Source organism: Bos javanicus, chromosome 8 (genome assembly GCF_032452875.1).
Source record: "Bos javanicus breed banteng chromosome 8, ARS-OSU_banteng_1.0, whole genome shotgun sequence".
NCBI classification, from domain to species: Eukaryota; Metazoa; Chordata; class Mammalia; order Artiodactyla; family Bovidae; genus Bos; species Bos javanicus.
In genome coordinates, this window is record NC_083875.1 from 31,248,575 (window position 1) to 31,320,663 (window position 72,089).

The following is a 72,089-nucleotide window of genomic DNA, read 5'->3' on the forward strand; positions in this document are numbered from 1 at the left end:
GTTTGAGTGAACTCCGGGTTGGTGATGGACAGGGAGGCCTGGTGTGCTGCAGTTCACGGGGTTGCAGAGAGTCGGACACGACTGAGCAACTGAACTGAACTGATCAGTGTGAGCCCTAATCCAAAATGATTGGTGTTCTTACAACAAGAAAAGACTAGGACACAGATAAAATAGAAAGACAATGTGAACACACCTATGTTTGAATACATGGTTACAGGCAAAGGAAAAGACTGGGAAAATATGCTCACCAATCATAGGGTATTTATTCCATTTTATGTTGTAGGATGATTTTTATGATAAGCTTGTATTTCTTATACAATTTCAATGATATTAAATGAAAATGAGGTTAGTAAGTAAGAGTTTCTGTGTAACATAAATGAGTTTCTTCAAGATCAGAGTAGCAAGACCTGAATATGCAGGATATAAGAAAATCCTATATGTATTTACAGGTAAGAGCTAGAAACACTATGTAGACATTGTATGGAGGCAAATTTTGGGGTCAGTAGAAGCAAGAAGTTCTTTGCCATCTAATAATTAAATGGCCAATGGCATTTATATTGGCAAAAGAAAAAAGTTGAAATCGACCTGAGTGTCTTACAACAGAAAACAGAATAAAAGAAAATATGCAATGGAATAAAATACTACTGTGGTAATGAGTGACCCAGAGCTCGCTTTATCCACATTGGTATAACTCAAAATAAAAATATTTTGGTGAGCCATAAGAGCAAGTTGTAAAAAGAATACATATGATAAGATACCAGAGATAGGCAGTTAGGAAATATGTAACCTAATAATCTATATTGTTTATGGATAGGTGTTTATACAACAAAGTTATTAAGTGATACATAGGAATGGTGAGTTCCAAATTTGGTATATTACTATTATAGTTAGCCTATAGGAAAAAGGAGAAATGGGATTAGAGAAGTATACCAGGGGATTTAAATTATATCAGTTATGCTTTGTTTTTTATGCTAGATGGTGGTACATGAGTAATAACATACAAGTTTTATACCTTTAGGTATGAAATGTTTTATATAAGAATCACAATTATATTGATAATAATGATATCAATAACAGCTTACATAGCACTTACTATGCTTAGGATTTAGTATGAATTAACTTGTTTCTTCCTCACAAAAGTCCTAATACACAGGCACTGTCATTAACATAAGTTAACAGATAAGCAAACCAAAGCACTAGATGTGATCTAGTAAGTAAGGAGCAGAGCTGAGATTTGTAGCCAGGCAATAGCCTATGATGTACTATTCTCTATATATGATAAAGATCGTCTTGTGAGGTAATGCCTTCTTTTAAAATAATGTAATGAGTTACCTGATGAAGTAAATGTAAATAAATAGATGACCAAGACCAAGATTTCTGTGGGTGGCATTCCATCGCGGTTTATGGGAGGTTGGACTATATAAATTGCATTTTCCTTCCAATCCCAAACTTAAATTTTTTTGTTTTGTTTTTTGAGCATTCTTAAATTTTATTTATTTTAATTGGAGGCTAATTACTTTACAATATTGTAGTGGTTTTTGTCATACATTGATGTGAATTAGCCATGGGTGCACATGTGTCCCTTATCCTGAATCCCCCTTCCACCTCCCTCTCCATCCCATCCCTCAGGGTCATCCCGGTGCACTGGCCCTGAGCACGCAGTCTCATGCATCGAACCTGGACTGGCGATCTATTTCACATATGGTAATGTACATCCAAATCTAAAGTTTTAATGTCAGAAAGAGTTTGCCTGGGGCAAAAACAAGGAGCATTCTACTTGTGGCATGTGGAGTTTGAGATAAAAATGTGGCTAGTAAATAGTTAGAGATGACGGAATTTTGTGTGTGTTGCAGCCAGGAATTTGTAAACAGAATAGTTCAAATATGGAAATGGATGTGATTACTCAAGAAATATGGAGAAAGGAAAAAATGAAAGGCCCACACCTGCTGGGAGAAGGAACCAGAAACTATTTCTATCTGTTCCTCACTCTACATAGATGAGCATATGCACACATGCACACACACATACCAAATGCACACACACTCACATACACACATGAGTTTTGTTCCTTAGATTAATATAAGCATTTCTCTTTCTCCTTTTCGTGTGTGTGGAAGCAATTCCCAAGTGTGTGTTGGGAGATTTTGAGACAGGTGCTACATAGTACCTTATATCCAGCCCAGCATGCCAATCTTCCCCCTTCATTTCATCTGCATTAAAATCTGAGGAATTAACACACGAATACAGGTCTACCGCTTTTTCTTATAATTCTATCTGTGCTCATAAAGAAATAACTTTCCCAAGGCTAAATACTCTCAATTTCAGCTTCTATATTTGTCAATTAAGAGAAAGCTTACTCAACCCCATAATAATTTTTAGAATTAATTTTTCATTTTAGAATTAAAAATCCCTTGAACAGTTTGTAAACCTGTGCCATTTGTATTAAACTTTAAATTCATTTTATGTTGTAAAGCTAATGTAATGAAAATAAAGAAATATGTCTCTTATGGACTCTGTGGGAGAGGGAGAGGGTGGGAAGATGTGGGAGAATGGCAATGAAACATGTAAGTATCATGTAGGGAACGAGTTGCCAGTCCAGGTTCAATGCATGATGCTGGATGCTTGGGGCTGGTGCACTGGGACGGCCCAGAGGGATGGTATGGGGAGGGAGGAGGGAGGAGGGTTCGGGATGGGGAACACATGTATACCTGTGGCGGATTCATTTTGATATTTGGCAAAACTAATACAATTATGTAAAGTTTAAAAATAAAATAAAATTGGAAGAAAAAAAAAAAAGAAATATGTCTTTCAAAATGCTCACTTTTATAAATTCACAGATCAGCATACTAAATGCAAAGAGGAATTATTTTTTCTGAACTTGAGCTCATCTGATCAGTTCATGAGTATTTTTCAACAAATGGGTTGTAACAACCCCTAAAGTATGAATGTTACCATATATTAGTAGAAGTGTTACATTGATCAGATCTTAGTGCCATTTCCTTTTAGTTTGTATTTAGTAAGAAAGTAGCTGTTCCGTCTTCTCTTAGGTATTGCAAAATTGGGATGATTCAGGGCTCCAAAATCACTGCAGATGGTGACTGCAGCCATGAAATTAAAAGACGCTTACTCCTTGGAAGGAAAGTTATGACCAACCTAGATAGCATATTCAAAAGCAGAGACATTACTTTGCCAACAAAGGTCCGTCTAGTCAAGGCTACGGTTTTACCAGTGGTCATGTATGGATGTGAGACTTGGATTATGAAGAATTGATTCTTTTGAATTGTGGTGTTGGAGAAGACTCTTGAGAGTCCCTTGGACTGCAAGGAGATCCAACCAGTCCATTCTGAAGGAGATCAGCTCTGGGTGTTCTTTGGAAGGAATGATGCTAAAGCTGAAACTCCAGTACTTTGGCCACCTCATGCAAAGAGTTGACTCATTGGAAAAGACTCTGATGCTGGGAGGGATTGGGGGCAGGAGGAGAAGGGGACGACAGAGGATGAGATGGCTGGATGGCATCACTGACGTGATGGACATAAGCCTGAGTGAACTCCGGGAGTTTGTGATGGACAGGGAGGCCTGGCGTGCTGCGATTCATGGGGTCGCAAAGAGTCAGACACGACTGAGCAACTGAACTGAACTGAGAAGGGGAGCAAATAGAGAAAGAAAGTGAGAGAGAAGGAAAGTTAATATTAATGGACTTTACCACTATTTTGCACTTATACCTGCCTATACATATTTAATACACTAGGCAATTTTCCTGTTAGTTGTTATTATCCCATTTTTCAGATTGTGTAACTGAGTTCTAGAGACATTAAGTAAATGCAATCATCATACAGGATAAACTCAAGTTTGTGTTGACTCCAAAACCCACAGTCTTTCATTTACATCATTGTGTACCCAGGGACGGGGGAGCCTGGTGGGCTGCCGTCCATGGGGTCACACAGAGTCAGACACGACTGAAGTGACTTAGCAGTGACTTAGCAGCAGCAGCAGCTGCTAAATCGCTTCAGTCGTGTTCGACTCTGTGCGACCCCATGGATGGCAGCCCACCAGGCTCCCCGTCCCTGGGATTCTCCAGGCAAGAACACTGGAGTGGGTTGCCATTTCCTTCTCCAATGCATGAAAGTGAAAAGTGAAAGTGAAGTTGCTCAGTCGTGTCCGACTCTTAGCCACCCCATGGACTGCAGCCCACTAGGTTCCTCTGTCCATGGGATTTTCCAGGCAAGAGTACTCGAGTGGGGTGCCATTGCCTTCTCCGAGCAGGAGAAGTACAAGTGAAAAAAAAAAAAAATATGGCAGTATGTTAATCCAGAAGAAGATTCATCTATTCCTCCATCTCTTATTTAACACCTTCAATTATATCTGCAATCAAATTGAAACTCCTCTCTAGCTGTCAGTAGATTTGTTAAAATTTTGTTTATACCTGATAGGAAATTAGACAGTTTTGGTTACAGGTCCTACCATTACTCTTTTCATATGTTTCCTTTACTTACCGCTTAACATAATACTTGGAACTGTCATACTGCATTTTTCTAAAATGTAAATTTATTTTATTATTTGGTAAATACAGTTATAATTTGATTTTCCACTAGTCATTATTATTTGACAAATATAATTTCCTAGTATTACACTTTTAACTGATTGCTGGTTTGTAATAATCTTATGAAAAGCTATATTTTTAGTAGTGGTCTTCTTTATATTTTTTGAAGTGTAGTTGATTTACAATATTGTATTAGTTTCAGGTATACAGCACAGTAATGTATTTTTATACATTATATTCCATTAGAGGTTATTATGATACAATGGGCATAGTACCTCGTGCTATACAGTATGTCCTTGTTATCTATTTTACATGTAATAGTTTGTATCTGTTAATCCTATCCTATCCTAATATCCCTAATTTGCCCCTTCCCCTTTCCTTCTCCTCTTTGGTAACCACAGGTTTGTTTTCTATATCTGCATCCATTTGTTTTATATATACATTCATTAGTATTATTTTTTAATACTGTATATCCACATATGCATGATATATAGTATTTATCTCTGACTTACTTCACTAAGCATAATATTCTCTAGTACCTCCACATTTCTGCAAATGGCAATATTTCATTTTTTTATGTCTGATATTCCATTGTGTATGTATACTACATCTTCTTAATCCAGTCATCCAGTGATGGGGAATCGGGTTGCTTTTATGTCTTGGCTATTGTAAATAGTGCTGCTATGAACATTGGAGTACATATATCTTTTAGGATTAGTGCTTTCTTTTTTTCTGGATATATGCCCAGGAGTGGAATTGCTAAATCATATAGTAATTCTATTTTTAGTTTTTAAAGGATCCTCCATCATGTTTTCCATAATAGCTGCACCAATTTACATTCCCAGAAACACTGTACTGGGATTCCCTTTTCTCCATATCCTCTTCTTCATGTGTTATTTTTAGGCTTTTTAAATGGTTGACTTTTCTCCTTTTAAACTGAGAGCTCTGAAGATCAATTAGGAAATAGTTCTTATTTCCTGCTATTACCTCTGCATCTCTGACCTAACAGGGTAGGTAATCAATAAATCATCACTCTTAATATCCCTCAGGGTACTTCTCTTACTCTTGTCTTTTCTGCTTGCAACCACATGAAAAAAAATGAGTTTGATATCACACAAAATATCTGATTTATTTTGTTAGCTAGTATCAGTGTCTGAGCCTTCAATGTGTATTATTACATTGAATTTTCACATTTCCAAGAGGTTGGTACTATTATTATGATCATTTATTATTATTTGTCATTTAGCAAAACCAAAGCTTAAGAAGGTTAGCAGGAATTTTTTATCTGAACTCTGACCTAGACTTCTGAGACTCATGAACCCTTGCTCACGTCCACCACAATAAACTGTGCTCTTTCAGAGAAGTAGGAAGCTGGCTACTTGATGAAGCCACCAGGGCTGAGCAGAACAACTGAATAACAAATTGAGTAAGAAAACAAAAGTAAGGCAAACAAAAAATTTCCTACAGAAAAATCCTCATAAAAATAAATAATGGAACCCTAGTTCTCCTTAGTGTCTTCTCTTTCTTGGCTTCTAATTTGGTGCAAGGATGAGAAGGGCAGCAGAGAAGATTGTGATGGGGCTGGAAGGAACTCACAAACTCTTGTCACTGCATCCATGAACCTGGTTAGCAGCCAATCTCTCCTTATTAATATAATAGTTCTGTTACTTCACTGTCACTTAGCAACATTTCCTCACTACAGTTGGTGCCACTCACATGACGTCTTTTGTCCCAAGCAGTAACGATACTTTCTGCCATATTGTTGCTTGTCCCAAGCAGTAACGATACTTTCTGCCATATCGTTGCTGATATTACTGCCAGATTTTGGCCTGGTCCTTTAACTTCTCTGTCACTAACTTGACATTCATTCAATAATTATTATCAGTTTTAGGCATTCTTCCATTAGAACCATCTCTAGTTATAGTGCCTGATAAAGGTATATACTTCCTTCACTAAAGGGACAAAACTAATTTTACACAAAAATTATGGATTCCTGCTCTGGGTTGGACATTTTTTCAGTACTGTGTGCCAGGTTGAACTGAGGAAGATTCATCGTTTCTGGTTTTTTCTCAGAGTAAAGGAAATCTGCTTCCCCAGGGTGCAGGAATTATATTTTCTTCCCATGTGTGAGCTTTAAGGATGATTTCCATTTCAGCGCTGGGTTTCTTCTAGAATGATCATATTCAGTCAGGGGACTTGTCTTCCTTGGTTAAAAAGCCCTAACTTTACCTGTTAACTGCATCTATTCAAGCTGAGCCAAGAACAATGGCAGGCAAAAGGAGCAAGATGTTCGTTTCCTCTCTCTTCCTCACTGTCTCCAGCCCACTTCTTCAGAGCTAGCTCTGGTCTAGACACGAACTGACACTGGAGCAAAGGAAGAGTAAGTAGGAACAACACGGGGCAGCCACAGAGTTGGCAGAAGGGAGTGCGAAAGAATCAGCAAACAACTGCAAAAGGGAGGTCAACCAGAGAAGAAAGACCTGCGACTAGTGGCATGACTATATTTACACAAGGTTTTTACATTCAGTGTCAAGTCACACATTCTCCACCAAGACTTTGCTTGAAATAGTTCTATTGCTGCTTCAACTTTCTCATCCCTTGTGTGGATCACCAGCCACCCTATGTAGCCCAATGACTAATTTCCAGCAAAGCCTCCTTAGTGTCCCTAAAAGAAAAATCAAATGTTAAAGGTCCTTCTGAATGCCCTGGTTCTCATTCTTTATTGAATTTATTTCTTATTAAAATATGCAGTTTTTAAGACATTTTTTTCTGATAATATTATGGAATTCTTTTAGCATGGGTAGATGGGAGTGTCACTTGTATGCTACCATACAGCTGACATGTGTTTTTATCTATTCTTTATTATCTCAGTGCTTTCATGCTGTATATGTACCATAACCAACCTATTGACTATAAGAAAAATGTAAGATAATGTATTTACAGCCATTGTTGATAGTATTTTTAGTAAGTTAAGTATTTTAGTAAGTTTTAGTATTTATAGTAAGTTTGTAATGTATTTTTATATATTATTTTATATGTATGTTATATACTATTCAAAAAGAATGTTTTTCTTGACTGAGAAAAGGATACAAAATGCAAAATCCCAAATTTTGATAATTGATAGCAGTTTTGATAGCGATTTGCCCATTGCTTTCACTTTTGGGTTTTAGTTGGGATTTATACAACTTTCATTTTAATTCTTTGGTTCTTTGCTGTTTCTATTAACTCATAGTATTATTTTAATAAATGTTATAATACCAACCAAAAATAAAAGTCAGGGGTCCTTAGGAATTTAAAGCTAAGGAGATTGCTCTTATCCATCTATGGTATAAATATCATGTATAAATTAATATTACTATTGCATTACCAATGTTAATATTACTTAAGAAAAATAAAATTTAAAGCAAAATTGGAAGTCAAATACCTAGTTACACACTGCATTCATTCAAGATAAATGAAATATTTCTCTTTATTCTTGCTTAGTTTACAAGGCAAGGTGGTTTTATTTCCCAGACCTAAATAGAACCCAACATGACTGCCTTCCTAGCATCAAAAATTGTCTGATGTGTTCACATTGGCAGTACTTCAAGCCTGAGGACAGCAGAGCCATTTCAGTCTGTTCTCTGTACTTAGGTGCCAAGAAGCCTTTAATTAGCTACTTATTCTAATTACTCTAAATAGAAACTTATCTGTTCATGTGTCCTTCTAGAGCAAAGGACTTGGAGTCCTTGTATCATCACCCTGAGAGAAACCCTCTCTAAGACTCAGTGTTACTTCTGTGGCCATAACAGAAAAATAAGGAAAATACCAAAAGCCACAAGTCTGGCTCATGCCTAATCCCATCATCAGTGCTCCATTTATACAAAAATGATTTGCTCAACAATCTAAACCAGATTCTGCTCTTTACAATTTGAATTAGGTCATTTTTTTTTTTAAAGGGGACAAAACCTCTTTTAAAATCAACTTGAACAAGGCAGAGTAGGTTTTAAAACAGTTGCCCAGTGACTTCTTCAGATACATGAGACATGTAAGAAAATGAGAAAAAAACTTCAAAGAATTCCTTGGAGGAAGTGGTGAGGAATATGGTGAAAAATAAACCAATAATCAAACAGCACAACGGTCAGCTGCCGAGGGCAGATCTACAGCCTTTTCCTCCTGGTTGTTGATCTGTGTGCCAAGTACAGCAGAGGAGTGCCACACACTGCAGGACAAACTGGTAGGAAAATAGTATGGTCCTTTATTTAGAACACTAAAAAGATCTGAAATTATATATACTTTACGGGATTTGGAGAATGACTTAAACCCTTAAGCATCAAGAAGTCTAAAACATGAATAAGATTAACTCTGAAAGAAACATAAAATTTACGGCTCCTCGTAAAATACACTATTCGTACGTTACTTGTAAACTGAACTGATGAGCAAAAGCAGTAATAGGTCAGCAAAAGTACATTTCCAAAATTATTGGTTCAGGCTAGGCTCATGAAATGAAAATGCAGATGATAGAACTTATATCATCAGGTTATTTTAATTTTGTACATTTTGAACAATATCCAAAAATACTAATCCGTTGCTAAAATTCATGAGAAGGAGTGAAAAGAGAAATATTCTACCTATTGCAATCTTCCAAGTGAAAGCATTCACATCCTGCTGTAAATGTATCAGAATTATATCACATTCTTTGGTGAATACACCCCCTCTTTTGTTTGGGTTTTGCTTTTAAATCCTTTTACAGAAGTTTAATGTTTGGCAAGAGCATGTTTCCAGGTTTTTTCTACTTTACCCCCTGACTTTACATGAACAATACCAAAGATTTTAAAAGGAATGGAAAAACTCAAGCGTATACTCCATTTGCCACAACAAAGTTTGGCTTTTTAAAAAATGTTCTTTTATGTGTTTGGTGTTAAGTTGATAAGTTACAGAAAGAATTTTTGCCTGTTGAGAGACAGGGAAAATAGATTAAAGTTAATTATTTATGAATTTATTTTCATTATATCGTGTGCAGACTTTTAAAAAACTGAATAGTGGTGGAACCACAGTATTTTATATGTGGAAGTGTGCCTGTGTGTTCTAGTTCCTATATTTTCATTTCATATAACCCGCACCTCATTCTTATAATTTGTATGGAAGATATTCTCATTAAACTATCTTTTGGATGTAATGGAGTTTCTTTCCTCACAGCTAAAAAATCTTTAAGCTTCCACATTCTTCTGTAAAGCAACCAGAAGCAGAAGCATGAGTCCTCCCACAGGACAAAATGACTAAGCATTTCCTCTATGAGGGTCTGCCCATGGCCTCCGCCTAGGTGGGACTCATTCCTGCCTCCTGCTGATTGGCGGAGAAGATCAACTCCTATCATCATTCAGGTTTTCTCCAGATTGCAACTACTATTCACATTAACACAGAATTAATCCACACTTATTTTGACCAAATATGATAGCATTCCATATTTTTTATTTACTCCTTTGACCATACTCTTTGAAAATGCATACCTTAATTTCCAACAACAGGTCCTTTTAATTTTATTGGGGCTGCATTTGTTAAAACTTTTCGTCTGTCTCTTTTCACTGAAGTCAATTTCTCAGATATAAAGATGCCAAAACTACATTATGCCTACAGTGCTTTCATTTATGTAAATAGCTCTTTCTTTTTCTGTTTAAATTAATAGTAGATTATGTTATTGTAGATGGTTTCCTCCAAAGAACATCCCAAAAACTGAAATATACTGGCTATGGCATTCATTGAATTTTAAAATAGGTAACATGAGTTTGAGCAAACTCCAGGAGATAGTGAAGGAGAGGCCTGGTGTGCTGCAGCCATTGGGGTTGCAAAGAGTTGAACACAACTGAATGACTGAACAACAACAAAAAAGCTGTAATTGCATAAGACAAACAAGGAGGGTTGTAGGAGTGGAAAGGCGTATTGTATAAGTAAATAGGAAATCTGCTAACAATGTGAGCGAATACAAACAGGATGTATAAATTGCAAATCCAACACCACAGCTTTGTGCTAGCCAAGATACATAGAGAATTAATCTTTTCACCTGATAAGATTTCAAAAGGAAATTAATGATATTGAAAATTACTTCTTTAACAAAAGAGGTAGCTAAAATTGAAGTCAAAAGATTACACAACTCTTTGCTAAACATAAGCAGCTGTCTTAGGAGAGCTTGTACAGAAATATAGACTATTTTTATACAAGTTTTGAGAGTATGAGCTGAAATTCTCTTGAACGTCTCTTAAGTATGTTCCTTCATCTCCCTATAACTTTTAATAAGATATGTGTATGTTGTAAAGCAAGATAAGAGAATATAGTAGAGAAAAAATATCAGGCTATACATATTTATTTATTATTAGCAAAATGTGGCTCAGATGGTAAAGTGTCTGCCTGAAATGCAGGAGACCCAGGTTCAATCCTTGGGTCAGGAAGATCCCTGGAGGAGGAAATGGCAACCCACTCCAGTATCCTTGCCTGGAGAATCCCACGGACGGAGGAGCCTGGTAGGCTACAGTCCACGGGGCCGCAGAGTCAGACACAACTGAGCGACTTCACTTTCACTTTCATATATTTTTAAACATCACATACCCTACTTATCCTTTTAGCTTCTATATATTTTTCTATACTATCAATGTCCTGGTTATTTTCATTGTCCGAATTCCACATCCATCCTTTAAAATTTTAATTCATTTAATTCCACATATGTCAGGAAATAGAAATATTATATAATAGATAAACTTGGAAATATATTCAAATGAAGTGCCTGTCTGAATGCCCTGGGTCCCTGTTTCTTCATCTATAAAAGGTGAAGTAAAGGAATATAACCTAAGGATTTTTTTTAGATGAGAAATTCTATAATGCCTTCTTTGCATGATTACATTCAGTAATAGAGAAAAGGGAGGGGATTATAGTAACCAGTTGCTACTTTCAGAAATGACTTTAACCCAGGTAGTTGAGTAGAGACAATGACCAAAATTTAAAGTCCTCTGCCCAAATCTGGAGACTAGGTGAAAACTTAATGAAAACAGTAAGCTCATCCTACCAAGCAATAATATTGGCAATGTGAAAGAGCAAGGAACTGAACCAGATTTCTGTGAACCAGGCTCAGTATCATACTCTGGGTGTATAAAGATGGACCACATAGTCAGGTAGGTCATAGACCAGAGATGGAAATAAAGGAATAAACATAAATCTCAGTGTGATTGTGATAAATATTGCACTAAAGATTAGGACACAATGCAGTGGAATTACATGGGAAGGAATGTGCTCCAGGCTGGGAAGGATTCACAGGATAGAAGACATTTCAACAGAATCTTAAAGTAGGTGACACTAGATAAGGGGCAATTCACACTAGATAGTTAACTCATTCAGAGAAGGCAATGGCAACCCACTCCAGTACTCTTGCCTGGAAAATCCCATGGATGGAGGAGCCTGGTGGGCTGTAGTCCATGCAGTCACTAAGAGTTGGACCCTTACTGAGTGACTTCACTTTCACTTTCACTTTCATGCATTGGAGAAGGAAATGGCAACCCACTCCAGTGTTCTTGCCTGGAGAATCCCAGGGATGGCGGAGCCTGGTGGGTTGCCGTCTGTGGGGTCGTGCAGAGTCGGATACGACTGAAGCGACTTAGCAGCAGTTAACTTATTGGAGAAAATTTCCCCTTCTCAGCCTTCTTCCAAGTTGTCTTGGGTCTTTCTGGTTCTTTAGCTTTTAATATGAGTTTTAACATCAACATCAATTTTCTATGAAATTGCTATCAAAATAAGAAAATGAATTTACCTTTAACGTGCATGTTTTTCTATCATGAAAACAGTGTGTCTATTTATAGTAGTCTTTTTTTGGATCCTCCCACAAAATTTAAAATTTTCTACTCAGAAGGACTCATAAATGTTTTATCATATTTGTTGCTCTTTTGAATGGAATTACTTAACTACATTTGAAAAGGTTTATTTTAAATTATTAATTGTGTGTTTAACATTGTTTTTTATATTGATCTTATATCTAGTAACTGTGCAGAATTTTCTTATTAGGTATAATACAGAATATAAGTAGTTATGATAGTCATAATTGTATGATTTACTTTAAAGAGAATACTGAACATTTTCTACATTAAGGATAATATCTGCAGGAGAATTTTTTTTTTTTTTTTTTTGCTGTATCAAGACTGGATGTCAAATTGTAGTCATACTCTTTTTCTTTTTAATTTTCTTATTGTAAAGTAAACAGATATACAGAAATATATAATTTTTAAAAAATAGTAGCAAAGTAAACATCTACGTAAATACTATCCAGGTTAAAGAATAGAGCAACAGCCATATCTTTAAAACCCCTGAATCCTCTTCTCCAATTATATTATCTGTACAACCCAATAGGAATAAGCACAGTCATAAGATTCATGATAATCACTGACTTAATTTCCTTTAAGTATGTCTCATACATTTATATCCTAAAATATATATTGCTCACTGTGGGGAATATAGTCAGTAATTATGTACTATCTTTGTATGGTGACAGATGGTAACTAGACTTAACCATGGTGATCACTTTGAAATCTATATGAATATCAAATCAGTATGTTGGGTCTTGCATTTTAAGTCTTCCTATATTGTCATATTGTCATTTGGTGAACAGTTCTCAATATTGGTGACATCAAAATTATCCATCCTTTTCTTTGGTTTATGCATTCTTCAGACTTGTTTAAGAAATATTTTCCTGCACCAAGTTTGTAAAGATACTCTATATAACCACAGACTTATTATTTGTGTTTGCATTAAAAATTTTACCTGCCAATTTATTTTTATACATTTTGGAAAGACAAGTCTGAATTTATTCTTCCATATAATATCCAACTGTCCTAACTTTTTATGAAAAAGTCCATCTTTTTCAACTACCTGTAATACTATCTGTCATATTAAGTGTCTGCTTATGTTTGGGTCTCTTTCTGGTGATTTTTTTCTACTCTGTTTCATTGGTCTCTTTGTCTATCCCTGAGTGAATGATATAGAGTATTAATTACTGTAGTTTTGTAACAATTTTGAAAAATTAAAGTGTAAGTCCCTAATATTTCTTTTTCCTCAGTTGTCTAGATTATTCTTGCCTATTTCATTCCATATAGACATTTCAGAAGCAATTTATAATGCTTCAGAAAATAAAAGAGGAACACAAGTAAACTATTATTGTTATTTTTATATCCATAAAACCAATGTGCAAAAAGTGACAAATTTTGCAGTATAAATTATTCAATTCATAAATCAGTTATAGGTCTTCCTTTATTTTATATTATTATCTAATGTCACTCTACATGATTTTAAGACTTACTATGAAATTAAAGAAATCAAGACCATGTATTATATTAAAGACTATCTAGTTATCTAGATTTAGAGATCAATGGAATCCAGAAACAGACCCACAAAGATATAAATAAGTGGTATTCACCAAATGGGCAAATATAACTCAATAGAGAAAGAATAGCATTTTCCAAAAAAGAGAGTTGCTAAAATAATTAAATACTCATATGCCACGCACACACACACACACACCCCTCAGTCTACACCTCACAGCTATACAAAAATTAACAAAAACAAATAAATAATAGGCCTTTGTGTAATATCTAAAACTATAAAATGTTACGCACATTATTTGTCTGGAGAATGAAAATTACAGCTATCATGAGATACCACCACACACCTGTTTGACTGGATAAAGTTTTAGAAAATACTCATCATAACAATGGCTGACATGGATGCAGAGCGACTAGAACTTTCATACATTGTTAGTAGGAATGCAACATGGTCCAGACCCTTTAGAAAACAACTTGGCAGTTTCTTATAAAGTTAAAAATACACTTATCATACAACCCTGAAATCCCACTCCTAGCTATTTACTCAAGTGAAACGAAACCTTATGTTCACACAAAAACTTATATGTGAATGTTTGTAGTGGCTTTATTTTGTAATTGTACAAAACTGGAAACAATCCAAATGTTTGAACTAGGAACCAGTTAAACAAACTGGTACATCTATATAACAGAATACTACCAGAATAAAAAGAAATGAAGAAGTTATACAACAGTGTGGATGGATCTTAAATGCTTTACGGTAACTGAAAGTAGTCAGACTCAAAGTCTACATCCTGTATTAGTCCATTTATATTACATAATGGAAAAGGCAAAGCTATATGGACATAAACCAGATCAGCGATTTCCATGGGCTACTAGAAAAGAGTTGACCACAAAGGGGTTGGCCAGTGGCTTATTTGGGAAGGGAGGAGGGTGATAGAACACTTAACTATCTTGACTGTGGTGCTGGTTGGAGACCTGTATTTGTCAAAACCCACAAACCAGTACAGTAAAAAAAAAAAAAAAAGTGAATTTTATTATAAGTGTTTTACAGCTTAATAAAAGAATAAAAAGGAGTCCATCTGATTTTAATAAAGTCACATCAACTTTATTTAGGTTAGTGTTGGTATGAAGTATCTTTTTTCTGTTCCTCTTTCTGTGACCTTATATTTAAAAGATCTTTTTGAAAAGACCCTGATGCTGGGAAAGACTGAAGGCAGGAGGAGAAGGGGACAACAGAAGATGAGATGGTTGGATGGCATCACTGACTCAATGGACGTGAGTTTGAGTAAGCTCCAGGAATTGTTGATAGACAGGGAAGCCCGAGTGCTACAGTCCATGGGGTCGCAAAGAGTCGGACATGACTGAGTGACAACTGAACTGAACCAAAATTTCTGTGACTTTATATTTAAAATATTACTTATTTTAAAACTTTTTTTCTTTTTAATACAATTTACAATCTTTATTTTTTAATTGGTCTGTTTAACTCCTTTATACTTAATTGAATTGCTGATCTAGTTTGGTTTAAATTTACCTTCTTGTTATTTGTTTTCCATTTGGACCATGTTTTTATTTTTATTTCTTATTTATTACATTCTTTTAGATAAATCAAATACATTTACTTAATTTTTCTCCATTTTTTCTAGTTCCCTTTTTTTACTCCACCTTTCTTCTTTGCTTTATCAGATTTGCATCTCCAACTCCTTTGTGGATAATTACCCCTCATGATCTAATTGTTGGGGCTCATCCATGTCCCCTATCCCCTTCAGCTACCAAGGCTTCAGGGAGTTTGCAATTCTGTCTTCAAATTCTTCTCTTGTTTTGGGATCTGGAATGTTGTCTTGACTTTTAAAACCCAGATGCTTAATTTCATTTAGTTCCATCTTAGGCAGCATTTCTATGTGTTTGCTGTGAGAGGAGCTTTTGTTAGTTTCTTCATTCTCTGATATGAAAAATTCAGAAGTGAAAATGGCTTTAAAGCTGATTTGTACATTTGGGGAATTTAGAATAATGTTCTGTGGCCAGAACATACAATTCATGTTCAAGGGAGTATGGTGGTAAATAACAACGTGGGGATGAAGAATCAGATCATGAAGAGCTTTGTATATCGTTCTCAGCATTAAGGATATTCTTGCAAAAACAATAAAATATACCACACACACAAAAAAGAGTTTAAACAGAGGAATGATATGATCAGACTTGTATTTTAGATAGGTTATTTTGGCTGATCTGAGGGATCAAGATTAACAGCCCCTGGTGTTTATGGGAAGCCAAGACCTTTGCTACTTCTCTTTAAGCAATTCTGTTTCATAGGGACGCATTTCCAAAGACCTTTATACATGTTCCTCAAACTTTCTCTACAGTTTGATTTAATTATCATGAATTTGTGCTACTTTTATCATCAGGGGGAAAAAAGGTGTTTGCAATTTGAGGAAAAAAAAGGATACTCAATATCTCTGACTCCTAACTGAAGATGTATTTATATATTCAATAGGATAAAACAAAAAACTAAGGAACCAAGTGTAAAACTATGTAACTGAAGCAGATGAATGGTGAGGAAACAAAGGAACACCTTTGCAGTGATAGTGTTCAGAAAAGCAAGGTAATCCGTGCTTTGCGGCCCTCTGCCAAGGGAACACAGAGGCCCCTCATGGAGCTCACATCAGCCTTTCCCTATGGTGTGTGCCTCCTTTCAGATTTGAGGGGACACTAATTCTCAGCACCTGCTATTTCGTTTGAGAAAAGGTGCCTGGTAACAATGGGCTATGGGAGCGGACAAAGGGGCTGATTCCATCAGGCCCCATCAGAGTTACAGAACTATAACTCAGGGCTGCACCTTCTAAGTACAACCCTCCCTTCTGACTCCCACCCACACTGGTCTGCCCTTTTTCTGAACTCATATTATACCATGTAACTTTGCATTTGTTTTCGAATTATTAAAACATAATTTTCTAATGAATACAGTTTATTAGGTTTTTACTAGACTCCAGGGATACATTATATTCTATGTACATAAGCACATTAATAGTGTAGTTTCATTTATTTTTAACAAAAAACTATGAAGTTAAGCACCATTTCCCCCAATTTACAAAAGAAACCACAGAAGTTCTTGAATAACTTGCCTCAGATAACCCGGTTTATTCATTCACCAGCAAATATTTGTCTAGCATCCATATCTCAGGCTCTAAATTTAAGTACTTGGCATGTATGTTTTATTTAATCCTCACGTCTCTGGAAACAGGTATCATGATCATTGTTACGCAGCTATGGAACCTGAGATACTGCGTAGCTTGCCCACCATCACATATCTTATAAGCATGAACTTATAATCCATTACTGAACTTCTTCAAAGCCCATGTGCTAAACCATTCCTTCCTAATGGATTCTACTCCTGTATTATCCGGTACTATGCCTTACATGGCAGGTCCCCTGATACATTACTGAATTGCCTGATGCATTACTGATACATTGCCTGATACATTACTGAATATAAAGAGAAAATGTGTTGATGCAAGAGAAGTGCCAAAATATCTCTATTTGATCATAACAAGAAAAATCCAGGGAGACATAATATATAGATATCTCATTATCTGACATCATTTAGGCTTAAAAGTTTGATATGAGGTCATCTTTCCAGACATCTCAAACAAAATTATTTACATGTCAGGCATTTTTAACAGAGACACTTCTAGCAAAAACTGGAACCTACCTTCTTATACGACGTGATCAATATAATTTACCCATAAGTAGGATCATTGTCAGAAAACATTTTTAATTTGCTATAATATAATGATACTAATAAAATAATTTTATAATAACTTATCTCTGAATGAAAGTCTTTAACTCTTAACAGCTTTAGCTTATTCATTCTGACGATAAATATGTCCTTCTGTGGTAACATTTTAAAATTTGCTGCTTCTATTCTCTTTGTTTTGGGAAAATCACATTGGGGCCCAAAATAATTATGTGTAAAGTAAATAGACTCTGAGTAAGAGTCTGAGGTTACCAAACAGGTCTAAAGGATAAATATAATGACTCTTTTCAGCATTCAAGGGCCTTTTAAATTTCCTTTCAAGTTTTTTGTTTGTTTGTTTGCAGAGGGGAAGCAGGACCAGGTTAGAATTCCCAGAAATCTGATTCTTGGTCAGTGGAGTTTTTTTTTTTTTAATCTCATTTTTATTTATCATCCTACTTATAACGATATGCACCTTGTAATGATTTGCACCTTATGTGGCTCAAACGGTAAAGAACCTACCTGCAATGCAGGACACCCTGGTTCGAGCCCTGGGTTGGGAAGAGCCCCTGGAAAAGACAATGGCAACCCATTCCAGTATTCTTGCCTGGAGAATTCCATGGACTGAGGAGTCTGGAGGGCTACAATTCACTGGGTCACAAAGAGTCATTCACAACTGAGTGACTAACACTAACTAATGCTTATAATGATGATAGCAGCAAACATCACCTATCAGACATTATTCTCCTTCTCTGTTCATTTCTTCACCTTTTTTTCTAATTCACTAAACTTGAACTATGAATAGAATGAGGGGTGGTACTGGGTTGGAGAGGGCAAAATGGAGTTGGTGCTAAAAAATTAGATGGCAAAGTTAAATGTCATTAGTTATCATTTATATATAATTTCATATTTCAGTTGAAGACATCGGAACTCTGAGATCAAGAGATACTACTATTTTGCATGGCTAATTGGAGGTGGGACACAGAATAAGAACTCCAAAAATCCATTCCCATTTTCCTTCAGTGTTACTGTTATTTGCATATTGGAATCATTGCAGATTTCATTTCCTTTTGGAATGGCAGTGCAATAAAGCTCTATAATTTATTCTAATTATTTTTCATCTTTAGATCAGTCTAATTTTTAGCTGTCAACAGGATTTGTAGAAAATAAAAGATAAATATAGTTATATAAACTAGTCAGTTATAAAATATTTTCTACTCACCTTTTCATGTGAGGGGGAAAAAAGAGGTCCATGAACTGTGAAATACAGCATTAAACCTTATGTCAAAAATTTTAATGAAAGAGTCCCTTACTCAAGATATAGATCCTGAGCACTGCTGTGGTCCCTAGTGCTCTTCTAGGGACTTGAAATACCTCAATAAGCAAAATTGACAAAAATTCCATTCTGGTGGAGTTTACATTCTCACAGGGAAAGCAATAATAGACAAAAATGTAATGGGTAAGTAATTTTTATTGAATATCAGAAATGTTGTGGAAAAAAAATAAAGACTGAGTAAAGTGAATGGGAAAGAAAAGGAGAGAGAGAGGCAGGTGGAGGTGCTATGGAGGTTGTGGTTCCCAAAGCTAATCTGCTTATTTCAATATTGAATTGTTTCTAACTTTTCCATGGATATAAATATTGTATTCTTAGCTATTATATTAAACTCCTGTGTCTTAGACTTTTTATTACAGTCTCCATAGGGCCATATCTTATGATAGGAATTCAATAAATAGTTGATGATTTAGTACATGGTTATTTATTTAATGGATAGTCATCTCTTAAAACAATGTTCTGATTAAAATTGGCCTTTGGAAGTGACACATTAAGTGGACATTAAATGATCATTTAAAAGTTTAGCTTTTTTCTTAATTAGCTAAAACATTTGGGGAGTAAGGTTTAGATCTTTTTTGCGTACCAAAAATTTTAAAGTTCAGATGTTTCCATTAAGCCACAGTCACCCATTAGTTAGGGTTCCTAGGCCTTTACTTTGGTATCAGCTTAAGTGCCAAAAATTCTTCATAACTAGAAGCAGGGCATTAGCCAGAAATCAGAGGCAATGATGGAGATGATGGAGTCCAAAGAATGATGACAAGCTCTATTTCTTGGAAGCTATGTCATCTGTTCATGAAAGATATCCTGGAGGTTCAAGTCAACTACAAAAAGAGCACAGCATACTCGTCTGTACTGTGGATTGTTAGGCTTAGGTAAATACTTCTTGTTTACATGGCTATTTAGAGACAGGACTAAAAACTGAGTCACTAGAAATTTATTTAAATATTCGTTCGACATTTCTGTTATTTGCATAATAGTCATTGCAGATTTCATTTTTCTTTGGCATTGAGCAAAACCTACAAGTGATTTTAGGCTGAAATCAGAGTTCTCTCTGGCAGTGAGCAAGATAAAGTCTATGGCATCATAGCTCCTTTGAAACAATGAACACAATCTGATAATATAAGTTAAGATGGAAATCAGAAAAAGTCAATGCACAGTGCATTTTTGAAACTTTTTCATTTTATAATAATGACTGTGATGAAACTGACTGACATTTGAGTATTTACTGTATATCAGGCTCTCTTTGCATGTTTTACCTGCATTAATTCAATAAATCCCCCAAACATTCCCACAAGGCCAAATCTTTATTATTTCCAATTTACAAAGGGGGACATCTGAGACAAAGATAGGGAACTAGTTCAGTGATTACACAGAAAGAGAGAGCCATGGTATCAGTCCATTCTGGAATCTTCAGTTCAGTTCAGTCCCTCAGTAGTGTCTGACTCTTTGTGACCCCATGAGCTGCAGCACCCCGGGCCTCCCTGTCCAACACCAACTCCCGGAGCCTACCCAAACTCACGTCCATTGAGTCAGTGATGCCATCCAACCATCTCATCCTCTGTCGTCTCCTTATCCTCCTTCCCTCAATCTTTCCCAGCATCAGGGTCTTTTCAAATGAATCAGCTCTTCACATCAGGTGGCCAAAGTATTGGAGTTTCAGCTTCAGCATCAGTCCTTCCAATGAATATTCAGGACAGATTTCCTTTAGAAATGACTGGTTGGATCTCCTTGCAGTTCAAGGGACTCTCAAGAGTCTTCTCCAACACCACAGTTCAAAAGCATCAATTCTTAGGCACTCAGCTTTCTTTTTAGTCCAACTCTCACATCCATACACAATTACTGGAAAAACGATAGCCTTGACTAGATGGACCTTTGTTGACAAAGTAATGTCTCTGCTTTTTAATATGCTGTCTAGATTGGTCATAACTTTCCTTCCAAGGAGTGAGCATCTTTTAATATCATGGCTGCAGTCACCATCTGCAGTGATTTTGGAGCCCCCCACCCCTCCCCCCGAAAAATAAAGTCAACCAATGTTTCCACTGTTTCCCCATCTATTTGCCATGAAGTCATGGGACCAGATGCCATGATCTTCGTTTTCTGAATGTTGAGCTTTAAGCCAACTTTTTACTCTCTTCTTCCACTTTCAATCAAGAGGCTCTTTAGTTCCTCCTCACTTTCTGCCATGAGGGTGGTGTCATCTGCATATCTGAGGTTATTGATATTGATATTTCTCCCGGCAATCTTGATTCCAGTTTGTGCTTCATCCAGCCCAGCGTTTCTCATGGAATCTTAGAATCCTGCTAGTCAAAATGTTATACTTGGGCTGCAGCACTGGCTTCCCCTGGGAGTTTGTCAGACATAGAAAACTCAAGTCTCACCCAGATCTCTTGAATCAGAATCTGAAACTTAACATGGTCCTTACATGGTCCTTATGACAGTTAATCTGAGAAGCACTATTCCACAACATCCCAGATAATTGTTTTTCTAACACAGGGAACTCATTAACAGACTGTCATCCTATTCCTTTGTAGGATGACTTTCACTGAATTTCCTTAAACATGTTTTTCTTTTAAAATTTTTCTCCATATTTCAGTTTCCTATGACTTCTACCTTTTGGTCTTCAGGTTTTATTTTCAAAGCCTTTTAAGGTTAACCCATCTTCTTATGATATTCCTTTAATGTTTGAGTACAGCTATCAGTTTAGATATGAAATCACCATTCTCATCTTCTGACTATGTCCTCAACCCTGAGCTACACTCAGGTCAAAACTCATCATTTTCAAAAAGTATCCAATTTCTTTTAATTTTTAACAAGCCCTGCTTTCTGTCCTGGATGCTTTACAGTATATAAATTTCTTCTAGATATGAACTGCATTCCAGAGGTGGTCAGTTAACTTCCTCACTCTGGAAATCTTTATTCCATCCCAGATATTCTTACTGGGTCCCTTTCATTTGTTTTTTTGTATTTAAGAAGTGGTGGTATGATATCATTCTGCTGCTGCTGCTGCTAAGTCGCTTCAGTCATGTCCAACTGTGTGTGACCCCATGGACTGCAGCCTACCAGGCTCCTCCATCCATGGGATTTTCCAGGCAAGAGTACTGGAGTGGGGTGCCATTGCCTTCTCCATGATATCATTCTATATTGCATTTAATTCTAAAAATTCTCTAGTTATACCTTTCACACATTTTCCTACTGTTCATGGTAAAGGAAAAAGTTTTGTTCTACACTCTGGTCTTTTTCTTCCTGATCTTTCCATTAGTAAATTGACTCAAAACTTCTTTGTTTACTAAGTACCAAGCTTACTGCTTTAAAAAAATTGGTAGAACAAAAATCAGAGATTTTCTTCAAAAGTCAGATATTTCCCATTGGGAATATTTCAGTTTTCTGCTGTAGTTTTAAAACGTTTATAGGCATAGCTTAAGACTTTTCAGAGAGTAAAATATTACTGTTACCATGTGAAAACAAATTCAGAATCTAGTATTGAAAATCATGTTCTCTGTAGATCTTCTTTCTAGTAATCTAAAGGAAAATGAATATCTAGGTAATCAGAAGTCTTTTAAGAATCCGAGATTTAATAGTTGTCAAGTGTTATAGTGTAGGAGTATCACCAAAGAAGTAGTTAAAATTTAAGTTTCCAGAACCTTAGACTCTTAATCACAGGGCCTAAGGAATGGGCTAGGAATTTTTATTTTTAGTAGGAATCCTAAAAAACAAGTAGTTCACAGACTACAACTTGAAGATCTACATCTTTCACAGAATTTTTCAGCTTCTTCACCCAGTTGGTCAGTATCTACATCATGCATATTTCACTTTATTTGGCAGAAAGTTATCATCATTAACTGATAGTCACTAGATACCTTCTCTACAATAGTCTTCACAACAGGTACCTAATAAAAAATCATGTTAAATCTTTCCAAATGAGAAGATTCACATATATTGTCATTGTCATTCAGCTTTACCAAGAAAAAGCTACTAGAAAAATGACATCAGCAGTAGGGGCAGGCCACAGAGTTCTCAGTGTTCCAAGAATTTCTGAGGATATATGTCTCCTTGACACGTTATGCACATGTACAGTGTCATTGTCAGTAGCTGTGTCTTTTAATACAAATAAGGAGATATAAATGTAAAATAGGAGGCTGAAATCTCATGTCCTATCTCCATGCCCATAATTTTCCATTTCCTTTCTAAGACATTTCCCCTGATAAGAAGCTTTATGAAAGAGCTTGACTGTATATATGAATAGTCCAAGTGTATAAACCAGACTCAAATTTATTACATATATTTCCAGATTTAAATGGGTTGAGAAATGGGTCAAACAGTCATAAATACCATTATGTAATTTACTATTACCTGTTTTTAGAGATTGTACTTAAGTAACTCTTGCTTTACCTCGATTCAGCAAAACTCTTGATGAAACTAAAACGAAAAACCTCTCACTGGTAAATTAGTCCCAAGTATTGGAGTATGCTGGGACTCTGAATTTACTCAGGTGTTATCCATTTATTTAATGTTGGGTGAGCACAACAAAGTGCACATGTGAAAGTTATGGTTTAATTGAAAAGCATATAGCATAACTTAACTAGACCCTGCTGCACCAGGCTAAAAGTAGCAGCATGTGGGGCTAAGCTTTTTAAAAATCTAATTATAAAAAGACCTATGGTAAAGTTGAGCCAATGCCTCCAAGTCAATATTTAGTCTTTTCAATAGGTAATGACTATACATTGGATAATTTACAAAACCTGGCACTGTATAGCATTGATACAGACAAGTTAAATACAACACACACACACACACATGCACACGAGACTCTCCTTACAAATCACCACTTGATTTATAAATTCCTCTGAGTACATATAATCTAGTTCATGTGTCTTTTGGCTCTCCTTCAGGATTTTTTACTCTTAACCTAGGATAGATAAATAAGATTTTCACCTGGTAGAAATCACCCTCTTATTCATTATTGGAAGTTCAGGTCAAAATATAAACTCTCTGATATGGCAGGATGGCTTTAGTGTTACAAAGTTGATAGACATAATGAGTAAGAAACATTCATCCAAATAACCTAAAATAATATATATTGGTGGATTTCCATGATCAAATGGATGCTCTATTCTCCCTGTTTCCTGTAGATCTGTAAAGGAGTGGTAACTTGGCTAAATGTGGGAGATAGAAGAAGGAGCCAGCTTTCATTAGTTTTCCCAGATGATAATTTTTTTTTTCATAATCTACAAAAGACAGTGGATTGGGCTGGCTTGTTAGAACTCAAAACTGGGAAGTTTTACCCTGATCTTGCTTTCTGGCAGATTTAATTATCTTGATTTTTGTTCAGAAATGAGCTTTAAGAGATTTGAAGTAAATCAGTTCTTAAAAGGTAGTGTTAGTTGCTCAGTCATGTCAGGCTCTTTGCAACCCCATGGACTGTAGCCCACCAGGGTCCTCTGTCCAAGAGATTTTCCAGGCAAGAATACTGGAGTGGGTTGCCATTTCCTTCCCCATGGGATCTTCCCAACCCAGGGATCAAATCTAGGTCAAGGGCTCTTCAAACCAGAGCGTGAGACTTTGTGGCCCCTGGGGGCTGAGAGGATACTTTAGTTTAAATCAAGTGACTACTGACTTGCAAGGAGGTTGACTTGAAATGTTTGTGTGTGATTTGTTTTTAATTTGTCTGTATCAGTGCTATACAGTGTCCTGTTTAACTTTGGTAGTCTTTGAGCATTTCCTTTATTATTCATGTATGTGTCTGTCATTCTGTAATGAATTTCCTCATCTTTCACATATGTTAAAGGTTTGTGTCTAACATTTGTGAGTTTTGATTGTGGAAATCTCATCTTGCAACAGGTAATTCCAGCCTTGGTTTTTCAAAAGTATTGATTAACATTTCTCAAATGAAGAATCCCTAAACTTAACAACTGTTAGCTGTTATTTGTTTCATTTAGTTGTAAAATATTTTTTGCTTCATACTGGGACCAAATTTAGCCCTGAGTTGGCTATAAAAATTTTAGACAAATATATAAATGTAAATATCCTCATTCATCACATCAGGAAATCTTGCTATGATAGTTAAAGAACATTCTTATACCTACCATGATGGATATATTTAAATATAGGAATTGAACTTAATTACTGTAGCTTTGTAGTATAGTCTGAAGTCATGGAGCCTGATTCTTCCAGCTCCATTATTCTTTTTCAAAATGGCTTTGGTTATTTGGGGTCTTTTGTGTTTCAATAAAAACTGTAAAATGTTTTGTTTTAGTTCTGTGAAAAATGCCATTGGTAATTTGATAGGCATTACATTGAATCTGTAGATTGCTTTGCACAGTATAGTCTTTTTCTCGATATTGATTTTCCCAATCCAAGTCCATGATATATCTCTCCATCTGTTTGTGTCATCTTTGATTTCCTTTATCAGTATCTCATATAAAAGTTTTCTAGGTCTTTTGCCTTCTCAGGTAGGTTTATTCCTAGTTATTTTATTCTTTTTGTTGTGATAATAAATGGGATTGTTTCCTTAATTTCTCTTTATGATCTTTAATTGTTAGTGTAAAGGAATGAAGGAGATTTCTGCGTATTATATTTTGTATCCTAAAACTTAACCGAATTCATTGATGAGTTCTAATAGTTTTCTGCTGGCATCTTTAGGATTTTCTAGTATCATGTCATCTGCAAACAGTGACAGTTTGACTTCTTCCTTTCCAGTCTGGATTCCTTTCATTTCTTTCTCTTCTCTAATTGTTATGGCTAGGACTCCCAAAACTATGCTGAGTAATAGTGGCATGAGTGGACATCCTTGTCTTGTTTCTGATCTTAAAGGAAGCTCGTTCAGTTTTTCACCATTGAGAATGATGTTTGCTGTGTGTTTGTCTTATATGGAAAACCTTTTATTATTTTGAGGTAGGATCTCTCTATGCCCACTTTCTGGAGAGTTTTTACCATAATTGAGTGTTGAATTTGGTCAAAACCTTTTTCTGCACTGTTAATATCAAAATGATCATTTTTTTTTCTTTATCTACAAAACAGAAATGGAGTTACAGATGTAGAAAACAAACTTGTGGTTACTAGGCAGTAAAGCAGTGGAGAGGGATAAATTGGGAGATTGGGATTGACATATACACATTGCACATGCATGCATGCTCAGCCACAACATATACACTATTATACATAAAATGGATAACAAATAAAGACCTATTGTTATAGCACAGGAAACTTAACTAAAAAAGATTGAATATATGTATGCTACTGCTGCTGCTAAGTCGCTTCAGTCATGTCCAACTCTATGCGACCCCATAGACGGCAGCCCACCATGCTCCTCTGTCACTGGTATTCTCCAGGCAAGAACACTGGAGTGGGTTGCCATTTCCTTCTCCAGATATATGTATACATATAACTAATTCACTTGCTGTACACCTGAAACTAACACAACATTGTGAATCCACTATACTCCAATCAATTCAGTTCAGTCCAGTCGCTCAATTGTGTTCAACTCTTTGCAACCCTATGGAATTGTTAGGCTTCCCTGTCCATCACCAACTCCCAGAACTTGCTCAAACTTATGTCCATCGAGTCAGTGATGCCATCCAATGATCTCATCCTCTGTCATCCCCTTCTTCTCCTGCCTTCAATCTTTCCTCGCATCAGGGTCTTTTCCAGTTGAGTCAGTTCTTTGCACCAGGTGGCCCAAGCATTGGAGTTTCAGCTTCAGTATCCAATGAATATCCAGGACTGATTTCCTTTAGGATTGACTGGTAGGATCTCCAAAAGACTCTCAAGATTCTTCTCCAACACCACACTTCAAAAGAATCAATTCTTTGGCACTTAGCCTTCTTTATGGCTCAACTCTGGTATCCATACATGACTCCTGGAAAAACCATAGCTTTGACTAGAGGAAACTTTGTTGGCAAAGTAATGTCTCTGCTTTTTAATATGCTGTCTAGGTTGGTCATAGATTTTCTTCCAAAGAGCAAGTGTCTTTTCATTTGAAGACTGCCGTCACCATCTGCAGTGATTTTGAAGCCCATGAAAATAAAATCTGTCACTGTTTCCATTGTTTCTCATCTATTTCCCATGAAGTGATGGGACCAGATGCCATGATCTTAGCTTTTTAAATGATGAGTTTTAATCCAGCTTTTTCACTCTCCTCTTTCACTTTCATCAAGAGGCTCTTCAGTCACTCTTTCTGCCATACGTGTGGTGTCATCTGCTTGTCTGAGGTTATTGATATTTCTCCCGGCAATCTTGATTCCATCTTGTGCTTCATCCAGTCCAGCATTTCACATGATGTACACTCAGTCAGTCAGTTCAGTCACTCAGTCGTGTTCGACTCTTTGCGACCCCATGAATTGCAGCACTACAGGCCTCCCTGTCCATCACCAACTCCCGGAGTTCACTCAAACTCATGTCCATCGAGTAGGTGATGCCATCCAGCCATCTCATCCTCTGTCGTCCCCTTCTACTCCTGCCCCCAATCCCTCCCAGCATCAGTGTTCTCCAAAGAGTCAACTCTTCGCATGAGGTGGTCGAAGTACTGGAGTTTCAGCTTTAGCATCATTCCTTCCAAAGAACACCCAGGACTGATCTCCTTTAGAATGGACAGGTTGGATCTCCTTGCAGTCCAAGGGACTCTCAAGAGTCTTCTCCAACACCATAGTTCAAAAGCATCAATTCTTCGGCACTCAGCTGTCTTCACAGTCCAACACTCATATCCATACATGACCACTGGTAAAACCATAGCCTTGACTAGATGGACCTTTGTTGGCAAAGTAATGTCCCTGCTTTTCAATATGCTATCTAGGTTGGTCATAACTTTCCTTCCAAGGAGTAAGCGTCTTTTAATTTCATGGCTGCAGTCACCATCTGCAGTGATTTTTGAGCCCACAAAAATAAAGTCTGACACTGTTTCCACTGTTTCCCCATCTATTTCCCAGGAAATGATGGGACCACATGCCATGATCTTCGTTTTCTGAATGTTGAGCTTTAAGCCAACTTTTACCTCTTTTCTTTCACTTTCATCAAGAGGCTTTTGAGTTCCTCTTCACTTTCTGCCATAAGGGTGGTGTCATCTGCATATCTGAGGTTATTGATATTTCTCCCGGCAATCTTGATTCCAGCTTGTGTTTCTTCCAGTCCAGCATTTCTCATGATGTACTCTGCATAGAAGTTAAATAATCAGGGTGACAATATACAGCCTTGATGTACTCCTTTTCCTATTAGGAACCAGTCTGCTGTTCCATGTCCAGTTTAACTGTTGTTTCCTGACCTGCATACAGGTTTCTCAAGAGGCAGGTCAGGTGGTCTGGTATTCCCATCTTTTTCAGAATTGTCCACAGTTTATTGTGATCCACACAGTCAAAGGCTTTGGCATAGTCAATAAAGTAGAAGTAGATGTTTTCCTGGAACTCTCTTGCTTTTTCGATGATCCAGCGCATGTTGGCAATTTGATCTCTGTTTCCTCCGCAATTTCTGAATCCAGCTTGAAAATCTGGAAGTTCTTGGTCATGTACTGTTGAAGCCTTGGTTGAAGAATTTTGAGCATTACTTTGCTAGCGTGTGAGATGAGTGCAATTGTACAGTAGTTTGCACATTCTTTGGCATTGCCTTTTTTTGGCATTGGAATGAAAACTGACCTTTGCCAGTCCTGTTGCCATGATGAGTTTTCCAAATTTTCTGGCATATTGAGTACAGCACTTTAACAGCACCATCTTTTAAAGTGCTATACTTAATATACTCCAATAAAAATTATTTTTAAAATAACATTAAAAAGAAAAATAAGCTACTAGCACACTTTATTATACAACCACTACCCATCTACTCTTCAAGAAAATAATGTAAATGTTGTAAAGTGAAAAAAATAAAAGAATTTAACTTAAGCATAGTAGGTTTGGGGATGAGATGTAAATCACATACTTTGCTCCAACCATTTTCAGTAAACCTGCCTTGGGGAAAAGAGGAATTAACCAAGTAACTGTTAAATTAGTCTCTATTTTATCTGTGTCTGTTCCCTTAACATACTTTAGAAGAATTATGACCCTTTGTAAGCTGCTCCTTGAGAATAACTCCAAATTAATATACTGAATATTGTTTTAATGACAGGCAAAATCATTTTTCATTCCTTAAAAATAATGCATCAAGAAAAGTCTCTAACTTATAGGTCATGTTGAGGGTTTCCTTGGTGACTCAGTGGCAAAGAATCTGCATGCCAATACGGGGGATACACGTTTGATCCCTAGGTCAGAAGATACCTGCAGAAAGAAATGGCCCCACACTCCAGTGTTCTTTCTTGGGAAGTCCCGTGCACAGAGGAGCATGGTGAACTACAGCCCATGCGTGCTTAGTTACTCAGTAGTGTCCAACTCTGTGACCCCATGTACTATTAATGATTCACCTTTTTGGAAAAAAAAAAAAAAGCTTTTAAAAAGCTAGCAAACCTCAAAGAGAAGAACAATAAGGGCAGACTAGACCCATTAATTTTAAAGCATAGACTCTTAGTAATTAAAACATGGGGCATATACAAAGACAGACCAAGGCAACAGAATAGAAAGTTAAAAATATCGAGGGAATGTCATATGTGAAGAAGATGTACCAGGAGGCTTGCAGGAGCTCAGTTCCCTGATTAGGGATTGAACCTGGGCCACAGCAGTGAAAGTCCAGAATCTATCCACTAGTCCACCAGGGAGTTCCCAAGATGACATTGCTAATCAATAGCCAAATGTTAATTTATTCAAGTCTTGAGGCAGCTGGATAACCATTATTTCTCATAATCTGTCCCATAATAAATCACAAGTGAATCACATGTTTAATTATGAAAATTATGTATGTGATTAAATGAAAAAGTTAAAGGCTTTTATATGTATGACTCAAAATTTAAAATAAATATTAATAAAATAAAGCAAGCCACAGTGGGCCATATGAATATCAAAAGCTTTTCATGGCACCAGGAGCTATAAATAGAGATTCTAAAGAAAAGAATACAGTGTAAGTTTGTCTTTAACTCCATCTTCTACTCACTCAATTACCACATATATGCCTCTTCTGACATTCAGGAAACCATTCATTATGTTCTTATTTATCCTACCAGAGTTTTCTCTTATGAAAATGCAAGAAAACAGGGATAGATTTTTGTATATATTCTATTTTATATGAATAATATTCTGTATGTACTATTCTGCAGTTTGCAATTTTCATTCCATAATGTACCTCAGAAACCTTTCTGAATTAGTTCATAGAGAATTTTCTCATTTTGGGGGGTAAATATCTGATACTCTATTGTATGCATATATTATTATTAATTTAAAAAGTACCCCATTAATGGGCTTCCCTTGTGGCACTAGTGGCAAAGAACCCACCTGCCAATGCAGGCGAAGCTGGAGACAAAAGTTCAATCCCTGGGTCGGGAAGATCCCCTGGAGGAGTGCATGGCAACCTATTCCAGTATTCTTGCTTGAAGAATCCCGTAGACAGAGGAGCCTGCAGGGCTACAGTCCATGGGGTCTCAAAGAGTCAGACACAACTAAAGCAGTTTAGCAGGCACATACCTCCTTGATGGTATTTTAGGGGATTTTTTAAAAAATATTTTTTCTTACAAAAAATGTTAGAAATGCAGCTATTGAAAACAGTGTCTCAACATAGCTCTTAGAAAGATAACATTCTCATTTAGAAAACAGGCTTTACCAGAGGTGTTACAAATAACTTGAAGACATATCCTAATTAAGCTACTAAAGAAATTGTTGATAAGATACAATAGGTTCCCCCCCAAAAGAATCTTACAAGCAAATTTACTATGATATGACAGGCAGTGTTAAGAGAATATCTCATATAAAGTGAATATGAAATTATAATCATTATAATGATCAAATTACAGTAATTAGTACATAGAGCAGAGAATTTATCTGTGCCAATTCCACATACTAAAATAGTTTAGGCAATAGTTATCTTATCAGTCACAATCCTTCCCAGAAAAGAAATAATGACAACTCTATAACATTCTATTTTCAACTTTGTGGCACAGAACTTGTTAAATGTTATTTTTATTTTAAATGATGGTAGCAAAGATAGGATTGTGACATAATGTATTATAATGGATTCATTTACTCATTGTGACACATCCACCTATTAATTATCTCAATCCATTCTACCAGTAGGCTTAACCTGATTACTCACCACAGATAAGCATCAATATTTCATGTGTATATTTCCCAAATTTTTCTCCAAAGATGATTCTTTAAGATGTAAATTGTATGCTATATACATATATATGTATATAGCATATATTCTATATATCTTAAGATACATAAAATTGAAGATATATAAAATTTGGGTCACCTCTGGCTTAGCAATTCAGCAGTCACAAGAAATCATATCCTTCAGAAGGGATTCTTGGTGGTAAAATTTGTGGTGTTTGTTCTGTCTCTGACATTTGGTGTTACGGCTCTTGTGGCTCTAGCAAGAGACAAACCTTCCTGAAAGGCATCTGAGAAACAGAAAATCTCTCTGATTGATGACTTGCCTTAACTTTTCACAGCTATCAAGAAAGCCATTGTCCTGTATTTTCATGTGGCATATCAAAGAGGCATACACTGTTTTCAACAGTAATTGCTTATTCTTTGGAAATTTAATACTCTATCCTTATGTTTGCTGTAGCTACTTCTCAACTTCCAGAGCATGAGACAGAATAGCCTATTTCATATTTTCAGTTTCATGCCAAGTTATCTCAGCTGTGTCCAACTCTTTGCAACCCTATGGACTGTAGCCTGCCAGGCTCCTCTTTTCATGGAGCTCTTCAGGCAAGAATGCTGGAGTGGGTTGCCATGCCTTTCTCCAGGAAATATTTTCAGTTGGTTCAACATTAATTCTACCTTCATAATTTCACAAATCCTTAATGATATTGAAAATTTAAATTATGAAAGACTCTAGTATCTAAGGAATGTGTTTCCAAAGATTATAGTTGAACAATGGCTTACAATACATTTATGGCCAAGGAGAATGGTTCAATGGGTTTTCAGAGAAAGTATTTAAGTAAATATGTATTGGGCTTTCACATTCACAGGAGAGTGGAACAGAACTATTCAGATGGTCAGAACTGAGTAGGAAGAAACTGAACTATAATGCCTTAGTCAAAATGAAAAAAACATTATTTATTTTGAAAAATGTGTGTACATCCAGAATGGCAATGCCATGTTGAAACTGGTGCATTGTTCAATATTCAATGCTAACATGATTTCAGATTGGAAGCTACCATATTACAGGGAATTGTGCAGGTAATGGTAATCAAATCCTGTGTAATATCTTTAGAACAAGAAGGAATGAACTGAATAATTAAATATAAAATTAATCACAATAAATCAAAGTAGAAAGAACAGAATCTCTGAAGTGAATCTGAGCCCAGCTAAAATTCTTAGCTGTGCCATTTGCTAGCTAAGTGATTTGGGACCAATTACTTTATGTCTCCCAGTGTATTTCCTCATCGTAAAATAAGAACAATGGAAATTCCATTAGGGAGGTTTGGGTAAGAAATTTTTATAAACTTTTTTTTTTTAGTTTTCATTGACATATATTTGACTTATAAGTTGTGCTAGTTTCAGGCATACAGCAAAATGACATATGCATGCTGCTAAGTCGCTTCAGTGGTGTCCGACTCTGTGAGACCCCATAGATGGCAGCCCACCAGGCCCCCCCATCCCTGGGATTCTCCAGGCAAGAACACTGGAGTGCGTTGCCATTGCCTTCTCCAATGCATGGAAGTGAAAAGTGAAAGTGAAGTCGCTCAGTTGTGTCCAACTCCTAGTGATCCCATGGACTACAGCTTACCAGGCTCCTCCCTCCATGGGATTTGCCGAGCAAGAGTACATATACATAGATACATAGATACATACATATATATATATATATATATATATATATGGATCGATGTATATACTTTTTAGATTCTTCCCCATTAAAGGTTATTGAAATATATTGATTATAGTTCCCAGTAGGTTGTTGGATATAGTAGTATATATATTTTATATATATAGTGTATATATTTTAATCCCAAAGTCCTAACTTATCCCTCCTCTCACTCCTCTTTGGTAACCGTGAGTATGTTTTCTTTGTCTGTGAGTCTGTTTCTGTTTTGTATATGAGTTCATTTGTATCATTCTAGATTCCACGTGTAAGCATTACTGTATGACGTTTGTCCTTCTCTGTCTGACTTACTTCACTTAGTATGGTAATCGCTAGGTCCATCCATGTTGCTGAAAATGACATTATTTTATCTTTTTATGCCTTAATAATGTTCTATTGTGTTGCCAAGCACAAGACTGTCATATGAAAGGTACTTAAATTTTTGTTTCATCTTTTTCTTTTACTTTCTCATTACTAATTTTCAGTGGAAGCAGAAAACCATCATCAACATGCATTTGTTTCTGGCATTTTTTGCTTATATTTATATACATTGGTGATTTAATGAAATTTCTCCCTCTAGCCTTTTCAGAAACAAATCATCTCTAACAATTTTATGTGTGTGTGTGTGTGTATGTGTGCTAAGTCGCTTCATTCATGCCCAACTCTTTGAGACCCTGTGGACTGTAGCTCACCAGGCTCTTCCATCTATGGGATTCTCCAGGCAAGAATACTCGGGTAGGTTGCCATTCCCTGCTCCAGGGGATCTTACTGACCCTGGATCAAACCCACCTGTCTTATACTTTCTGCACAGTTTTATATGTGACTTTAATTATCACAACACAAAAGATGTCTTGGAAAGCAACTTCCATAATTATCACCTGAACACAGGATTTTACTACCTTAATGTCACTAATACTTTCAATAGTATAAGACAGTATTTTGCTTCATTTAATCATATTTTTCTCCTCTTCTCTTTGATATAGGTGTTGGTCAATAGATCCTCAAACTATATAGTCTGTCCTTTTTTTTTTCCTGCATCAACTCTCAAATGAAAACAATAGAAGTCACCTCATTTATTCATATAGAGATCATCAGAGTACTTATGGAAATTTCAGCCATTTAGGAGTATGTGGACTCAAAATTCAACATTGTTTCAATAAGGAATTAAAATGAAGTTTTAGCTATAGAAATAGTAGTTGTAGCATTTTCATGAATACAGATATGTAAGACTACCTTTAATTATATGAAAGGTTTTAGCTACTATAGAAAAGCAATGGAAACAGACAGAAGAAAATCAGTTTGCCTCAAAACTACAAATGTACACTGGCTTAAGGAGCCAGTGAGTGCTTCTGAGTCGGGGAGACATACAACCAGGATCCTGCTTTGAGAAAATGATTCTGAGAAAACAGTGTGAAATTCCTCAGGTCAGGCAGAACCTGATACATTGTGAACTCTAGCCAAAATATCGGGAACTAGAATCAACCTAATATTAATTTTTTAATGTGGAAATTGTAGCTTGATCCACAAGTGTATGTATCTTAAAAAGACAAAATTCTAATATTATTGGGTTGGCCAATAAGTTTGTCTCTAACATCCGGAAAAACCCAAATGAACTTTTTGGCCAGTCCAATACATATGATGAAAAGAAATGTGGTAAGGCGCCATTTCTTCAGGTTCTTTCCCTTACAGTTTTGCCTCTTCTCTCTCTTACCTCTTCTCCTTTCCCTCCCATTACCTCTTCTCTTTTGCATAAGATTGTTTATTTGAAATGTCTTCTGAATTACTATGGCAGAGAACTTGAAAACTCTTGGAGACATTAAATGCTGTTGGTTGATGGCTACCTCTGGTTGGTCTGACTTTAAGTCTATCAAATTTAGCAGCAGAGACACTGCAGCCTTAATTGGGGATATCTTACTTTTATGTGGGCACTGTATACAGAGACCCAAAGAAAATAGGAACCTGACACAGGGGAAGCAACAGAGGAAAGAAAAATGGACAAAGAGGTAGCAAAACATGCATACTCAGGAGTGCAGAAAAACATTGGTTCATGTGGACTTGTAGAGCCTTGGTTTGAATTAGCCACTGACCAAAATGCTCTAGTCAAAAAGCTAAATCTTCTACATCATGATTTGGTTGCAGTTCTGTCCTACTAAAATAAGCCACAAACTGCTCACTGGGTTTGTAGGCAAAGTTTCTTTTTTCAATGATGACTGTAGTCAAAGACAAACATGAGCATCAGACTCAGGAAGGAAATCTACATCAATCAGCTCAATTTGTTTATTTTGCAGATGAGAAAATCCAAGCTCAGAGAAGATCAATGATTTTCCCACCACCACTTTCCTAGCTGGAGCAGAACAAGGTATAGAAGCCAGAAGTCCCGGTTCTCACTTTAGGGAGATTCCCTTTACATGTCTTCCACTGTACAAGTGTCACGTGATGTCTCCTCCCTCCCCTACCCGCCCTTAATCCCCTCTCCTCCTCTTTTCTCTCCCTTTACTGAAATGAAAATATGAGAGGATTGACCAAGAACCTTCTCTCATTAATTATTATAAATTGCTCACTCTATCAAACCCAACTAGTGAAACCCAATTCAAGAGGAATATATACAAATTACATTGATTTGCCTCTTGGAACAATCCACTATCTTGTATTTCACACCCTTTTGTAAGGAAGTTACCCTAGAGTGGCATGCATGGTTACTTCATACTTTCACATACACGTGTGCTATTCTGGTTTCCCACTTGACCTACAGATGAACAATAATACCTGACACTAATAACAGCAACAAATAATATTCTTATGACTCATCCTCAACTCACAATTTCAGAAACTTCAGCCCTTTTTTAAATATCTCCCTCTCTCCCAGGTATTTTTGGAACTCTCCAATGAGTACTTGTATGCTGATATATGGAATTCATGCTATCCACTCTCCTTCACTGATTTTAACTTGGGAGAAGTTGTCACTTAGCCACTTCTGTAGCTGATCTGTACTGAAACTTCTTGAGTTGATGAACCAAACTCGCCAAGGCCACCCCAATGCTAAAGTTACCACACACTCCCCTCTGTCCTCTAGCTCTGTACAATGTTCTAATACGGAGCCCAAGAAGGGCTTCCTTGTTTTCTCAATGTCCTACCAACTGAAATTTTTTTCTTGAAACAATTCTTTCAGTAGCAAACAGTCTAGGGACAGATGCCATGTTACCTTTGGAATATCTCAGACTGATCTACTAGGATGTGTGGCTCTTGGATTCAAGTTGTCTGCCTCTAATGTCTCTTCCCTTAAGATGATTTATTTACCAGAAGGTTTGTTTGTGATCCCTTTTGCAACCAAGATTCCCAACAGATGTATCCTAGAGTTACATAAGATATGGTATTTCATATCCATAAGATATGATGGAATCCAAAGCACACAAAGATGTGTGGGGCAAAGACAAAGGGCCAAAGAGGGATGAAATGCAGTCTACACTCCACTCACTAAAGTATGCAATCATGATTTTGTGTGCCAAAGAATGTATCCTTTTCTAATTTACATATTGGCTATAGCCCTGCTTGAGTTCTTAGACCTAGACTTCAAAAAGGAACTTCTGCTATATAGCAAGAAGGGACCATAACTTGTATTTCTTTTGTATAAACATCATCATATGACTGAACAGTTGACATATAAGCTAGATAAAATCACTGATGGGGCAGATGGTTCTGATCTAGGCAAACTCTCTGGCCTTGGCATCTTAGAAAACAATATAGAGGTAAGAAAAGTAAAGGGTTTCTTAGAATACAAAATAGTGACTTTCTCTCAACTTCTAAAATCAAACTCAGACCCCACAGTATTTATTTCCTATTCCTGTACTGAATCATTGACACAATGCTGTGGTCAGGACCATATTCTAGTATTGCTGCATCAGGCAACCTTAGTCCTCCAGGCATTAAATCATCCAGGAACTGTATAATATAATGCCATGTCCCTCCTCCCCCATCATGTAATCATGTCACAAAATAGAAAATGTTTTTCACAATTCAACATAAAATTCTAGTGCTATTATGATTGTGGATAAGATGACAAAAAGATGTGAAGATTCTGGTGGCTTCCCTGCAATGAAAGCCAGGATTCCAGAACACAGAGTGGGTCTGGAGCCCTATTTCCCTCCTTTCCCCTGGTCTGTGAGGCAGTGCTAGCTAAGTAGTGAGGACTATCAGAATTCAGAATTGCATCTTCAATTGTCTAATGCTAAACAGTATCTTACTGAATGTAGTCAGCAAGCTTTCACTTTTATCTTATGGTTTTTCACAAATCTATATATACTTCACTCCCCTCAAAGTTTTTCAGTTTACCCTTAAAGTTCACCGATTCAGCAACTTGCCCTTCACAAAAGTCTTGGAACCCACATACAAAGATTAAACCCTGCTGCACAAAAAGTCAGACAGTCCAGCCAAGGAGCTGAAGTGGTTCCCACCCTTCACACTCACCACACCCCATTAGCCAACAATAAATCCCCTCCTGACATAAAAGTCCCCTCTCCCCCTCTCACCCAAGAGTAAATCCCCTGTTGGCAGAAAGCCAGACTGAACAGATGTGTCTGCCACCACTTCCTGGGGTGGGGTCAGGCCATACCAGCTTTGATCAACCAAAAGGAAGAATTTCCAGTGTCAAGGGCCGTCTGTAGAGAATGTCCCCAGGCCCACTCCAAGGAGAAATGGGACCCAGGATTAAAAAGCAAGGAGGAACATCCCAACAGAACAGAGCAGCACAAAGGATTCATGCATCCAGAGAGTTGACGTCTTGGTCATTCTTCTCATTTCTTGGACATTAGTGCAAGTGCAAATAAATCCACGTCTCATGTCTAGAAGCATTCTGAAGAAAGGAAGTGCCTTAGTGATGTTGAGTTTAGTCTTCCCTGATATTTAATCATTCTTTCTAGTTAAAGACACAAAGGAAAGACTATTAATCCTTATGTAACTCAAAGATGTATTGTGAAGGCTTCCCTGATAGCTCAGTTGGTAAAGAATCTGCATGTAATGCAGGAGACCTCAGTTCAATTCATGGGTCAGGAAGATCCTCCAGAGAAGGGATAGGCTACCCACTCTAGTACACTTGGGCTTCCCTGGTGGCTCAGCTGGTAAAGAATCTGCCTGCAATGTGGGAGACTGGGGTTCAGTCCTTGGGTTGGGAAGATCCCCTGGGGAAGGAAAGGCTACCCACTCCAGTATTATGGCTTGGAGAATTCCATGGAGTGTATAGTCCATGGGGTTGCAAAGTTGGACACAACTGAGCAACTTTCACTCAATAAATGTGAAAAAGAAAATATGTGTTACAGTAATATTGTGTCAATATTTGACCAGATCTGAAATGTCTCTATGAATCAGTATGCTGGCTCGTGTAAGGGACCACCATTGTTCTCACTTGACACTTTCCACTAGGGTCATGTTTCATAATCTGCAGACGAGCCATTCAAGTTGGTCGCATTAGAGTGCTTCACATGGAACTGAGCGCCTTGCTTGGAACTAAAACTCAAGAGCCTTAAAAAGTATTGTAACATTACTCACTAAAACTGTAGGAAACTTTCATGGTAAAGTGAAATAAAACATCTTGCCCAGTCATCCAAACTTTGCTATCTAAGTCATCCAGCCTTTGCTATCTACTGCAACTGAGGAAATCTATCCATCAGTGAATATTGTTTCTGATTTATTCCCTAGTAGGAAAGCATACTGCATTCTGTTTTAGAGATTTTGTTAATCAAAGTAGACTGAGGATTATAATAAAAAAATGTCAAATCTCAATCACCAAAAGGTGTTGTATTACCTACACACCTTGCTGTCCTGTGTAGGTTGGGGGGTGTGAAGGATGAGGGGCTTAGCTCCAAGCAGAAACAGATTCTTTTCCTCTAGTGGCCCTAGCATCAGGCTTGGAGTCCTCTGCTGATGCTGTGCATCTGGCCAGAGTTGAGGGAAGAAGAATAGGAGCATTGCACCAATGCTTTTATGGGCTCAGCCTGAAGAAGATCAGTGAGCCTCTGCTTCACTCAAGCTGCTTTGGCCTTTGTAACTGCATGGGGAGGCTGGGAAATGTAGTAGAGTTATGTGCCTAGTGAAAACGAAAAACTACGGGTTAACAGTTTCTACACAAAGCTTACTGTGGGTCAAAATTTAGGGAAATAATTTGCACAATGGAAGAGGGGAACGAACTTTTCATTGTCAAGAAAAAGATATACCTATTCTAGGTTAAATAATGCAACACACAAACTTTTCTTGACTATATGATTTTTTTTAGCATTCATTATTTTTTTCAAAATATCATATGGTAGAAGTTGCAGATAGAAGAAAAACTGAGCAAGCATACACACACACACACACGCACACACATCCTATGGCTTTGTCTGAAATACAAATGTGAAAGCCTGCATTTACCTTCGTATATTTAATTCTCACTGACAGTTAAAGACTTTTGCAGGCAAGGTCACGTTTCTCTAGAACTACATTATTTTCTATATATTTTAATAAAAAACGAAGTCTTGTTCAGTTGTTTATAGCTACTATGTTTGATTTAAAGTGCAGAAGATTTGAGGGATCATGGAGGGTGGAGACAGGTTCATATAGAGATCAAGCTTCACTTTTGAATGTTCAGTTTTCCACGTGTGCGTGTGCAAGAAAATTCATATTAATGAGTATGTATTTTGAGTTGAGACATCCCTCCTCTGCGACAGGTGTAGTGTGAAAACTACCATGAGAAAGAGGAATGAGGGGAAAGATATTTTAAGTGTTTGCTGCTGCTTCTCTCTCTGTTTTTCCTTCTCTTTCCTTCTCTTCTCTTTGGCACAGGCCAGTAAGCCAATCAGGGAAACAGACTATGACAGGGAGGAGCAGAGATGGTTGAGGAAATGGCCATTGTCGTTGGGGGACTGATTACATTGAGTAAGTAAGCAAAATTGAACAAATAATTCAATATATTGAAGACGGTGGTATACACATAGATGTGTGTCTGTGACGCATACATGCATAAACATAGAAATAAAGATGAATGAGGGGAAGTATTTACATAATATGTATGCACATATATGTACATTAAATGTACATATATATGCATATATTTCTTAATGCTGTCCACTAGCATGAATGCTGATGAATAAGTGTAAAAGGAATGACGTAATTACAGAATCACCACTTGGCAAATATCACAGTCCAGGTTGATTCAGATAGGAGTCTTTAGAGTATGCTAAAACTAATGGGTGGAGGTTTGATGAGGCAGAGAATGTTGGCATAATCTCATGATACTTCCCTATAATATATTAATAGTCCACTTTTAAGAGCAAAGTTAAGAATTTAATTTGGAGAAGGTTGATGAGAATGAATATACTAATGAGGTGACCACAGTTAAGATCCCTGGAGATGGATCTGACAGTTATGCCTCCTGTTTTTGATGCACTAGGAAAAGAACAGCATCACTTCCATGATTTCCTGTCAAGAAAGAATGATCTGAGTCTGGTCATGAGAAATAGCATTATCAGAGAATGAATATATAAAGTCAAAAATCTATACTCTTTAAAAGTGTCAAGGACGGGGAAAGACAGAAAGTGATGCAGACTGAAGTATCTAAAGACACATGATAACTAAATGCACAAGTATTTCTGGAGAAGATCTTGGAACAGAAGAAAATACGTTATTATTGAGGCAGTTGCTGAAATGTGAATGTCCCCATGGAAGGATGGTAGTATAGTATCAGGAGTGTAGATTTTCTGGTTTGGAGTATTGTATGCTAGTTTTTGGGTTTCACAGATGGCTCAGTAGATAAAGAATCCAGCTGCAATGTAGGAGCTTCAGGAGACGCGAGTTCAATCCCTGGGATAGGAAAACCCCGTGGAGAAGGAAGTTGGCAACCCACTCCAGTATTCTTTCTGAAAAATTCCATGGACATAGGAGCCTGGCAGGCTACGGTCCATGGGGTCGCAAAGAGTCAGACATAACTGAGCACATCCCTCTCTCATGCTAGTTATTTCCTTGTTTGGGAAACATAAGTTCAAAATGAAATTTATGAAAATGGGCATATAAGTGAGTGATTATGGAAATGCAATAGCATGTTAACATTTAGGAAATCTGGGTGAAGAAGTTATAGAAGTTTTTTGTACTATTCCAGCAAATTTTGTAAGTCTGACATTTTTTTTTCAAAAGAACTAACCAAAAATAAAAGGAATCTTCCCCATTTAAAGTAAAGTGTCTCTGAATCTCAAATTGGATACACTTTGATATTTTTTAGTAACTCCAATTAAAATGTAAATTGCTTCTAATTATTTTTGTGGCTAGACCATGTTTTACATATGCAATTCCATTTTAAGATTGGACTCATAGAATTCAAGTTTCATTCAGGTTATAATATGTAACTTAAAGTGAAAACTAAGCTTTTATTAGTGATAATATCTAACGTTTAATGAAAGTAAAAATGCTTTATCTGTATTACTTCCTTATATCCTTACAATAACCCTATGGTTTAGCAATAGCTTTTGTCCCTGTTTCTAGATAAATAAATTACAATATATTAGTTAGGATTGGCTTCCCAGGTGGTACAGTGGTAAAGAACCTGCCTGACAATGAAGGAGATGTGGGTTCAGTCCCTGGATCAGGGAGATCCCCTGGAGTAGGAAATGGCAACCCACCCCAGTATTCTTGCCTGGGAAATCCCATGGACAGAGGAGCCTAGCGGGCTGCAGTCCAAGGGTCGCAAAGAGTCAGACACGACTGAGCACAACACACAGAGTTAGGATTAGCTTGGATGTATATTACAGGTAAGATAAAAATGACAACAGCTTACATAAATTTGAAGTTTATTTTCCTCCCATAAAAAGATACCTGAAAATACGCTGTTCAGAGCACATCATGGGATGCCCGTGCTTTTTTTTCTTTCTGTTCTGCTTCCTTAATTAACTACTTTCCATTCCTAAAATCCATGAAATTAAGAGACACTTGCTCCTTGGAAGAAAAGCTATGACCAACCTAGACAGCATATTAAAAAGCAGAGATATTACATGGCAAAAAAGATCCGTCTAGTCCAAGCTATTGTCTTTGCAGTGTCATGTATGGATGTGAGAGTTGGACTATAAAGAAAACTGAGTGTCAAAGAAGTGATGCTTTTGAACTGTGGTGTTGGAGAAGACTCTTGAGAGTCCCTTGGACAATGAGAGAGTCAATTCCTAGACATGTTGATAAGAAGTCCGGAGGTCCCCAAGGAGAGAGGGATCTGGAATTCTCAAGGAGGAGGAAAGGACAAACTTTTTTTTTCCCCCTTCATTCCTGAGGATTATATAACAATAATGTATCTTGCTTGAGGACAGTTTCTGGAAAAAACCTTATGGCCTATCCTGTTATCTTAAAAATGTAAATTATGAGAGTGGGTCTAGTAAAGTCTTTACAACCTCCAGACATTCTTTTGATTCATTGTAATACTAATTAAAAATATATAACTCCATTGCTGACACTAGTGAGGGGCACTCTTTCTGCCCCTCCTGATGTCTGTGACAGAAGCCTTCTCTATCTCTTTTATACTTTAATAAAACTCTATAACACAAAAGCTCTGAGCAATCAAGCCTCGTCTCTGGCCCCAGATTGAATTCTTCTCCTCTGGAGGCCAAGAATCCCGGCGTTTTCTGTGGTTCAGCAACAACCTTTCAACAACAATGAGATCCAACCAGTCCAACCTAAAGGAAATCAGTCCTGAATATTCACTGGGAAGACTGATGCTGAAGCTTGAAGTTCCAGTACTTTGGTCACCTGATGTAAAGAGCTGAATCTTTGGAAAAGACCCTGATGCTGGGGAAAATTGAGGGCAGGAAGAGAAAGGGATGACAGAGGATGAGATGGCTTAATGTCATCACTGACTCGATGGACATGAATTTAAGAAAGCTCTAGGAGTTGGTGATGGGCTGGGAAGCCTGGCCTGCTGCACCCCATGGGGTCGCAAAGAGTCGGACACAACTGAGTGACTGAACTGAACTGAATTTCTAAAATCAGCTCATGAGCCAAGCTGGCTACTGGAGTTTCAGTGTCACAGTTACATTTCCAGGCAAGAGTAAGGGAATGAAGTAGAAATTAAGGACATTCCTCCCTTTCCCTCTAGTTAACATTGCCCCAAATTCTCAAAGTTCATTTCTGTTGTGGCCCAAATTGCCATACAGTCACACTCTGCTGTCCAGGAGTTTGATGAATGTCAAGTTTTTCCTGGGCACACTGCTCTGAATTCAGTGAAGAATTCTACTGATAGTGGGAGACAGTATTTATCTCCAAAGAGTATATTTATCTCAGGTCTCCCAACTAGTAAACTGGGGAGCCTCAGTTGTCTAAGTCCAAAGCCTGAGCATTTTACAAGATGATAAACTGCTCAGGCCTGCAGGAGCTGGCAGCTTCCCTGTGGCCAGCAACAGTCTCTACATGGTCATCATGATTGCTGAACTGACATTGGCATCAGTATGGCTTCAAAGTCATCAAAGGCCTGAGTCCAACATTGCCCCAGGGGCCAGAATTAGAAAAGAAAGTAAAAAACAAAAACAAAACCATGGGAACCATGCGGGAAGTGAGAGGACTCTATGCCTGAGTGTACATAAAACGTTCTCAGTAATAATTAGTCAGGAGATCCCACGACAGGGAGTCAGGGTCAGAGTCGTGAGTCTGTCATGGTCTCTTATTCCCCTGTGTCCTGGGAGCGGTCTGTGATACACAGGAAAACTAGATGTAGTGGGAGCCTTCAGGATATTTTCTCAGAGTCTGGGTGGGTTGAAGGGAGATATAGAGATGAGTGGAAATTATTTGGATTTACTTTTCCTTCTCACACTTTTCCCTGCACATATGAAAAATTCTTCCCATAGTCACAATTGTATCACTTTCCTTGCAATAAATAACAGACATCTGTACCAACTCATGGCATTCTCTAGAAAGTGGAGTAAAGTTTTTTACCTCTCTTCAAAAATCCCTTAGAATTCTCTGTGAGAGGCTACCAGATGCTAGTTGCCTAAAACTAGACACCAAGTCTGTTCCTTTCAAATTATCTGGAAGACAGTGAAGATTCTGTTTGAAGCTCCACTCTGCAGGCCACTGGGCCCCCAAGGAAACAGGAGGGAACTGACTAGTTGCCAGAAATGGCAATAGATGATTTTTTTTTTTACCACTAGAGCTTAGTAGTAAAAAAAAAAGTTTTGACACTTTCTTTATTCACTGTCTGTATAATTTCACTTTCATAATGAAATCTTTTTAAGCCAGAGGAGGGAAAATAAATTCTCCCCAAATAGTCCAAAGTAAGATTGCTTTTGGCTATTTCCAAACCTAAAAGAATCAGCCAAAACAATTTATAGTAAATCTTTTTAAAAACACAACAACAACAACAGATTTCCCCTGAGTGTGAGGTTGTGAAGGTCAAGGTCTAACCTGATGTAAACAAAAATGTCTTAGTAGAGCAGAGGTAGAGGTTAAGTAAATGTTTCTAACAACAGGGATTTCAAGCAGGACCATTAAAAGTAGATTCCACAGCCTGCATAAAAAGAGTAGAAAGTAATGACTGCCTTTAATCTTTTCTCTGAGTTCTGAAGGAGAAATAAAGATTTAGGAACTCACTCTGGAGACAAAAGAATAGATTTATGGCTAGAAATATGAAGGAAAATGTCTATACAGCAAGCAAGGAAGATACTCCATTTAAAGTACATTAGTCCTAGTCATTTAAATAGAGAATAAAATCTTTGAATTTTTTTAAATATATTTATCTTTTTCCAAATCACTTATGCCCACTAATGAAATCAGTATAACCAAAAAAATGAAAATCACTCATAAATCCCAATACCTACTAAATGTTCACTGTTAGTTATATTCTGAAGTATCTGCTTCTTTTCTGTGCATATTCACACAATATTTTTAATTTTTTTCTAATTCATACCATTTTGTAAAAACTACTGTGTAACATCATTTCTCACTTAGCAAGTCCAAGTTATCCTTAACCTGTATTACTAAATATTGTTCTTAAGCATACTTTTTTAAATTGCCGTAGATTATTCCTTATTACGTCCACATAGAATTTCTTCCCTTAACACTTCTTTTATTTTCATCTGAATACACATTATTTTCAAATTTGTGTTATTGTAATCAGATCTGCAATTGACATTTTTCTACATGAATCTTTGTGCACATCCCTAATTCTTTCCTTAGGATAGTTTTCTAGACTGATTACTCGACCAAGGGCCAAACACATATTTTGGAATTTGGAAATCTATTTCCAAAATGGTATCCAGAAAAATTGCACTAATATTGTTAGTACAACTCACCAACAGGGTCTTTGCACACATAGATATACACGTAGACGGATAACTTTATGTATAAAGTGAAGTGAAGTCACTCAGTCGTGTCCAACTCTTTGCGGCCCCATGGACTGTAGCCTATCAGGCTCCTCAGTTCATGGAATTTTCCAGGCAAGAGTACTGGATTGGGTTGCCATTTCCTTCTCCATGGGATCTTCCTGACCCGGGGATTGAACCCAGGTCTCCCGCATTGTGGGCAGACACTTTACTGTCTGAGCCAACAAGAAAAATGTTTTATTTCCCTAATTTTTAGTAGAGTTAAACAATTTTAATATATTTACTATCTTAGTTTTCTTTTTCGGTTTATCGCCTCTTCATGTTCTTTGACTGTCTTCTCCCAGTCCATTTGTATTACAGAAAGCTTAACTATTTATATAATCAACTCTATTAATCTTTTCATGAATTTGCTTATAAAAACTCATCCTATTCCAAACTGGTTAAGTGTTCAGTCTTGTTCAGTTGTGGCTCTTAAATTTAGACTACATTATAGCTGAAAGAATTACAATATAAGACTACCTCAAGGATTCTTATGTGATAATACAGTCCACTCATTTCACATGATAGCAATGTAATGCTCAAAATAATTCAAGCTAGGCTTCAGCAGTATGTGAACCTAGAAATTTCACATGTACATGTTGGACTTAGAGAAGGCAGAGGAACCAGAGATTAAATTGCCAACATCCACTGGATCATTAAGAAAGCAAGAGCTTTCCAGAAAAATCTCTACTTCTGCCTCACTGACTATGCTAAAGCTTTTGACTGTGTGGATAACAAAAAATGGTGGGAAATTCTTAAAGAGGGGGGAATACCAGAACACCTTACCTGCGTCCTGAGAAGTCTGTATGCAGGTCAAGAAGTGACAGTTAGAACCGGACATGGAACAATGGACTGGTTCAAAATTGAAAGGCAGAGGAATTGTCTTACTTGATATAGATGTCCCGATAGAGAAACATACCTCTTGGATCAGAATGGAGTCACAGAACAAGAAGGACACAAATACCAGGGGGATTTTTTTTTTTTTTCCTATAATACCAATGAAGGGACAGATATTTTTCAGTCACATTTGGCTAGCATTTTGACCAATTTCTAATGGCTTATGGCTGTGATGCCATTTCAACCTGTTTGGTTAAAAATTTGCTCAAGCTTAAACTTTAGGTCATAGAATGGGTTCATCCTCAATTAATTTTTTCTGTTGTTTTATACTATCTCTAGATCAAGAATCTCATTCAAAGGTTGTTAACAGCAGCATTCTAACCTGCATGGCCTTGTGTGACAAGTGTAGCCTAGATCTGGGGACACAGAGGGAAAGAAGTAGGCAGAGTTCTTTCCGGTTAGTGGCCAAGAGGATTGCCATCTGGTATGCCACGCATACCTGACAACAGAACAGCACTCAGCTGGGCAGGGTTGTGATCAGGCAGGACCACTAATTTGTGAAGACAATATTTTCAGAGGAAATTATCAAGTTAGCATAAGACGCATGTGCGGTAGTTACTGAACACTCAAGCATAGGGCTCAGAAATGGCTTCAGATATAGCCTTCCCACCTTCTAGCTGTTAAATCTTGGGCAACCTATTTAATTTATCTGAGCATCAGATTCCCGATTTGTAAAATGATGTTAATATTCTCAACATCACAGAACTGAAGTTGGGATTCAAGGAGATAATGTATATTAAGCATTTAATCTCCCAGCCACAGAGCCACGTCTATTTATTGGCTCGGTAAATGGGGAATATTCCTGTCATTATAAATAGTAAATGAGGAAAGTTAATCATGTGCTCCTAGAATAGTCCCTACATAAAATTTCAGGTAAAATGATTATAACCTAATACCTGCCTATAAACTATGATTAGTATCCCACCAATTAGTCTGAGCAAATTCTAAAGGAAAAAAAAAAAGTGAATGTAGAGTAAAAAGCTCTAATGCATTACCAAATTACCAAATGCATGGCATTACCAAATTAGGGTGAAAATGAAAACACAGTTAATATTACAAATCACTAGCAATTTCATTTAAAGTTTGGTTGCTTACAAGGTTGATAAGAACCTTCTATCATTATACAGCAAGATCAGATCAGATCAGTTGCTCAGTCGTGTCCGACTCTTTGCAACCCCATGAATCGCAGCATGCCAGTCCTCCCTGTCCAACACCAACTCCCGGAGTTCACTGAGACTCACATCCATCAAGTCAGTGATGCCATCCAGCCATCTCATCCTCTGTTGTCCCCTTCTCCTCCTGCCCCCAATCCCTCACAGCAAAACCATATATAAATCCACTTATACAGCCCTTATCATGTACTGGGATTTATGATACCTGCTCTCATCTAAATGATCTCATTTAGCCTTACATTTTATACAAAAGGAAGTTGAACCACTAAGGATTTTTTAAAAACTATGTAAAATCAAACAGCAATGCAAATAGGTAAGCTGGTATTTTCATCAGGCCTTCCTATTTGAAGCCTGACATTCTACTCATACACAATAAAGCAAACTAATTAATTTGTTGTAGGGCTCAGCTGATAAAGAAACTGCCTGCTGATGCAGGGGATGCAAGAGACATGGGTTTGATCTATGGGTCAGGAAGATCCCCTGGAGAAGGAAATGGCAACCCACTCCAGTATTCTTGCCTCGAGAATCCTCATGGACAGAGGAGCCTGGCAGGCTACAGTCCATGGGGTTATAAAGAGTCCAGCATTACTGAGAGACTAACACACACAACACATACCCACACAATCAGGAACTAGGAAAGTAATTTCACAACTTTGGCTGTCTTCACCTAGCCAGAGGAGGAGGCAATCCTTAAGAGGTATTTAAAGTTTTTAGGTTTTTTTTTTTTTTTTTTTTTCTTATTTTGTGCTCATGAAAGACTTGAGGAGTTGGGAAGGGTCAAAAAAAAAAAAAAGAAATTGGTTACAACAATATGGTAACTTGCAGATACTAAGCCTAGTTTAAAAAAAATCTCTTTTAGGACCAATGGAAAAATCTGAGAACTAAGGGAGGAAAGACACAAGAGTTCTTGTTGGATATTTGGAAGAATAAAAGAAATATCTGAAACTTTAACTGGTGGAGAGATACCCAAGGGGCTTCCAAGTCCACTTTGGACTGTTTTTGAGGAATTTGGAGTGGCAAAGCCCACTGGGTACTTTACTCAGATTCAGGGAAATGTGCTATCGATAAAAACAGACAGATGGAGTGCTAGAAAAAGACTGTGCATTGGGGCAGAGGGAGTTTTCCTAAGCTAGATAAGGAAGTGCTAGGCCAAGGCAATGGCACCCCACTCCAGTACTTTTGCCTGGAAAATCCCATGGACGGGGGAGCCTGGTTGGCTGCAGTCCATGTGGTCGCTAAGAGTTGGGCACGACTGAGCGACTTTACTTTCACTTTTCACTTTTATGCATTGGAGAAGGAAATGGCAACCCACTCAAATGTTCTTGCCTGGAGAATCCCAGGGTTGGGTGAGCCTGGTGGGCTGCCATCTATGGGGTTGCACAGAGTCGGACATGACTGAAGTGACTTAGCAGCAGCAGCAGGCCTGAAGGCAGCCCTGCAAGATTTGGATGCACCCAGGAGAGGATGCCAACAGGTTGCAAAGTCTTCAAACTGTCCTGGTTCTGGTTCTTGAACTATGAGGATGATCCTGTCATATATACTTGTGCATGCTAAGTCGCTTCAGTCATGTCTGACTCTTTGCAACTCTATGGACTGTAGCCCGCCAGGCTCCTCTGTCCATGGGAGTCTCTAGGCAAGAATACTGGAGTGGGTCGCATGCCCTCCTCTAGGGGATTTTTCCAGCCTAGGAATGGAACCCACATCTCCAGGCTGGTTCTTTACCACTAGTGCATGTTCCATGTTAAATACCATCACTCATTTATTATCTACAATAATTTTGTGGAGTAGTGAGAGAGAGCAGGGATGTATGAATATCTGTAGGAATGTAGAGACCTACCCCATATTCACATTCTTTTTCTGGGTCATGTATAGCAGCAACCCTCTACAGTGCTACCTGCCACAGTGCTCCTCAGTGGAGACAAGAAAGAGAAAATCTACCCCTTTAGAAGAAATACGGCAAACTCCAAATATTTTCCCCGAATATTTTTTGAAGGCCAGTCAACCCTTTGAGGAAGGGTAAATTGCGAGTTAATTTATACTTAACAGAAAACTGATTACTACTGACCACAAGTAATTCTGTGTCCCTCTAGATTTGAGAAATGCCACCACCAATTTAGTGCCTGGGTATTTTTACAGCAATTACTGTTAATGGGAAATAAAGTTCATTTTCAAAACTGCAAACCGAAAGGAGGATTTGAAAGTTGGATTCTGGTTTTCCTGAACTACACAGTGTTTTTCTCCCTCATAAAACACAACAGAGTTGACCCTCTGGTCCCAATGAAACTAAAAGGCCATCTCAGGGAAAACAGGACGTGGTTAAGAACAATGACACCTCTGCAAACCACAGGCAGAGCCAGAAGATGAATAGAGGCCTGGTGTTTTTCAGAAAGTCAGAAGAAAAGCATGGGTTCAAAAGGAAAACAATGACTGTGCAAATACTATTGTTTTTTTTTGCCCATAAACCAAAATTTCCACCTTCCTCCTCATACTGGTCCATTTTCACCTGAATATAATACTTAGGGATGGTCTTCCGTGCGTCAGATACCCTCTTACCCACGGTCTGAAGCCCATCATGTGGTTTTTATGTCCTTCATAATTATTGTCATCTTTTACATCACAGGTTTGTTCAAAAATTATCCACAAGGAACCCCTAGTCATATGAATTACAATATATATATACACATATGTATGATATATGTACATATGTTTTCAATGATAAATATTAAAATTCAACAACCTAGGAAGAATAACTGGAGGGAAGGAATTATGACCAGCTCTCCAAAATAATTCATATTTGGTCTAAGACACTTTATAACCAGAGTTGAGATTTTTGTTAAAATACTGAAATCTGTGAATAGGAGATACTTGGCAGTTTTCACAATTGCTGTTACAATGAGAGCACCTATGAAAATGAACAAGATTTATTTCAATCAATAAAGCAATAACAATACATTAAGATATTGCTCTCGGTAACACTCAGCCCAGCCCATTCCTCCTGCAACATTTCCTTTCAATGTCCTTAATCTAGGTACAAGGATTTTTAGAATTTGAAGCAGTTGTAAAGGAAGACATAATCATTTAAACCTAACTAATAGAGGAACATTAGCTCAAGAGCAAAATATGAACCACAATCTATTAAATTTACTATTTCTGCTATTCATCAATTTCACTGATCGTTACAAATAAGACCAATAAAAAGGCAATAGCCGAGGCACTTAAACTAAATGAAAAAGAAAAGTGAAACTGTCATTTTTCAAGAGTTGATTTTTAAAAGTTCTTTTTCTTTCTTAAATAAAATGCCTCTCTTTTGTTACACTTATAAAAAAAGATTAGAAATGGTAGCAGTCAATATAAAAGCCCAGATATCTACGTGTGAATAAGCTATTCATGAAAAAAAGTTGGCTTGTTCCTTTTAATGGTGCCCAAGTACTTAATAGGTACTCCTGTTAAATTTGTGTGGAAAATGATGAATATTTCTTCTTCGATCACCCGGATGGTTAGGCTGTTGATCCCATAGTTTCTCATTATATAATCTTCATATTCATTTGAATTTTGCATTTTTAAAGTTGTTTTAATGTTTCTAAACACGAAAATACTAAGTTATAAGATCCTTGAGGGCAGAACCTAGTTTATTTATCTTGTTTTTCCTCCCTAATGATTCACAGTGTGGCCCATATCATTAAAACTGCTTAATAGCTGACAGATGAAAGCATTAACATTTGCCCAAAATAGTAACTTTTTTGTCTAAATTCTTGATTTTGAACTTGGCACGTTTTCCTTTATATTTCCAACTTAGCTTGCTTCACTTGGGTAGCTAACAAGCAGCTTGCTAAGCCAGAATGGCATCTCCCAATAATGAGTTTGGTTATCCAAGAACACCCCTAATTTTAAATTCTGTTTTTCTCTTTACCTTATTTTATGTTCCATTTTGGCACTTGAATATCCTGTCTGTATTTTGCTAGAATGATGTTGCTGATGTAGGTAAAAAACACTTGAAATTTATGTGTTCTGCAATTTCTTACATTTTGTTGCTGGAACACTTTGAAATCCTTTGATTTTGTACAGAAACTGTCAACATAAGGGACAAACTGGTGATTTATAGATAGAAATGTGAGTCTAAATTTCTATGTTGCCAAGCTGCTCATTTTGAAAACACAGTGAATTACAGGATAAGTAAATCCACAGAACTGGAATGTTTCCCCTTATTTCTCCAATGAGTGATAAGCAATGTTCCTCTTCAATGAATAATTTTTGTTTATCTCATTGATCATTTGCACTGAAAAAATGTCTCATCCAAGTTTCTAGTCATCTCTTTTTTTAAAAAGAAATAATTACAGTAATCTTTGGGGGATATTGCATATTAAATATCTGATTCTTTCTTTTGCATTTTATGACAGTTTCTAAAATTATATGCCAATTGGTACTGCAGTTCTGGTTTGGAGACTAACAGCTCAAAGAAAATATGAACTTGATCCAAACTGAGATTATTTTAAAAGCTACATTATGTAATATTGCTAGGGATATAAGTGTTAGCTAAAGAAAGTGAAGTTATGCATACCTTTTTTGGTAAAAAAAAATTAAAAAATTAACTTAGGATAATGAACAAAAAAATCTAGACTATAATGAAAAATGTAACCTCCCACCTACTCAGCAGTAGACTAAAAGCCAGTTTTCCATCAGAAGGTAATAATATTGACCTCCAGAATAGGAACAGAAATTTACTGTCTCTTTCTAATATTTCCCCTCCTTATACTGCCATAATCTCTAACTCTCCTTGTCCTTATTCCAAAATCAACAACCAAATAATAAACCAGAAGTAGCACAAATTTCCTCTCCATTATCGAAGGCTCAGATCCCTTCTTTCCTCTTCTATATCTCTCTTGACTTTTGTGACCCACACTCTAATTTTTTTCAACTCTGGCTTCATGTTTCAACTGGGACATGCCACTTAGCACTAGTTGTTGGATTACTTTTCTCCTTTTAACCGAATTGTAAATCGTCTAATATTAACCACTAACACCAGTACCTGTGATGTATAAGTTAATGTTTTACATGTGTTAACTCCTTTAATCCTCATACAGCTCTATTAGTATCCTCATTCTAGAGATGCAAAATAGACTCAGAGAGGTAAAGTAACTTGTTCAAAGTCACAGTTGGCAAAAAGTAGAGCTAGGATTTGGGTACAGAGTCTATGTTCTTAATCAGAATGCTATACTCTCTCAAAAACATTTCTACCTGAAAACAACTTAAATCGCCTCCTTGAAACCTAAGACAGTACTCTCTGGTATTAGGGATTCCAGGCATCTAGATTCTGGTAAAGAAGATGGGCTTAATTAGATTTAATCATAGATCTTTAATAAATTTGTTCCATTGACTGAACTTTTAAAGGCAGAATAATGCCTTGGAAGATATGTTGCCATTTTCTGGGCTCTTACAAGATTGTTTTGCCAAATGGCAATGGAGGATGCTGAGCAAGAATGGTAAAGGACCAGGAGGGCAGAGATGCCTACAGCCACAGCCCAAGCATGATGTGCAGCCTGCTGCTACGTCTTTAGGCTAGGCATTCTAATATCTGGGCTTCCCTGGTGGCTTACAGTAAAGAATCCACCTGAACCTGTAGCTCAAATGTTAAAGAATCTACCTGCAATTCAGGAGACCCAGATTCAATCTCTGGGTCAGGAAGATCCTCTGGAGAAGTGAATGGCAATCCACTACAGTATTCTTGCTTGAGAATCCCATAGACAGACAAGCCTGGATGGCTACAGTTTGTGGGGTTGCAAAGAGTTGAACATGACTGAGTGACTAACACATTTATTCTAATACCTGAATTGGGATATCAGTTCAGATCAGTTCAGTTGCTCAGTTGTGTCCAACTCTTTGCAACCCCATGGACTGCAGCATGCCAGCCCTCCCTGTCCATCACAAACTCCTGGAGTTTACTCAAACTCATGTCTATTGAGTCGGTGATGCCATCCAACCATCTCATCCTCTGTCATCCCCTTCTCCTCCCACCTTCAATCTTTCCTAGCATCAGGGCTTTTCAAATGAGTCGGTTCTTCGCATCAGGTAGCCAAAGTATTGGAGTTTCAGCTTCAGCATCAGTCTTTCCAATGAATATTCGGGACAGATTTCCTTTAGGATAGACTGATTGGATCTCCTTGCAGTCCAAGGGAATCTCAAGAGTCTTCTCCAACACCACTGTTCAAAAGCATCAATTCTTCGACGCTCAGCTTTCTTTATAGTCTAACTGTCACATCCATAAATGACCACTGGAAAAGCCATAGCTTTGACTAGGTGGACCTTTGTCAGCAAAATAATGTCTCTGCTTCTTAATATGCTGTCTAGGTTGGTCATAACTTTCCTTCCAAGGAGCAAGCATCTTTTAATATCATGGCTGCAGTCACCATCTGCAGTGATTTTGGAGCCCCCCAAAATAAGGTCTGTCACTGTTTCCATTGTTTCCCCATCTATTTGCCATGAAGAGATGGGATCATGATCTTAGTTTTCTGAATGTTGAGCTTTAAGCCAACTTTTTCAAGCTCATTTTTCACTTTCATCAAGAGGCTCTTTAGTTCTTCTTCACTTTCTGCCATAAGGGTGATGTCATCTGCATATCTGAGGTTATTGGTATTTCTCCTGGCAATCTTGATTCCAGCTTGTGTTTCTTCCAGTCCAGCATTTCTCATGATGTACTCTACATATAAGTTAAATAAGCAGGATGACAATATACAGCCTTGACATACTCCTTTCCCGAGTTGGAACCAGTCTGATATTCCATGTCCAGTTCTAACTGTTGCTTCTTGATCTGCACACAGATTTCTCAGGAGGCAAGTCAGGTGGTCTGATATTCCCATCTCTTTAAGAATTTTCCACAGTTTGTTGTTATCCAGACAGTCAAAGGCTTTCATGTAGTCAGTAAAGCAGAAGTAGATTATTTTCTGGAACTCTCTTGCTTTTTCAATGATCCAACAGATGTGACAATCTGATCTCTGGTTCCTCTGACTTTTCTAAATCCAGCTTGAATATCTGGAAGTTCATGTACTGTTGAAGCCTGGCTTCAATAATTTTGAGCATTACTTTGCTAGTGTGTGAGATCAGTACAGTTGTGTGGTACTTTGATCATTCTTTGGGATTGCCTTTCTTTGGGATTAGAATGAAAAGTGACGTTTTCCAGTTCTGTGGCCACTGCTGAGTTTTCCAAATTTGCTGGCATATGGAGTGTAGCATTTTCACAGTATCATCTTTTAGGATTTGAAATAGCTCTACTGGAATTCCATCACCTCCACTAGCTTTATTTACAGTGATGCTTCATAAGTCCCACTTGACTTCCCATTCTAGGATGTCTGGCTCTAGGTGAGTGATCACACCATCCTGATTATCTGCATCATGAAGATCTTTTTTTAATAGTTCTTCTGTGTATTCTTGCCACCTCTTCTTAATATCTTCTGCTTCTGTTAGGTCCATAGAATTTCTGTCCTTTATTGTGCCCATCTTTGCATGAAATGTTCCTTTGGTATCTTTCATTTCCTCGGGGAGATCTCTAGTCTTTCCCATTCAATTGTTTTCCTCTATTTCTTTGTGCTGGTCGCTGAGGAAGGCTTTCTTATCTCTCCTTGCTATTCTTTGGAATTCTGCATTCAAATGGGTATATCTTTCCTTTTCTCTTTTGCCTTTCGCTTCTCTTCTTTTCTCAGCTATTTGTAAGGCCTCGTCAGACAACTGTTTTGCTTTTTGCATTTCTTTTCCTTGTGGATGGTCTTGATCCCTGCCTCCTGCACAACATCATGAACCTCTGTCTATAGTTCTTCAGGCACTCTGTCTATCAGATTTCATCCCTTGAATCTGTTTGTCACTTCCACTGTAGTCATAAGGGATTTGATTTAGGTCATATCTGAATGGGAATCGGCATATACTTATGACCTAAAATGACTGTGACACTGCTTGTTACTCAGAATGTGCAAACCGGTCATCAGCCTTTCAGAGTGTCCAAGTAGCGAGTCCACTACCAGAAAAGGATTACTCTCACTACATATAGAGGGTGAGTGAGGAATAAAAATGCATTTTTATACTGATTGTAATATACACATTTGAACATATTAATCATATTTAAATATATGTTTATGACTTTATTGTGTGCCTTAGTCATTCAGTTGTGGACAACTCTTTGTGACTCCATGAATTGCAGCCCACCGGGCTCCTCTGTCCATGGGGTTTCTCAGGCAAGAATACTGCAGTGGGCAGCCATTCCCTTTTCCAGGGGATCTTCCCAAACCAGGGATCAAACCTGGATCTCCCATATTGCAGGTGGATTCTTTACCTCTGAGTCACCAGGGAAGCTCATGATTTTATTATATTAACCCTATAATATGCTCTGGAATTAATGCTGTACAGAATGATTTTTTTTTAATGCTGTTAAATTTGTAAATGGGAGAGATATGAGGAAGATAAAATGAGATAGCATGCCAAGAGGGAAATTCAGAATTTTTGAGGTCGTGTTGTGTAGAGGACTCTCCGGTCAGTGATTTACATGATTTTTTTTTTCTGATCTAGTAATCAAAAGAAGTCTATGAAATAGACATCATCCCATTTTGCAGAGGGTGACATTTTGCACTCAAAGGTTACTATGTAAATGCTACTTCATCTTTTAATTTCCACTTTCTGATGACTGTCAAGCTTTGGTACTTTTACCCTTATTTTTTATAGTTGATGAAATGGAGATTTCTTAGAGTGGTCACATATCTTGTACAATGTACCTTTGACCAAAGAACCAGGGTTCGAATCTAGTCCAAATTCCAACATCTGTATTCTTAACTGAATGATTTCAATCCTTAAAATTAGTTTAACTTCAAGATCATAAATCACTCAATGAATATTTCTAGTCTAGTGAAAAGTATGCATGTGGCCCAGGGGCCACAGAGAAAAGAATGAAAATTAGCTCTGTGCTAATGTCCAGTTGCCTAACTGACATCTCTGTTTGTATAAGTGAAGAGTCCAAAGCTGGATTTTTTTATGTTTTCTCTTAAAACTGCTCCACCTACAACTTTCCTCACTTAGGCTGATGGAAAATCTATCCTTCTATTTGCCCTAACTAGGAAAAATCTGAAATCACACCAGTTATGTTAACAGAGAAAATATAATATAAATAACTGGCTACTGGATATACGTGTGTTAACTGAGTAACTGATAGGCAAAAAGTGCAAGGGCAGGAAGCAACAACCACGGCTGAGGAACAGGGCCAAGAGATTGGCAATACAAATACTTAGTGTCTCAGACCTCTAAGGAAAGAAAGCAGATGGGAAGATCACAGGAAGCCAACAGGAAGGAGTAAGTCCCTTCTTCCCCTTTCTTACTGGCACTTCCCCTTTCTTTCTGCCTGTTGTCCGAGTCTAACAAGGGGCAACTGGCAAAGCAGAAACGTGCTTCACAGAGTGCCAAACCCAGCATCACAAAGTCAAATATAAGAAGGATGAGTTTGGAGTTGAGAGTCAATAGCTTATTAACTGGCATACCCATTTAAACATTGAATCAGATCATGACTTCCTTTGCTGAAAATCCTGAAAGGACTCACTCACCATTTCCTAGAGTAAAGTCCTTACAGTGACCCATGGCTGCTGCTGCTGCTGCTAAATCGCTTCAGTCGTGTCCAACTCTGTGTGACCCCATAGACGGCAGCCCACCAGGCTCCCCCATCCCTGGGATTCTCCAGGTAATAACACTGGAGTGGGTTGCCATTTCCTTCTCCAATGCATGAAAGTGAAAAGTGAAAGTGACCCCCTATATAAATTACTCCCCAGATCTCTGTCCTTACCTCCAGCTCCTCCATTCTTCACTCCCTCTCTTCCAGCCTCCTGCTCTTACTCTTTCTCAGACACACTTAGCATGGCACCGCTACAATGGCCCTTGCTTAGTTCTTCCCTCTGCCATTCTGGAATGTTCTACCCGAGAGATCCGGAGGGCTGACTCCCTCCTCACCTTCTTTAAGCCTTTGATCGCATCTTATCTTTTCAAAAAGACTTGGGCTGATGACACTATTTAATACAGCACTTTGCTCACTCACCCCAGCCCTGTGTCCCAATTCTGTGACCCTGTTCTCTGTTTTCTATTTTTTTAATAGCACTCATCACCTTCTATCATATTGTATGAGTTACCTATATTCTATGTTTCTCCTTACAACCTTTTCCTTGACTGCTGTCATGTAAGTCCCATAAGAGCAGGGGTATTTGTTTCTTCACTCATATAGTTCAAGCATCTAGAACTCTGCCTAGCACATGGTAGACACACAGTAACTATTGATGGACGTGAAAAGATGTCACTTTAGTCAGCGCTGCAAAGTTATTCATTATTTATGAGAATGAGAAGAATGATTAAATTTTGCTATGTTTCCTTTTAAGTATAAAAACCTGTATTTTGCCCTCCTTGATAGGCAGGCCCATTTGCTTTTCTTGAGTTAACCTTTGCAGAAGATGGAAAAAGTGCTAAAATATAGCCATTTAATAAGGGGAGGTTGCCTAGAATAAAAAATTCCTCTCAGATAACCACGAGGTGCTTGTTCAACAGGCAAATAATTGAGTCAATCGCTCAACAGAATATATGAACATAAAATAACAATTGCATCATTGAGATATTAAAAACCAAATCCATATTTTTATGTATACATTCCTAATTATTCTCCATAAGTCCAAAGGGAGCACATTTTAAAGGATTTTTTTTCCCCAGCCTAAAGTAATACTTCAAATAATAAAGTGGTAGGTATGCAACATTGTAATATTTTTTTTTAATTTTATTTTATTTTTAAACTTTACAATATTGTATTAGTTTTGCCAAATATCGAAATGAATCCGCCACAGGTATACATGTGTTCCCCATCCTGAACCCTCCTCTCTCCTCCCTCCCCATACCATCCCTCTGGGTCATCCCAGTGCACTAGCCCCAAGCATCCAGTATCGTGCATCGAACCTGGACTGGCAACTCATTTCGTACATGATATTATACATGTTTCAATGCCATTCTCCCAAATCTTCTCACCCTCTCCCTCTCCCACAGAGTCCATAAGACTGTTCTTTTTTTTTTTTGCTCTAATGACTGTCATTTTAATAGAAAAAGAATATAAATTTTACATTATAAAATATATTTCATTTTTTTCCATAGAAACTTAAAAAACACTAACTATAAAATAAATGGATGCTTAAAGGCAAATTTCACATAGTACTGTACCAGTGAGGGAAAATGTGTATTTGGGCACAAATACCCACTAGACTCTGGGCACAAAACATCAGTGAGCACAGAGAGTAACTCCGGTGAATGATAATCTGACTGCTACATGATCTTTTGGTCTCTCTGTCCCACCTCACTTACGATTCAGAGGTTGATCTTCGGATCAGGTCCCCAAAATAAGCAGTGATTGTCTTCAACCTATTATTAAGAAAGTTTTGTTCTATTTCCACTTGCCCTCCAGGCCCAGCCAAGGATGCCACCTGGTCAATATCAGCATTTCTTGGAAGAAAGAAAACATAAGACTGTTCTATACATCAGTGTCTCTTTTGCTGTCTTGTACACAGGGTTATTGTTACCATTTTTCTAAATTCCATATATATGTGTTAGTATACTGTATTGGTGTTTTTCTTTCTGGCTTACTTCACTCTGTATAATAGGCTCCAGTTTCATCCACCTCATTAGAACTGATTCAAATGTATTCTTTTTAATGGCTGAGTAACACTCCATTGTGTATATGTACTTTAGTAACTTGAACCAATATGTTTTCTGTACTTTTTCTCAATGCATATTATATTTCACAATAGAGGAAGGAAAACAAATGTTCTAAAAACCATGGACAGCAGGACTTTCGTGAATACAGACAGAAAACCAAGAGGTCAACCCCTTTACTATCGTGCTTCAAGACAACCTGATAAATGGACTTCACAATCACAAGTCCCCTGGCCCTTCTACCTCTGTGTGTTCTGGTGTGAAGGTTTTCTTGGCCTCAGGGAGGGTGAGCAGGGGATGCTGGGAAGGCACAGGCAGGCGGGCAGGGCTGTGCTGGAAGGGCCAGCAGCAAGGAGACAAAGGCTCTGCAGTGTTCCCTTGCAGACAGGACAGGATCAAACTTCCTCTGAGTGATTAGCCTCTGGGGTCCCCAACAATAACAGACTCATGCCTGTTCTCAAAACAAAGTAACAGCTTTCACCAAGCCAATGACTTCTGGCCTGCATGAGCCCTAGGAATCTTCTCCCTCACAGAGACCTCCAAAAGCCTGGTTCCTCACAACCTCGTGAAAAGTTTAAAAAACAAAGCAAAGCTCTTCCTCAAGGCTTTGGAATAAAGAATAGCTAATCCTAGAGAACCGCTGGGATACTCCTGGACAGCCCTGTGTACTTGAAAGTGAGGCCAGAGAAGAAACTGCAGAGGCAGAAGAGGTGATAACCTGCTGACCAAGCAGTGACAAAGCGTTCACAGGAAGGGAGAGGCCCTGTTCAGCCTGAAGGCAAAATAAACTGACAACAGGGCCAGGAAGACTAACAGAGGGAGAAGTTAAAGCAGGCGTACCAGGAGCTGTCTCAGCAGGCCTGGGCAGAGAAAAAGCCAGCCTTGTCACAAATCTGTATGGGAAAAGATCATCCATATCTCCACCAAACAGGAGAAATGAATGAGAACCATAAAAATGCTGCACCTAAATTTTATCTGGGTCACCCACAGTAATGTAACGTACATATCACATGAGGATGTCAATAGTGAAAAATAAAAAAGAAAATTCCTCAGAGCACTCTCTTCCCCTACAAAAGGAACTCAGTGGTTTCCTGAACCATCCCACTTTACTGAAATTACTAATTTCCTTTCTGCTGCTACTGCTAAGTCGCCTCAGTCGTGTCCAACTCTGTGCGACCCCATAGACGGCAGCCCACCAGGCTCTGTCATCCCTGGGATTCTCCAGGCAAGAACACTGGAGTGGGTTGCCATTTCCTTCTCCAATGCATGAAAGTGAAAAGTGAAAGTGAAGCCGCTCAGTCGTGTTCAACCCTCAGCAACTGCATGGACTGCAGCCTACCAGGCTCCTCCATCCATAGGATTTTCCAGGCAAGAGTACAGGATTGGGGTGCCATTGTCTTAGTAATCAGGAGTCCCACATGCCTTCTTTACTTATCCCATATGTAAGATACATTAGGAAGAAGTTACATATTTAGGAAGAGGTTACATGGAATGGCCATTGAGAGTAAAGTGATAAAGAAAAGCTAGTGTTCATCACTGTCCTCTATAGCCTCCCTCCTTCCTCCCATCTCTGTCTTTCTGTGCTGCACACACACACACACACACACACACACACCCTTTGAGGGCTTTATTTGCCTTTCTTGGTTCCCAGCAAAAGTTACTTAGTTACTTCCTTGGAAAAATAAGGACAAAAGTAAAGGCCTATCTGAGCAAATTCTTTTGGAAATGTTGAATATATGAATCCCCATCTTTTAGAGATAGGTACAAATCTATTCTGGCTTCTCTCATAGCTCAGTTAGTAAAGAATCCATCTGCAATGCAGGAGACCCCAGTTGGATTCCTGGGTCGGGAAGATCCACTGGAGAAGGGATAGGCTACCCATTTCAGTGTTCTTGGGCTTTCCTTGTGGCTCAGCTGGTAAAGAATCCACCTGCAGTGTGGGAGACCTGGGTTCAATCCCTGGGTTGGGTAGATCCCCTGGAGAAGGGAAAGGCTACCCACTCCAGTATTCTGGCATGGAGAATTCCATGGACTGTATAGTCCATGGGGTCGCAGAGAGTCGGACACAACTGAACGACTTTGACTTTCACAAATCTATTCTCCATTTCAAGCTGGAAAACCACATTTGGAAGAAAATCTGCTGAGAGCATAAGTAGGCCTGGAGCTTCTTCCTTTCTAGCAGGATCCAGCTACTTTTTCCTAATGGATAAATATATTTTGCAAACTTGGTAACTTTCAGCCAAAAATCCTTTCCCAACAGAAATGTTCATTGGCAGCAAAGAATGTGGTCCTGAGAGCAATTGCATCTGTGATTTTGGTTGCAAAACTGCTTCAAGCCCTTCCTCAAAAGCTAATCAGCCATAAATCCGTTAGCATGGCCATTACCCTCAAAACATATTGTATGAACTCCATTTTGGATACTTTTGCTTTTGAAGTATTTCCTGCACAGAGTGATCTCTTCTCAGTTACTGATTTATTTAAATTAAGCACCTTCCTTCAAACTTATCTTTTCATGAAACTCAATCACTGTAGCTGTATAGTTAACATGTTTGGGGGAAAAACTAACCATCCACAGTGCTCTTCTCTGGGAACTCCAACCTCCATATCCCCCACTGAAAGTCAAGTTTGTTCTACAGGATCCATTTTTTTGGTCACAGCAAATAAACTTGACCAGAGTTGAAAAACCTACCCTGGCCAGTTGATTCATTGGCTACCTAGAATAAGTCAGTCAACTAATTCTCTCTCTCTCATGAGTTTGAACCCAAAAAAACCATGGAAACAGATTTCAATCAAGTATGCCTCTAAATTCTAATACTTTCTCTCATTCCCCAAGAAAACTTGATGGTGCTTTAGTTTCCATAATTTGCATGATAAAACTTTGATTAGGTTTTACAAATATAAATTTCTTATTGAAATATGAAGTGAAGTGAAGTGAAGTCACTCAGTCGTGTCCGGCTCTTTGCGACCCCATGGACTGTAGCCTATCATGCTCCTCAGTTCATGGAATTTTCCAGGCAACAGTACTGGAGTGGGTTGCCATTTCCTTCTCCATGGGATCTTCCTGACCCAGGTATCGAACCCAGGTCTCCTGCATTGCAGGCAGACACTTTACCGTCTGAGCCACCAGGGAAGTCCAATTGAAATATGAAGGATGGATATTTAAGCTTCTCATGCCCTTCCTCTCCATCACTAAAGAGTCAGACATGCATGTGCCATCTGGAGTAGACATGCTTCCTTAGTTGAAAATCAGGGCTGCAGTCAGCAAATGGGAATATCCGATCTGTAAGACCAAATAAACTTGAGGTCACCATGTTGGACCATGTGTAAGCAATGAAAGCCAGTCTAGAGCTGAAATAAAGCATGCAGAGCCTGAGAAATGGAGTAAGGACATTATGTGACCCTTGGGAGACCCAGAACTGATTCTGTTTCTTACATCTACCCAGCTCCGGTTTACAGAAGAGCCAACTATTTTTGACTCTATGTTTGGAAGCTTGCTTTACCATGGACTCCCCTTTTTCCTTGGCACAGAACTAAAAGGTTTCTGTTGCTTGAAGTCAAACCAGGCTTAATTTAAGGGACCAATAACAGGTGATCTGGTCTTCAAATTATTACAGCAACAGATATAAAATACACTGTCCTTTGACTAGTGTAATTTTGGACTTTTGCTGATTTTAGCTGTGTATACATGTTAACTATGTATGCATTGTCTGAACATACTATAACCCAAAGTGTTAGATTTTAAAGTGATAAATGACATGTTTGATGAAGCATAATTTTGTTGTATGATATTTACTTTTTCTTCTTTTTGATGTCTTAAAATCATTTATTATACGTAAGGCAGATAATGTGGTCATAGGTGTTTGTGAACTGAAACTGTGCAGTTCAGTTCAGTTATGTGTGGTTATTGAATAGTGTTCCTGGATGAGAGGAAAAATATTATGACCTGTCTTTTATACTTTTAATAAGTGGAAGCAAATGATCATTTCACTGATTTTTTAATTAATTAATTTTTTATTGAGGGATAATTGCTTTACAGAATTTTGTTGTTTTCTGTCAAACCTCAACGTGAATCAGCCATAGGTATACATATATCCCCTTCCTCTTGAACCTCCCTCCCATCTCCCTCCTCATCTCACCCCTCTAGGTTGATACAGAGCCCCTGTTTGAGTTTCCTAGCCATACAGCAAATTCCTGTTGGCTATCTATTTTACATATGGTAATGTAAGTTTCCATGTTACTCTTTCTCTCCCTCTCCTTCCCTCTCCCCATGTCCATAAGTCTATTCTCTATGTCTGTTTCTCCTTTGCTCACTGATTTTTTTTTTGTTCACACTAAAACTATACAATAATAAAAGCTAATCATTCATTCTAACTTTTAAAAATACTTTAGAAAGAAAGCTAGAGAAATGTTTGTGGATCTTTCAGAAAATCAGATATCTAATCAGTGGAAAGGCCAAAATTTAAACTTAGCTGTCCTTAAGTGGCAAATCTAGCAATGTCTCCAACAGTTCACAAAACTATCTTTATTTTGAAATAAGGCAAACTTGGTCCAGAAATATTGTGTTATCTACTTTATAATGTGGTACCTGAAAGTATCCACTCACAAACTATTCTCCTAACAGACAGGTGTTCAATATCAAATGCCGAGAGTTCAAGGGCTGATCTGTGGATATCAAAGTGATGTTACTGTAGACATTTTAATGGGCTCCTGGGGAGAAAAGAAGCCACGTCAGTCGTCAAGACGTAGAACAAACAGGGTATAATTCACGCCTCCTCTTAACTTTTCCCATTTTTAGAACTATCTCCTGAGGATAATTTGCTTTGTGTATGATTCTTGTGAACTAAAAGGAGGCATTTTCTTCCTTAAGTTGTTTGTTTGTTTTTTAATGTCTGTCTTGTCTCCATCCTCGATACCTCCCTTCACATTCTTCCTCACCATACACGCACTTCTTTTTGATCCTTCTTTCTCTTCTAAATGTTGCCATATCTGTATCATTTAATAATTATTTCCCTTTATAATCTACTACAACATTACAATTAATTAGCGTTTTCTGAATAAAGAGGTATTTATTTTGGGTACATAAAACGTTTGATAGTACACTCTCTGAAGGCTACTTTATCAGGTTACTTGGGTTAAACCAAATGCAGTATAGTATGAAGAAGTGAAGTCGCTCAGTCGTGTCCGACCCTTTGCGACCCTGTGGACTGTAGCTTACCAGGCTCCTCCATCCACGGGATTTTCCAGGCAACAGTACTGGAGTGGGTTGCCATTTCCTTCTCCAGCAGCATAGTATGCCTACATTCGAATCTTGACTCTCCCATTTATTAGATACGTGATATTGGGCCAGGTATAAACTTTAAGCTTCAGTTTCTCTATCTGTGACGTGGGGATCACAGTGGTAACCGCCTCCTAGAATTATTCTGAGAATTAAATAAATGTATGCCTATGTGGGCTTCCCTGGTGGCTCAGAGGGTAAAGCATCTACCAGCAATGTGGGGAACCAGGATTCGATCCCTGGGTCAGAAGAGCCCCTGGAGAAGGAAATGGCAACCCACTCCAGTACTCTTGCCTGGAAAATCCCGTGGATGGAGAAGCCTGGTAGGCTTCATGGGGTCGCAAAAAGTCGGACACGACTGGGCAACTTCACTTTTGATTTATAGACAATGTAGAGTAGTACTGATAAATAATAGAAATTCATAAAATATTTAGCTATTATTGTGTTATTTAACTACTAGAGTTTAGATGAAAGTCATAAAAATTGAGACAAAAAACTAAAAGATATAAATTTAATACTTTTATTTTGGATCCCCTTCCTTTAACTTATCCTGATAATTTGATTTGACTTTTGGATGATCTAAGTAAATAGTTTCCTGCTAATTGAGATGCAAAATGACTATGATTCTTCCTGAAACCAGTAACATGTTTTTGTTACTATGGTCTAACAGTGACCTTACTAAACAAAACAGGTTCTGCTATCTAATTATTAGCAGAAAGAATCATTTAAGATTAAGTACACTAAAACTGAAATTATCAGCTTCAAATACATTCTCTGGCATTTAATTGGCTTTTATCCAAAAGTTTTATATGAGGTCAAATCATTCAATTACCCAAAGGCACAGTTTTCAATTAGTTAATAATAGAGGCCTCACAAATATCTAAATTGATTAAAATTTGACATATGCCTAAGTATCACTTTTTTTCCCCTCCACTGATGATAGCTGGTAATCATATCCGTTTTAATATTTTACATCTAAAATGTTTTATGATAACGTAATAGGGCCTATTACTATAGTCTGTATTATTCATTTATAAAAATGTTGGGCCTTTCTACAGATATTTCTCTGATGTGGAGTGATCATCCACTCTGTCCTGTTTTGGGGGTAGACCCACTAATTTTCCTTATCCATGTCCTTTTCAACTGACTATCAGATCTTATGCTTCTCTTCTCTCAACTGTCACCATAGAACATTGCCAGAGATTACATCCTTGTATTTACTGCAGGCCCCTTTGAGAGAATTAATATTACTCTGAAAGTTCTTAATGTTATTCTTAGATCAAGCCAGATTATCGGAAGTATGTACCAGAACTGCTTTTTTACTTTAATGCTAACCGACTATACTAAGAAAGGGAGGTTTTAAATTGCAGCCTTTGGAAACAATAGCATTATTTATGTGTTGGTGAGGATCTTGTCTATTATATCCATAAAAACAACAACAAAAAGTACCCTCTAGTTGTAATGTAATTATGTTTTATCTGTCTGCTATGAGGTCACCCATTCATTGCAGACAAGTTAGTCATTCAGAATCAGTCAAAACTCAGGATTTTTGGCTCCAGGTAAGGGGTCTAAATAAAAATCCTTCCCCATAAGAGCTATTTTTCTTTCTGTCAATTCCAATCTAATTTATCTAAAACATTGCTTAAAACTCAAGTGTCTTATAAGCACTATGTAATGGGTTTCACTGTTTGGTTTCTTTGGCTTATCATAAATACTGATATCTTCTTGTGTACATTAACTAATAGGCCTCTTTCAAAGTATGCCGACATTTAGTTTAGCGTTAAATGGTTTTTAATGAGTTCCACCCCATCCCCCTCCATCCTGTGTTTCTGCATGTGAAGCCCATTTTCTCTATAATACAGAGAACTAGTGATACTGTGCGTTCCAAAGAATGAAACAAGTCTGGATCCTAACTGGATAACTTCAAACTAAATTACTATCATGAAGACAAAACATTCTCATGACTGACTATGTTTTTTCTTAATTTTTCACTTGATTATTGGCAACCCATAAACATAGGCTCTGTATCAGAGTATATATTCCAAATGATGTGAAGAGTTTAACAATTATTTGAAAAATTTGATCTTTGGGAAATTCAGTCAAATTCTTTCACTCGGAATGTTGTATAAATTTTATTAAAGATTTGGAGATAGTGGTAGTGTTTATCAGGCCGCACTTCCTCAATAAATGCCTCGGTTCTCCCATTCACATTTTTCCTTCATCATAGGGAAATTTCTCAGGACTCAACCAAGTGAGGAAAGAGAATAACAATTATTTAGCCCAATTAGAGAGCAAAAAGTCTCTACTCTAGGCAATCAAGCCAGATGAACAACTCATTTTATGTCTTAGGAGCATGTGTGTGTATGTTCCTGTATGTGTTTGTGTGAATACACACAGATGCGATCCTTCCTTTCTTTGAAATTTGTATGGATGTATATTGACTTTCCATTTTAGTCCTTCACGTTGAACCCAAAGCACCTGATATCTTATTTTCTCTGCCAACAGAGGTCTACAGCACTTGGGCCCATGAGAATAAGACCAACAAGAACAAAGACCCCATCTCTTCTTTCTGTGGCGTTGTGTCTTCTTTCCTGCCACTGTCCTTGATTTCAAAAGTGTCCCAGTTCACTGCGTGCATGGTTCAGGAAGGGGAAAAAAGAATAAAAATACTATACCATATACAGTATCTTTAGAGAAAGGCACATAAATATTTTACAGACTGTACAGTAAATAATGTATATGTTTAGAAAGGCAACGTAAATATTTTATAGACTGCAGAGTAACTGTTAAGGTAAAAAATGCAATCACTATGTTTGGAGAAATACAGTATGGTCTAAATGGTATCACACAATTTTACTGTTACTTGGTAAAGTACACTTCATAAATCATTGCGTTCTCTGCATTACCTGGGAGTTCAAGAATCCCAGCTGCTAAGGGGGCTCCTCCCACTTCTCCCTACTGCCCTGAAAGACCCCCACTCCCACCTTAACACTCGAGGCCCTGCTTTGAACTATGGCAGTGATCAATATTTGCTCCTTGAAAAACTGAATCAGAGCATGTGCACGAACTCACCCAGATAGCTGCATTTTCATGGGTAGAGTGGTGAGAAAACTGACCAGGAAGAGACAGAGAAAAATACCCAATGAATTCCAGATGTAACCTGAGTTGCTGCATATTTTTTCAGGTGGCTGAGGACCCATCATCTTGGTTTCCTGAAACCTGCTCCTTGTGAGTCTTGGTTGGCCAGTCCAGAGTTCAGCTATGCATCAATGCCCTTGTGATGCTTAAATATTATAATATTTACCAGATTGTGTGGGGAAAAGACACAGGTTTGTTCTGAAAAACGGACAATCCACATATCAAAATCTTCAGAGGAAGGGCAGAATCATATCAGGCATCCTTTTTTTTTTCCCAGCTAACTGAAACAATGGGAATCAGGAGTAAGTGGTAGGATGTGAGGGCAATCTGGTTGTGACATCTGTCACCCCATTGATCATCAGGGTTGATTCAGCTGATCTAGCTGGCTAGGCCAGTGTCCCCTTCCTCCCTCATGGCTCCATGTGCGCCACCCGCACCACCCCCCCACCCCTGCTCCCCGCCAACCAAGGCTGCATGCTCAGTTGAAGAGGACAACCATCCCTGATGGAGGAGGACTGCTCTTTGGTCAAGGGTATACGAGTCGCTGTGCTCCCCTGCTAGAACCTTCAAGCAAGCTCTCAAGGAATAAGTGGTAATCTAAGGATCATTAACGTATTTCCACAGTTAGTTACCTGAAGAGCAGAAGAGGAGGTTTGCCTCCTTTACGTGTTTTAAATGGCTGCAGTAATAATATCTTTGAGAGATATACACTCCAAACCTTTAATGGAAACAAAAACAAATACCTAGCCAAAGAAGAAACCTATAGGTTTAAATACTGTATGTTGCTGTTCAGTCACTAGGTTGTGTCCAATTTGCAGAGCTCTTTGATTAGTGAGTCAAACAATAAGAAGCAAAGGAGAACTAAAGTGAGAGAACACAGAAAAGAACCCAGGAAACAATGGGAAAGAGAAGACAAATTGGAAACCACAACAGATTAAGGCTGTTAAACAATATTAACAAAGAGTCCTACTGAAATGCCATAATTCAGGGGAGAAAGTGGGGGCCTAAGAAAAAAGACAGTAAAATGTCCCCATAGATACTAATCCAAGGAACACAATCACCTGGGAGCTTGTTTTAAATGTAGATTACTAAGACTCCCTCCTTCCCAGAATTCTAATCAGAAAGTTTATAGTGCCAGTAAATGTGTGTTTTGGTACAAGTAGATTGTGAGACACATTTTGAGAACCCCTTGATTATCACAGCAAAATGTGAGGGCAAAGAGGGTTGGATAGAGGAATAGGAAGAGGGTATGAATCAGAGCTTAGTTTCAAGCAGAAGATATTAAGAAGAGATGGCAAGAATACACAGAAGAACTGTACAAAAAAGATCTTCACGACCCAGATAATCACAATGATGTGATCACTGACCTAGAGCCAGACATCCTGGAATGTGAAGTCAAGTGGGCCTTAGAAAGCATCACTACGAACAAAGCTAGTGGAGGTGATGGAATTCCAGTTGAACTATTCCAAATCCTGAAAGATGATGCTGTGAAAGTGCTGCACTCAATATGCCAGCAAATTTGGAAAAGTAAGCAGTGGCCACAGGACTGAAAAAGGTCAGTTTTCATTCCAGTCCCAAAGAAAGGTAATTCCAAAGAATGCTCAAACTACCTCACAATTGCACTCATCTCACACGCTAGTAAAGTAATGCTCAAAATTCTCCAAGCCAGGCTTCAGCAATATGTGAACCATGAACTTCCTGGGGCTCAAGCTGGTTTTAGAAAAGGCAGAGGAACCAGAGATCAAATTGCCAACATCCGCTGGATCATAGAAAAAGCAAGAGAGTTCCAGAAAAAACATCTATTTCTGCTTTATTGACTATGCCAAAGCCTTTGACTGTGTGGATCACAATCAACTGTGGAAAATTCTGAAAGAGATGGGAATACCAGACCACCTGATCTGCCTCTTGAGAAATTTGTATGCAGGTCAGGAAGCAACAGTTAGAACTGGACATGGAACAACAGACTGGTTCAAAATAGAAAAAGGAGTTCGTTAAGGCTGTATATTGTCACCCTGTTTATTTAACTTATATGCAGAGTACATCATGAGAAACGCTGGACTGGAATAAACACAAGCTGGAATCAAGATTGCGGGGAGAAATATCAATAACCTCAGATAGGCAGATGACACCACCCTTATGGCAGAAAGTGAAGAGGAACTCAAAAGCCTCTTGATGAAAGTGAAAGTGGAGAGTGAAAAAGTTGGCTTAAAGCTCAAGATTCACAAAACGAAGATCATGGCATCTGGTCCCACCACTTCATGGGAAATAGATGGGGAAACAGTGGAAACAGTGTCAGACTTTATTTTTCTGGGCTCCAAAATGACTGCAGATGGTGACTGCAGCCATGAAATTAAAAGACGCTTACTCCTTGGAAGGAAATTATGACCAACCTAGATAGCGTATTCAAAAGCAGAGACATTACTTTGCCAACAAAGGCTCATCTAGTCAAGGCTATGGTTTTTCCAGTGGTCATGTATGGATGTGAGAGTTGGACTGTGAAGAAGGCTGAGCGCCGAAGAATTGATGCTTTTGAACTGTGGTGTTGGAGAAGACTCTTGAGAGTCCCTTGGACTGCAAGGAGATCCAACCAGTCCATTCTGAAGGAGATCAGCCCTGGGATTTCTTTGGAAGGAATGATGCTAAAGCAGAAACTCCAGTACTTTGGCCACCTCATGCGAAGAGTTGACTCATTGAAAAAGACTCTGATGCTGGGAGGGATTGGGGGCAAGAGGAGAAGGGGACGACAGAGGATGAGATGGCTGGATGGCATCGCTGACTTGATGGACACAAGTCTGGGTGAACTCCGGGAGTTGGTGATGGACAGGGAGGCCTGGCGTGCTGCAATTCATGGGGTCGCAAAGAGTCGGACACGACTGAGTGACTGATCTGATCTGATGAATCAGAGCAGAACTAGCTAAGCATTCCACCCTATCCTATACATCAGCTGTAGCAAATATGTGACAACAAATATCACTATCATTGTATATAATGAATACCATGCTTTTTTATCGGGGTATAATTGCTTTACAGTGTTGTTAGTTTCTATTGTACCAGGAAGAGAGTCAGCTATATGTAAACCTATATCCCCTCCCTCCCGGACCTGCCTCCCATCCCGTCCATCTAGGTCACCACAGAGTACCAAGCTGAGCTTCCTCTGCTATACAGCAGGTTCCCACTAGCTATCTATTTTATGCATGCATGAAGAATGTTAAATTTCCTTCAACGTTAGCAATAAAAAAAGACCAAAGAGGAGGCAGTTACCTTCAAAGTGAATGATCCTCCAAAACAGGGTGCCTTACTATAAACCCTATCAATCATCCTAGAGAAACACGGAGTTTGTTTTTTAATACTTTATACCTAACCAATAAACAATGGAATAAATAACCAATAAATGATGGATGGTCTCCTTTTCAGTTAAGCTTCTCTTTGACTCTTTGTATATAAGAGGACTTTGAAACAAAGAAAAGACATTTGTTTGCAACAAGATAAATTAACACCCTGAGAAAAGGGAAAACAAAACAGAGAAGAAGTGTGCTTAGGTTATCAGTTTCTGCATAACAATCTACTTCAACCTTAATGACTAAAATCCACAGCCACTTTATCATATCCCACAATTGTGTGGGACAGAAATTTGGGTTGGGCTCAGCCGGATGATTCCTTTGTTCCACATGGTATCAGTGGTGGTTACTGGTGGTATTCAGGTGGGGGATTGTCTGGTTTAGTGTGTCCAAGATAGCTTCATTCCATGTCTGTCTCATTGGAGGAAAGGACTAGAAGCATGGGCTCGGCTAGGACTGGAGTACCTTGATATAACCTCTGCTGTATGGCAGGCTCAAGGTATCTAAACAGAAAGAAGAAACCACTTACTTCTCAAGGCCTGAGACTGGAAACACAGTGTCACTTCTGTTCTATTCTATTAGTCAAGCAGTCACAATGCTCAGATTCAAGTGCAGAGGATAGACCCTGCTTCTCAAGGAAGAAAGTGTCAAAGAATTTTCACCCAGATAGCTTAAGTCTACCACTGAAAATGGCTGTGGAGATTAACACAATATTTCATTCTTTGATGGCATCTTCAGACATCAAGGATGACTGCATTTGTAACTTTTGCTTCCTTCCCCTACCCAACCTACAAAGTGAAAAAGTTTTCAAAGGATAGTTAGACTTATGAAATCAGGGTTCTCACTAATATGATTCACTCTTTTTTCCTTACTAATACGGTATGGCGTTCAAGCAAAGATCCCAAATTTGTTTTCTGTATAATGACCCTCTGGTATATGTTAGCTTGTTTTGAAGTGTATTGCAAATAATATAGAGTTGATAGTAACTAAAATAATTTTTCAAATAACTTACTTCTTATTGAAAATAGAGTTGGGTTCAATGTCACTCTTGCACACACATAGGGTTACATGTAGTAATTTCCTAGATGTCTCCCCCAGTATAGACTAAGCCTGTGGGAAAGTTCCAAGTAGGTACAAATCACAACGCAGTCCTGGTGATGAAGAAAGAAATTCCTTTTCATATGTAACTTCTCAGCTGACATGCAAAAGATGAGTGGGAGTTAACTGTGCTGAGTTAAGAGTATTTCAGGCAGAGGTAATATATATAAAGGTCTTGAAACTAAAACAGGTTTGTCTTAAACAAATAGCATGGAAGAAGATCAAGACATGGGACAGTCAAGTTATGCTAGGCAGTGACTTGAAGTCGTTTCGAATCACATGGGCAGATATGGAATACT